Source organism: Melanotaenia boesemani, chromosome 18, assembly GCF_017639745.1.
Source record: "Melanotaenia boesemani isolate fMelBoe1 chromosome 18, fMelBoe1.pri, whole genome shotgun sequence".
Classification (NCBI taxonomy): Eukaryota; Metazoa; Chordata; class Actinopteri; order Atheriniformes; family Melanotaeniidae; genus Melanotaenia; species Melanotaenia boesemani.
The window spans coordinates 31,757,198-31,829,286 of NC_055699.1; the positions used below are offsets into that span (position 1 = coordinate 31,757,198).

General features: G+C 41.1%; 1 protein-coding gene across 1 annotated transcript; it reads left to right on the top strand.

Annotated features, from left to right (window-relative positions):
* Positions 1-7,210: 7,210 nt before the first annotated feature.
* LOC121628569 lies at positions 7,211-14,741 on the top strand. Its single transcript, XM_041967654.1, is given in 6 exon segments — positions 7,211-7,332; positions 8,528-8,616; positions 9,474-9,881; positions 11,058-12,500; positions 12,503-12,600; positions 14,604-14,741. Coding segments are annotated over 6 exon segments (2,298 nt in total).
* Positions 14,742-72,089: the final 57,348 nt, after the last annotated feature.

Sequence of the window (72,089 nt, forward strand, 5' to 3'; positions counted from 1 at the left end):
TTATGGTTTATTTAGATTCAAAACACTTAAACAATTTGTTTAGAAACTTAATTTGTCTTCATTTTCTCATTTAAAATTTATTTGTTCTAAACACATCTTCTTAACTTAGGCTACAGGCTAGCAGCTAGCTGAGGTCTTCTTCTGCTTAGTGGAGTTTGTTGAACAACTGACTGCCTCACTGTCGCCACCAAGTGGCTGGAAGCTACATTTCATCTGAGCTTCTTATAGATAAGAGTAAAACCAACCCACATGGTCCTCATAGCCCACAGCTGCGAAGCTGAAGGTTCTTTGTGGCTCTCTAGGTGGTGCTAAGGGCCCAAGCATGGGCCCCATGGTTAAGAATCGCTGTCTTAAAGCAAGTGCTCATTATTCTTTAAATCAGCCTCTCCACACTTGTCAAGGCCATCATATCATATTTCGTCAAAGATTTAGTAATGGTTTCATCCAGACATGCAGCATCCATATCTGCTTTTCTTTTCACATTTCCCATTTCTACAGTATTAACTGACCAGATTCCTGATTAAAGCTCGGATGGAGCCATGTTGTTCGACTCAGTGAGGCAGAAAGACGAACGCTGGTGTGAAGGCTGCATGATGTGTTGTAGAGACGAAGCTCATCCTGTTTGCTGGAAAGATTTCTGACATTGTGACACCGACGTGGAGAACAGTAACATCTTGGTTCACAGATTCCTGAGAGCATGATGGCTACAAACATCCTGGTTAATCACAATGTTTGTGGAACTGCCTTCATGTCATTTTCTTATTACTGATCAAACATTTCTGTATTTTTAGAGAATTTGTTTGTGACAGTCACAGACTGGAGGGTTAATGTCCTGTGTTTGCATGCTTCTCTCTGTGCACCCCTGACTGTGCAGCTGCTGTTTGACGCTGTTGATATTGATCTTTCTTAGCAGATACCAACGTGATTTTCATTTAAAAGGGCAGATTTCATCCTGTATCAGAAAGGTGTCAGAACGCGGTATTAACAGGACTCCTCAGATGTAAAAAGAATTTCACCTTTTCTATCTTTCCTCATTTTCTGTGCTGGCCCAATCAAGGTCCATTATGGGAAAAGCTTCCAGTCCCTTCACTTATTAAGTAATATTTCATCATTTTGTCCTAATTAAACAAGGTCACGCTAGATATATTTACATCTGCTCACATCACAAGTTCCTCGAAATCAATACTCTCTTCTGCTGGTTTTGCCATTGATTGAGCAACAACTGCTGTATCAATACAACATGCCAATATAGAGATTCCTTGATGAAATGATGTGCAGAAGATTCAGAGTCAGTCTTGAGACAGACAGGCGCTGACAGGCATGTGATCCTCTACAAACTACTGCTCTTTCTTTGGTAAAACTATGTCAGTGACTATTCCATTTCTGTTTTCTCTTTTTACCCCACATGTAGCAGAATGTGTTAATGTACATGCAGCACCGGTTAAACAGGTAGATGCATCTACTTATTGATGTTCAATAGATGGCAGAGTCCAGTTAGGCTATTATTGTATATGTCAGCACTCTTTTATAATGCTGCTTTATTATTTCATATATAGAAGCCTGTCTCTACTTATTCTGCTCTGAACCGAGTAATATGTCAATCAATCAATCAAAACTTTATTTATAAAGCGCCTTTCGTACAAGATTGTGGCTCAAAGCGCCTTACATTTAAAAACATTCCCGTACAGTCACCCTCACCCCCCACCCCCGATACACGCACACACACTCCTTCAAAGTCAAAGTACATGATGCCAGGTGCAGATGGACAAATGAGGAAACCTCATCAGAAGGGGATCCATCTGCACCAAGGGTGGGACAGTATTCTGCCAAGTTTCTGCAACTGCAGGGACACAGGAGCACGGCGGCCCGGGGAGACCTGGCTGAGACACCAGCCCCCACCGCCAAGACGTACGTCCCACCGCATCGATCAGCCACAGCCGGACACCACCCCCAGTACAGACGGACCCCCGTAGAGGAAACACTGGAAGGATCCAGAAACAATAAAAGGCAGTAAAAGAGCACTCGGTGTATAAAACGTCAGAAGTAATAAAACCAAATATTACGAAACTAATTAAGACTTAAATAACTGAATATCAACTAAAAGCTAAGCTGAATAGATGGGTCTTCAACCGAGTCTTAAAAACCTGAAATATGATATAACATAACCTGATATGTTCTCCCCCCAAAGACCACAAACAACCCCTGATATCAGCTTCCAGCAGTTCATCATGTCTGTTTCTGTCACGGTAGAATAGATTCAGTTCAACATCCAGTTTATCATCCATCCATCCATTCATCCATCCATCCATCCATCCATCCATCATCCATCCATCCATCCATCCATCATCCATCCATCATCCATCCATCCATCCATCTATCCATCCATCCATCCATCCATCCATCCATCCATCCATCCATCATTCATCCATCATTCATCCATCCATCCATCCATCATCATCCATCCATCCATCTATCCATCCATCATTCATCCATCCATCCATCCATTCATCATCATCATCCATCCATCCATCCATCCATCATTCATCCATCCATTCATCCATCCATCCATCCATCCATCCATCATCCATCCATCCATCCATCCATCATCCATCCATCATCCATCCATCCATCCATCTATCCATTCATCCATCCATCCATCCATCCATCCATCCATCCATCCATCATTCATCCATCATTCATCCATCCATCCATCTATCCATCCATCCATCCATCATCATCCATCCATCCATCTATCCATCCATCATTCATCCATCCATCCATCCATTCATCATCATCATCCATCCATCCATCCATCCATCATTCATCCATCCATTCATCCATCATCCATCTACCATCCATCCATCCATCATCCATCATCCATCCATCCATCCATCATCCATCCATCCATCCATCCATCCATCCATCCATCCATCATCCATCCATCCATCCATCCATCCACCATCCATCCATCCATCATCCATCATCCATCCGTCCATCCATCCATCATCCATCTACCATCCATCCATCCATCCATCCATCCATCCATCCATCCATCATTCATCCATCCATCCATCATCCATCAATCCATCCATCCATCATCCATCCATCCATCCATCCATCATTCATCCATCCATCCATCCATCCATCCATCCATCATTCATCCATCCATTCATCCATCCATCATCCATCCATCCATCCATCCATCCATCCATCCATCCATTCATCCATCATCCATCCATCCATCCATCCATCCATCCATCCATCATCCATCCATCCATCCATCCATCCATCATCATCATCATCCATCCATCCATCCATCCATCCATCCATCCATCATTCATCCATCCATCCATCCATCCATCCATTCATCATTCATCCATCATCTATCCATCCATCCATCCATCCATCCATCCATCCATCAATCATTCTGTTGAGCTATCATCAGCTTGACACATATTCAGCAGTACTTTGTATTTTGTTATTTTCTTCTTTTTATATCATATAAATGCATTTTCTTCTCTACCACATACTGAACACAACAGAGGCAATATGGGACCAGGGATTGACCCACCGGAGTCTAGACTCTGTTTTGCCCAAGTTACCCGAACAGATGATGTTCCATGCTTCCTGATTCACTTTCATTCAGTTTGAGCCCAATGAATCCTGGAATTTTTCTGTGTCGTCGGGGGACAAAAACATATCTAGAAACAACTCTAGTCATGGTTTATCTGAAACAGATGATGATATTTTTTGCTGAAATGAAACACTGATGCAGAAATAAAAAGGCTCTGCTTCAATTAGAAACTGTGGATAGAAGGAAAGTAAATTCAATAAAAAAAAACAACATGAATTTCACTGGAAAAAAAACAAAGACAAAAGTGAAATACCAGTAAAATTCCATAATAAGAACAGTTTTTACATGTACTTTTATTATATTAAATCAGTTTGTTACCAGTTCAGGGACTTCAGTGTGGGTCTTTTAGACCCAAGGCCACCTCTTTAGCTACCACACCAACATATTAATGCATTCTATATAACTGTATAAATAAAATTAACAGTATCAAACTTGAATTAATCTGCTTTAATTACATTTTAGTGAAATTCTGATTCATCTTAAAATATATTATAACGGTCTATTTTATGTGAAATTAATTTTTTTTTTTTAAAAAAAAGGAAATTATGTGTTCAGTTAGGTTTTCATGTGAATTTACATTAGAAATATACATTTGAGGTCTATTTCTGTAAATCTTATTGGTATTTCGGTGTATTTCAGAAATACAGTAAACAACTGTGAAATAATACAGAAAAAACTGTACTTTGCTATTTTCTTTGTATACTAGTGTTTAATCTTCCCAGAATTCCATGACATTGTTTCCAGATTCATGCGGTGTCACCAGCCGACGTGTAGAAGAAATTCACAGCAGTAGCTCTGATAAAAATACTGGTGCATGTTCGGTGAGACCGGGCTGTCGTCGAGGGTTTTCCACCACTGATGGCATGTGACCCTGTTTGCTGAGGGCTGATGTTTTGTGGGCACAATTTAACCTGTAAAGAAAAAAAAACTGAGAGATGTAGAACTTATAGACAAATTTGTTGGAATTTTTAACCTCCCAGAGTAAATGTATGGACTGGAAGCAGGGTTGTTAGTGGCAGCGTCTCAGTTTTATTCTTAGTTTTAGTCTTCAGGATGAAAATGTTTATTAGTTTTAGTCACATATTAGTCATATCTAAGTTTGATAGTTTTAGTCGATGAAAACTCAAAAAGGTTTTAGTCTAGTTTTAGTCAAATAAAAAAGTATTAGTGTTTTAAAAAGTAATTTAGGTCAATAATACGTATTAAAAAGTGGAATAAAGGTTAGCAGGTTATAACAAGTAATTAATAAAACAAGTTAACCTTAATGCTTTTACATAATAACCAGATCCTTTACCAGACTGAAAGCTTTAGCCGAGACTTTCCCATCAACAGCGATGAAATGCTGCCGTGTTACTTATCTGCTGCTGGACAGAAACTTTTATTTCTATATTTCACCTTTTTTCATGAATTCATGCCCGACTTCATCATACAAACATGTCACACAAGAAAATAGCTGCTCTATAAGTTCAACATATAACATCAATAATTAAAAAATTAAAAGGAATCGTTTTAGACTTAGAAGTTTTCCAACCAACAGCAGATACTTTCTGATCTACTTAGGATTCTGCATTGCACACGTAAATTTCTAACTGTGGAATCAGTTACTCCTAAAAAGCAAAGAGCAACAACATCCTGACTTTGGTAACTGTGGCTTTATTTCTGAGAATTTTCTGAAGTGTAAAACTCCACCCTGAACACACACATGTCCAAAATATGAGCAAAGGATGAGGAACACACGCTCAACGTGACCTGGTCTGCCAGTAAAATTATGATGGATTATAGTAAAAATATGTCCATATATCGTTTTGTGGCTTCCACCAAACCCCTTCATCCGCGCTTTATTCATTCATCTATGAATGAATAAACTGCTTGTCTGGTGGTGGGCGTGGCCAAGGTGCAGCAGCGTTGCTGACTGACAGATTTCGCTCACAACAGACAGAAATGTCGTGTTTTTAATGTCGGACAATCAGCCCTTGAACATTTTTGTCTCATCAACGAAGTCTCACAAACATCTCGTCATGTTTTCGTCATCAGAGCCAGTTTTAGCTCGTCACCGTCTCGTTATCGTCATGAAAAACCAACAAAATAAATTTGTCATCGTCATCGTTGACGAAAACAACACTGCCTGGAAGATCATAACTTGTGTTTGTGTCCACAGGAACAGTTAGCATGTTCTTTGAGAATTCAACACAATGTGGAGGTTAACATAAGAAACTTCTGAGGGATTTATTGAGTCTCCCACAGGATGCCTGGACAGGTACAGTGATCCTGCAACACACCTGGCTCATCATCACCCAGCTTTCAAAGGTTACCTGGTATTAAAGACTCACTACAGAACTTTTGCATACTTCCTCAGTGGTGCCCCCTAGTGGGAAAGATATGTAATGCTTCTTCAAGGCACCAATGTCCAGAATTGAATTCTTTCCTTAGTAAAACCACCTGAGTGCCATATTACCATCACAACAAACTGCAGTCAGAGTAGATAAAAACCACATAGTAATAATCTAAAATGTGAATAAATATGCATCGTTTCTCACTTAAGGCAGAAAAGAGATCTTTTTCATCTGCCTAATGAAGTTGGAGGATGAGGGCTGCAGGCCTGCTTCTTCACACCTCTCTGCCCGTCATTTATTGATTTTCTAGAGCATGGCCATAGCTTGATTGACTGATTGCCATGCTCATCTGCTCCACTCACACTGGAGCTTAGCTGGACTGAGGAAGAATTCCACAGCTTATTTTACATTCCTTCCCTTGTCGATGTCGCCAAGACTTTCCTCCAAGTCTGTCCAGTTTCAGAGTCCGCATCTTTCTTCCCTTTAACAGTTTAGGATTGCTCTATCAAACTCAACCTGAGAATGAGCAGAAAAATAATAAATACTCATTTAGACATAATCCAGATTTCTTTATGTGGAATTGATCAGTTCAGCCTGTACAGGAACTTGGTATTTGTAATGGGTACATCATGATCAGCAGTTAGATTTCAACACACTGAATTTTCTGAGAAAGATTAAAAGCAATAAATAAAAGATAAACAGGATGATAACTGTCACATCCAAATTGTAAATTTAGAGAACGCTTTAATCCAACCAATCTGACTGCATCAGATACTACGGTGGCTAAGCTCGCTTCGTCAACCCCATAGTTTTTATTTAGCCTGTCAAATTAACACGTTAATGCAAAGAGACTAATCTGTGAAATGGATATATGAAATCTTCAATGCATTAACGCATAAACAAAGAAATTACTCATGTCATAAACATCCGGATTTGGCTTCGGCTCAGGTGAGCTGAATCCAGCAAAAAACACTCTATCTTTTTACTCATTAAGTCTGTGATAGTTTAAAAACCCTTAATTCATTTTTATTAATCAGGTGTCCAGAAAAAAGCTGTCACAACAGCTACTTAGTAAATGTATGAATTATAAAAATGCATAGTGATAAAGACTTTAAATACCGAGAAAAGTATAATAGTTAAAGCGTTTTGAGAAAATCCCTGCTCGGTGGTACTAACACAGTCATTTTGGCATGTTAACTTAAAATGACACAATGCATACGAAAGCAGGAAAGTCCTGGAAGTGATGCTGAAAGTGAGGAGCCTGAGACTTCGGCTGCAGTACTCCAGTAGCCTCCAGTACTACAGAAACTCAGCTGGCAGTCATTACTACTGCATAGTTGAGCTGTATGTCTACAATGGAAAAAGGCAAATATCAAGTCTTTGAATTATTGGCTCATATTGCTTCTCTGACAATGAATAAAGTTAATTCCACATCCTGGTTGCAAACCTTCATAAAACACAGAAGACTCAGAAAAGTCAAACTGGGTGGCGTTTATATTTACATGAATCTAATTACATATTAGAAACCTAGAAATTCTGTCCATAAAAGTTATGAACAGGATCAGGGACAAAAGGGGGCCTTGAAGGAGTCCAACCCTCACCCCTCCCCCACCCCCCCATCCTAGAGGTTTTTTTTACTTTCTTTCGTAGTGTGCAGTAAGAAGCTAAAGTTTATGTGAAGAATGGTCCTGTGACAAACTACACCACATTCCTTTTGTTTATTATTCTGTCTTTACTTGCTGCAGGTAAGATCGTGTCTGAGAGCTTGTTGTCAAGCATCTCAGTAATCCGGAAAAGCATGGCTTTAAAAAATAAAAAGAAACATTGCAATACTTCCATACTGGAGTCTAATGATTTCAGAGTAAGTACCTGTGTTAACAGAGGTGCAGAGAGAAGCTGGTACAACTTCTGGATTTATTTGTGTGCTATCAGACCTTGTGGTGATTTTGACCAGTAATGCCCATTTGAGAATTCCTCAATGAAAATAACATGTATCCATAACGGATCTTTATTATATTACAAAGCCGTGGTAGACTGTTATTATTATTATTATTATTATTATTATTATTATTATTGTTATTATGGGTTTGATTAACATTCATGGCCTATATCTGCACCAAGGTAACTGAAGCATCCACTGTGCTGTGAACTATGTTTTTACCTCTAGGCTGATTATTTGTTGCATTTTCTTTAATTTCTCGGATCAGCAGTAATGATAAAATCTCTGTCTGTGTGAAAACAATCTGTAATAATCCACTTGATAACATCTGAAAACCCTCTGAAAGAAACGCTATTTAGTATTTTGCTGAAAATGAAAATGCTGTGTCAGTGCTTGTGGTGCTGAATTAATCCTGCTGGTCAGCTCAGTGACTCAGCTCATCTGCTTCCTTTCAGAAAAACATTAGAGATCAATGGGCGGCGAGTGGGACTAATGGAGAAACCCACAAGCAGATGTTAAGCTACAGCTGACCTTGAATGTTTCTTTCTCACAGATCCCAGAAACCGGGAATTGTTTTTTCAAATCCCCCTCCTTATTTCTGATTTTCTTTCTTTCTGACAGGCTGACTGGTTGTCGCTACTGTCAGGTGTACCTGAGGAACACAAGCAAGGTCTTCAACCTCTGCAGACACAGTTTAGTCAGTTCAGCAGGTAAAATATTCATCTCAAGATGATAAAAAAAAAAAAAAAAAAAATGCAGTTTTCTTTTTTTTTTTTTTTTTAACTTGTCCTGTCCAGCATCATAGCAGCAAAATGATAATCTGGTTGCTGTATCGTGCTGAACAAATTTGCTCTGCCAAGGGGAGGCCTATGGGTAAGGCTCCTCTTGATAATGTGATTAATTTATTTATTTATTTACTTTAAATCACGGAATTTATGCAATTCTGCTGGACCCAACCAGAGGGGACAGAAAAAGATGGAAAATAGCAAAAAGAGCAAAAGGGAAAGAAGAAAGGAGACAAAAAGATCACAGACAGAAGGAAACGACCCTTCAATCCACCATCACCAGACAACAAACTGTTACACCTGTACATGAACACACCAGAAAATTTCCTACAACTTTTACAAAAGCAAAAACACACACACAGAAAAAAAACTAGTCATTAAGAGTTTTTACATAGTAACCAAATCAAAAAGACATAACAGCAACCAGATACTAATTCACAGGAAAAATAAAAAAAACAATTATCGCTTAGTATTAAAACCCACTGGACAACTCAGTGACTGTGTCAGCATGCAGAGCATGAGAAACAAGCAGTGATCAGTGATGAAGAGTGGTGAGTGAGTGAGTGGGTTAAAGATGGCGCCGGTGTACGTGGCTGCTCGTCTGTTGCTCTCCCTTTGGTTTAAGTTTTTGCTGATTTTATGCTTGGGCTCACTTCTTTCGGAATGTCTGCTGATGTATGATCGTAAGTTTCTTCTGGAACTTCAGTATAATGCTGGAGTTCCATCAACGGTCTGCTACAGCCATCATACAACTCTCCCCCCGTTGCTATCGGGCATTCCAGCTCACCTGTTCAGGGCGTCGGCCCTCCTCCTGCGGCAGAGACGCTCCCACAAACGCGGCAAACGCGGTGGTCATCTGGTGAGGCTTAAGACATCCCTGGCTCGCTTCTCCTCGCTTTTCCAACTGGGATCTGGATCCTACGCGATGCCCTGGCGTTCCCTGGATCCTCCTGATGTCTGCCTTGTACCTGTCACTGGCTTTGTGGGCCAACCCCGCCGCTCCTCTTCTCCTCGACTCCGTCGGCGCGGGGTGAATCCCGGGAATCTGAGGATTTGCCGTGCAGCTGATCACGCTGTGGTAGCCCGCCTGGCTAGGTTGGCTAACCCCGTCACCACACTCCACCTCGGTCTGCTCAACATCCGTTCTCTTACAAACAAGGGGGATCTCATCCAGGATCTCATCTCGGACTGTAAGTTGGATTTTCTCTGTTTAACTGAAACGTGGCAACAGCCCAATGACTTTATTCATCTGAACTCATCCGCGCCACCTGAGTTTGTTTACATGTGTAAACTTCGCGGCTCCGGCAGGGGGGGTGGTCTCGCGATGATTCACCGCCAGCAGTGGAAAGTAAAGCCACTTGAGGCTCTGGCGCTTAATTCATTTGAATACATGGCCTTACAACTCTCTGGTTCATCTCCTATTATTCTATGTATTGTGTACCGACCACCTAAACCCAACAAGGACTTTTTGAATGACTTTGTGGCTCTTCTGGCCCATCTATCCTCACTCTCTCCAAATCTGATAATACTTGGTGACTTCAACATTCATATGGACAAGGACAATAATCCTCTTTCCAGAGACTTTGGTTCCTGTCTAAACAGTTTTGGACTGCACCAATATATAAATTTCTCTACTCACTCCAAAAATCATATTCTGGACTTGGTTTGCTGCTCTGGTGTAATTCCCTCAGATTCTATAGCCCATCACATTCCCTTCTCCGATCACAAATTAATCTCCTTTAAAATAAGTGTGTCTCTTTATAAAACCCACCCTCCCCGTTTAATTTCCTTCAGGAAAATTAAGGATATCAATCTTGACACACTGTCTTCTGCCATAAATAACCTCCCAACTCCCTGCAATGTTTCCACTCCTGATAATTTAGTTTCTCAATACAATGACAACCTCAAGAACCTTCTAAACATCTTTGCTCCACTGAAACACAGATGTGTTTCCTTCTCCCGCTCTGCTCCATGGTTCACTCCCGCCCTGCGCCAACTTAAAGCCGAAGGACGCCGGCTTGAACGCCTTTCCAAGAAAACTGGACTCACCATTCACAAGGACATGTACAATAGCCACATTCTTCTGTATAAGGACTGTATTGCTTCAGCAAAATCCACATACTATTCTGGTTTAATCTGCTCTAATGAAGGAAATTCCAAATCTCTCTTTTCACTGTTCAATAATATCACCAAACCTCCGGACATGTTCCCTCCTCATCTTTACTCAACTGACGTCTGCAGTTCCCTTTTGTCCTTCTTTACCTCAAAAATCTCTGACATCCATCAACAGCTTTCCACTGGAGGAGCTGCTGTCTCCATCACAGACCCTCTACCTCCATTTCTTTCTATCCCACACCTGTTCTCAGATTTCACTCTTCCATCCCCATCTGATGTTTCTGAACTGATTCTGAAATCCAAACCTTCCACCTGCCTGCTCGACCCTCTCCCTACAGTCCTAGTCAAAGCTTGTCTCCCTTCATTGGTTCCTCACATTACTGCCATCATTCATTCCTCCCTCACCACCAGATATGTTCCACTAGCCTTCAAGACTGCTGCTGTCACTCCGATCATCAAAAAACCTGGTGCTGATCCATCTGACTTCAATAACCTTCGTCCCATTTCCAATCTTCCCTTTCTCTCCAAAATTCTGGAAAAGGTTGTCGCCTCTCAGCTCCACAAACACCTCACTAACAATAACCTTTATGAACAATTCCAGTCTGGCTTCCGTCCTTTACACAGCACAGAATCTGCTCTGCTAAAAATCACCAACGACAAGCTGATGGCAGCTGACTCCGGTCTTCTCACAATCCTCATCCTCTTAGATCTCAGTGCAGCATTTGACACCATCTCACACAACATTCTCCTCAATAGACTGGCAGCCCTTGGTGTTTCTCATACTCCTCTCACTTGGTTCTCCTCCTATCTCTCTAACCGCACACAGTTTATTCAACTCAAGACCCACACTTCAGAGTCACTCCCTGTCTCGGCCGGTGTACCCCAGGGATCAGTCCTGGGCCCTCTTCTGTTCATCACATATCTTCTCCCCCTTGGCTACATTTTCCGTAAACATAATATCAACTTCCACTCCTACGCAGACGACACCCAGCTCTACATCTCCTCCAAACCACACTCCTCTCTTCCTCCTTCCTCTCTCTCCGACTGCCTCCAGGAAATTAAAGCATGGTTCTCCTCCAATTTTCTCAAACTCAACAGCAGTAAAACTGAAGTTCTACTTGTTGGCACGCCCTCCACTCTAACCAAATCTCACAGTTTCTCCATCAACATTGACAGTTCTACCATTTTCCCCTCCCCTCAGGTCAAGAGTCTCGGCGTCATTCTCGACAGCACCCTATCATTTCAAGCCCACATCAATAGCATTACTCGGTCTGCCTACTTCCACCTTCGTAATATCAATCGTCTACGCTCTTCACTCACTCCACATGCTGCTGCAATCCTTATCCATAGTCTTGTCACATCCCGCATCGACTACTGTAACTCACTCCTCTTCGGTCTTCCCAATAAATCACTCCAGAAACCTCAGCTTCTCCAGAACTCTGCTGCTCGTATCCTGACTCGCACCTCTTCCTTTCAACATATTTCCCCTGTCCTTCAACAACTTCACTGGCTCCCAATAAAATACAGAATTAATTATAAGTTACTGGTCCTCACTTTCAAAGGTATTCACCATCTGGCCCCTCCTTATCTGTCTGATCTCCTCCATATTGCCACTCCCTCCCGTGCTCTCAGGTCATCCTCCTCCATTCACCTTACTGTTCCCTCTGCCCGTCTCTCTACCATGGGGAGCAGAGCTCTGCTCCCCAGCTCTGGAACTCACTTCCATCCGAGATTAGGAACATCAACTCCCTTCCATCATTCACATCTGCACTCAAAACCCACCTGTTTAAACTAGCATACTCCCTATAACCCATGTATACTGACTGTTTTGTGTAATTTTTATATCAATGTCCGTTATCTCTTTTAACTCTTATGTAATTTATGTTTTTATTGTCTTTTTATTTATTTTTATTTTTGTGTACGGTGACCTTGGGTGTTTGAAAGGCGCCAAGAAATAAAATGCATTATTATTATTATTATTATCATGCAAATGCGACCTCGCCTCCACGGAGGTCAGAGGCAGACCAGGGCCAGAGGCCCGGGCCCTCAGCAGCAGACCCGGAGCACCAACCCAAGCCACCCCACCACGAAGACGACTCCAGCCCCACCCGAAGGGCGGCAGAGGAGAGCCCCAGCAAGAGCCCCCCACGGTCCCGGGGCACAGTGGGCCAAGATCAGCAGCCGCCGGCCCCGCAAGGGACCGGCCACCCAGGGCAGCCCAAGCGAAGGGCCCAGGGCCCCAGGAGCCCAGAGGCCGCTGCCCCACCCCCCAAAGGTGGAGGGCCCACAACATGCCTAGAAGGACCAGGCCCCCCCAGACAGCCACCCGGCGTAGGCCAGCACATACCCCGATGTTCCAGCCGCACACCCCGGGAACCAGGGTGCTATCGGCCCCCTCCCCCCACTCCCCACCTACTCCAATCTGCACCCTATCTAACCCCACACCCTCACACCCTCCCCCACGCCGCACCCACAAGCACTCACCACCACACAGTCACGCCACACACAACCCACCCACCATGCCCCGTGGGGGACACCCCAGGCGGACCAGAGTCCCAGAGATGCAGTTTTCATTATCAAATAACCACCACTGGTTTCATTAAGTCATTATTTAGTATCATTTATATGAAGTTGTATTTTTTTATATATAAGAAAACTTTGGAACACATTTACACAGATCCAGGACATAGTCACAACAGATACTTCAACCTCTTCTATGAAATGTGAGAATGCTCATTCTTATGAAAAAAAAACAAAAAAAAAACAAATTTCCTCCTCCTTTGTTTGTCCAGCATCATGACAGCTGGACAGGACAAGATGGTCTGGTTCCCAGTTTATGCTGAACAAATTCACCTTGCTAAGTGAAGCTTTGTGGATATAAGCTGATAATTAAGTATCATTCTATTTTTTCAAATTAGTCTATTGCTGAATTTTCATAGTAATGGTGGACCTGCCAGAGGGGTGGGGGCAGCTACCTCTGCAGTTAACTCTACAGCTACCTCTGCAGTTAACTCTACGGCTACCTCTGTAGTTACCTCCGCAGCTACCTCCGTAGCTCTGCAGCTACCTCTGCAGCTACCTCTGTAGCTACCTCTGTAGCTACCTCTGTAGCTACTTCTGCAGCCACCTCCGTAGCTACCTCCGCAGCTACCTCTGCAGCTACCTCTGTAGCTACTTCTATAGCTACCTCTGTAGCTACCTCTGTAGCTACTTCTGCAGCTACCTCCGTAGCTTACTCTGCAGCTACCTCCGTAGCTACCTCTGTAGCTACTTCTGCAGCTACCTCCGCAGCTACCTCCGCAGCTACCTCTGTAGCTACCTCTGTAGCTACCTCTGTAGTTACCTCTGCCCTGGGAACGTGCCAGCTAATCCATGCCAGCAGCCTCTCCAACCACCAAATATCCTTACTCATTCACATATCAGCGATTCCGACAGTGCCTTGCCCAAAGACACAACAACAGATGACTGGGGGACAAGGAACATACATAAAGTAGCAAAGAACTCTACTAGAAGACTGAATTCTCATTAGTGACACTGATTTACAACATGACCGGTGAACATAACTTCCATCAGTCCTCAGCTCTCTGTACTTCAGAAAGCAAGATGACTTTGAGACTTTCAAAGTGGTCTTAATGAAGATAAGTGGGGAAGTGGTGTGATTGTGCCACAAAAGGGAATACTGCTGTCTTCCCATGCCATGACAGGTGTTCTCTAGAAACCTGTAAGATGCAGGTGTTTAACTTGATGATTCCAGTCTGTTGTTTTCATACAGTGGACAATGGCATTCTCCTCTCCAGGTTAGAACAGGCATCACTGGCTCAGCTCTGCAGTGGTCCAGGTCCTCGCTCTCTGATCTGAGTTTGTGTGTCATGATGGATGCTCAAGCTCAGCAGTACTGTTTTATGTGCATTGATCTACAGTATGGTCCCACTTAAAAACCTAAGTTCAGCTGCTGCCTCAAAAACATTAGTAAACTTAACTTCAAGAAAACCTTTTATTCAACTGAGGAAAGATAGAAAAGTTTCCCAACTGATGATAATTTACTGTTTGAACTTAATACTCTGAGTTAAAACAACTCGCAGCATTACATTTTCCATTTAAGAAAACATTCTCCCTCTTGTCAAAGAAACATACAATTACATCCTTCCAACTCACATTCTGAAGCAGTATTAAATAACTAAATATATACCTTTTCAAGTTAAATGAATTCATGTTTTTAAGGCAGCAATTGAACTTAAAATTGCAAATTAAGACTAATATGTTCAAATTGTCCCTCTTGTCTCAACTTATAATTGTAATTAGACCAATTTTCCAAAAGATTACAGTGAAACAGTTATGACTTAAATGTCCAAAAACATTTATTTAACCAAATTCTCAACTCACTGCTTGTCAACATGATAAATAAAAATATTCGAACCACACACTGAACACCAGCTGCACTGAAAAGTCCAACCAATTAACATCATATGTACTGAAACAAAATCTGCTAAAACAGACCAGTTCAGGGTTTAGTAACTGCTTTAAATCCTGAGGCTGCTGAGACTTCACATTATTGCATTTATCATTAATAAAACCCTGTATGTGCCACACAAAACCAGAGATAACAGTTGAGACCATCACTTTTTATTGGTTTAACAACATTACAACATTACAGTCCTGAGCGTGATCTCTAAAATGTTTTCATGTGAATACAAGAAAACAAAAAAGCCTCGTTATACTCTATTACAATGCAAGCAATGAATAAGAAAATGCAGCAGCTTCCGGTATTCAGGCCCTATTTCACTGAAAAGACACAACTTTCTGGGGCCTGTTGAATTTGTCCCAACTTAACACATATTTTCCTGCATTTTAACACCACCAGTCTGTTCTGACCTGTCAACACCATCATCTCTCATAACCAGTCCAATATGGAGAAGTGTAAGATCAGTCTTATCTCTAGCAGTCTCAAAATAAAAACCCTGAGAGGAGAGGGATGCTTTTCATAGTACAGCTAAAAAACCAAGGTTTTAGTATACTGAAGAGAACAAAATTCTTAGAGGACCTCTCCAGACGAGGAACTTTGCAGATGTTACAGTTCAGGATTCTGTTTCTCGGTCCATGTACTTTAACTGAGGCCTGGTGGGGTTTGATCTCCATCACCACTCTGGAGAAACTCAAAGGAGTACTTCATGGCATCTGGATACTTGAGATACACAGTAGATGACGTCTGGTCTCCTCCACAACTGCTGCATGGAAGACTTCATGTGAAACGGCCCCAGTTCTCCACCTTCACAGCCTGTGAGGAGACCAAGCTGCATCCCTTCACGACTTCATCCAGAATCTCCTCATGAGCCTTAAAAAGAAGAAAAAATAAGATCATCTTTCTGTGCAAGCACAGCAGGCCATTACTCCACGGTAGATATATTACAAGTTGTTTAATGCTAAAGTGAGGTTAACGTCCCGTATGTCTTGACACTTTTAGGCATAGTTCAGTTTTTTGAGGAGGGGTTTCATGATGTAGCTCTGTTCAGTCAGCGTATTACCTGAGAGAGAGCACACAGCGAGCTTCCAGCTTGTGGAAGCAGAACACAGTGACGGACAGGATGATGAAATCTGCTGTGGATGAGCTGTGTACTGTATTACACCAAAGATCAGCAGGTAAAGCACGGAAATCATAATCCCGATTTTTAATGCATCTTTTTTCCCTATGTAAATTTTTTTCTCTGTCCATGGCTATCTTTATATTATTTTATACCCCATTCAGTATCCATGAATTCAAGTCAACAAACAAATCTGTCTCCACTATTTAAGAGGAACTATAAATAAATCAAGCACTTATCAAACATATTTCAAATTGTCTTTAAGTTTTTCCATGACCACAGGAAAAATGTGGTAGCAATATTTGGGAACAAGTGCCGCTAACCTGGGCTGGAATGGAGCTGCTGTCACATGTTTGTAGTATTACTATTACATTTTACTTTGGCTTTAAACAACTTACACATGGAGTAAGTCTTATCCAGGCCATGAATGTTTCCAAACCCCAGCCTTCAAACCCGATGAGGAAATCTGCCAAATGATGGCTGCAAGGCTAGCAGCTAGCTTCCTGATATCGCTGTTGTTTGCTATTTGCCGTCTGGACACTTGTCCGTCCCCCTAAAGCACATATGTCAAACTGGTCCAGCAAAGGGCCGTGTGGCTGCAGGTTTTTGTTCCAACCAAGCAGCAGCACACCAGATTTGACTGATTCAATCAACTGATCTCAGTCTTCAGACAGCTGATTGGTCAAACTGTGTGCTCTTGGCTGGCTGGAACAAAAACCTGCAGCCACACGGCCCTTTGCTGGACCAGTTTGACATGCCTGCCCTAAAGTGTCCGAGTGACTTTTAGCTTCCTGTCTCACTTTACAGCTTCGTTTGTTCACGTTCTCAGGACTCTGTCCTTCAGCTGGATCAGGACAGTAGTTCCTCTCACCTTTCTTTGACTTCTTGACACATTTTCCCTTTAGACCTCCTGCTTTTCATTTGTAAATGATCACCTCAGGGCCTCCTGCTGCACTTCACTTTTGCCGGTAGTTTCCAAACTTAAACTTCTGGCTGTGAAACCAGGAGTACCATCCCTTCTCAGACCCTGGTTCTCACCTCTCCACCGGGGCTTTGGCTACATTTTCATGGTGCTGCCTCTCAGGATGAGCACTAATCATTGCTTGGCAAGATAACGCCCCACCTGCCTTTGCACCACTCACTCAGAAAGCAGCTGCTCGTTTGTTTACAGGGAGGAGGCGACGTGGTCACATGACCCCTGCTGCTACTTTTCATTGGCTACCCATTAGTTTTAGGACTCCGTAAAAAATGTTACTACTTGTTTTTAGTATTAATTTAAGTCTTAAATGGTTTAGCTGCCTTGTATTTATCAGAGCTGCTGCACCAGCATGCTCCAGCCAGGACTCTGAGGTCCTCTTCACAGCTCCTTATGAAGGTCCAGTCCTCTAGACTCAGATCCAGGGGTGACGGAGCTTTTTCAGTTGTAGAACAGTTTTTTCCATTTCACATCAGAGCTGCCAAGTCTGGTTCCGGTTCAAGACCCACTTCTTTACACTGGCTTTCGAACGTAGCTGAGCTTGACATTTGCTTGCTTTTATTTTTTATTCCAGTTTTATCATATTTGTTTTTATTGGTTTTTACTGTTTATTGTTTTACTTCGTAGTGTTTTTTTTTGGTTTTTTTTGTAGTTGTTTTATGGTCAGCAATTTGGGCAACTGGGGTTGCGGTAAATGTGCTATATAAATAAACGTGAACTGGAACTTGGATGTTTTCTCATCTGCTTTCGCTGCCTTCCACTAGTGGGCATCACAGTGCTCCATTCTCAGCCCTCTCTCATTCTCTCTTTATTTGCTGCTATTTTTAGAAAACATGGCATGCCATTTCACTTATACGCTGATGACTGTCAAGTCTATTTCCCTCGAAAGCGTGATGGTTCTGTTCAGCCTGTCCTTGGTTGTCTCAGTGAGATCAGGGGATGGTTGGCTTTGAATTTCTCAGTTTTAATGAAAAAAGACAGAGGTCCTGCTGTTGAAATCCAGTGGCTCCAGCTGTACCCCTTCTTTTGACTTTTCCTCTCTGGCACCACATGAAAAATCCAGCATCACAAATTTAGGTGTAAGAATGGACCCCAGCCTAAAACTCGACTCACAAGTCCTGCTTCTTTCATTTAAGGCAGCTGGAGCCTAGAGACAGTTATCCATGCTTCTTTCACATCTGGATTATAGTAACTCTGTTTTTATGGGAATTAGCCAGGCTTCCATCTCGCGCCTACAGCTGGTACAAAACGCTGCTACATGATTTTTAACTGGTCCAAACAAATGAGAGCACATAACTCTGGTTTTAGCCTCCCTTCATTGACTTCCTGTTCATCTACGAATACATTTTAAGATTCTTTTATTTGTTTTTAAGTCTCTCAATAGTCTTGTCCCTTTCTATCTGTCTGAGCTGCTTCACCCATATATGCCACCATGTGCTCTTAGATCAGCTGACCAGATGCTTTTAACTGTCCCGAAACATGTTATAAATCCAGGGGAGACGGAGCCTTTTTTTAGTTTTAGCGCCTAAAAATCTGGAAAACACACTTTTACTCTTTGGCTTTCAAGCAAGTGTGAGTTGTCATCTGTGTCTTTCATCCTTGGCAGATGACTTTATATATATGAAAAAACTGTATATATAAACCTGTAGAAAACTGACCTTTAATACAGTTTATTTATTGAATTTCTTCTCCTCTTTAACAGGACATTTGATTTTTCAGATGAGGAAATTATTTTTGGCTGTTCTGTAGAAAATGTTTTGACTTGAAATTAAGAAATACATTTAACAGATATGAGGGACTTTAAAAAAAAGTTCTATATGCAATAACTAACAGGCTCTTAGTTTCAGGCTCAGTGTGTGCAATTAGGTCATTTTAAAAGGTTTTAATAAATATTGAACCAGTCTCGTCCTCAACTTGTTTCACTGTTTTCATTTTGGCCTGCTGTGTGTTTAAGTTTGATTCCCTTGAATTCAACGTTTGGTGGAACCAGATGGAAGAAAAACAGCAGTAGAACTCAGGACCATGTTTAATAGTGAAAGTTAGAACATTTCCACATGAACAATGTGAAGGAACTCAAGGGACTGAACAGTTGTGGAGCCAGAAGAAAACCACTAACCAGTGAGGCTAACTGGAGAAAAAGGCTTCAGGTTGTTAGGTGGCATAAAGACTGGACTCTGGAACCATGGAAGAAGGTCATGTGGTCTGATGAGTCCAGACTCATAAGTATTCTGATACATAATGGGATAAAAAAGGTATTTGTAGTGAAGCTACAGTCAGTGAAGCTTCAGTAACGAGTTGGTAACAGATGCTGTGACGGCCTTCCGCTCGGCAGAGCTGTAGCTGAGACGTGGTTGGAAAAACTTTCCAATAAGAGCATTTACATGCAGACCAAAAATCTCATCATTACCAGATTTCTGGAGCTTCAGGTCATTCAAGTCATCATGTAAACAGCAACATCCGATATGATCAATCAGATTTACACACAAAGATTTCTCCCCAGTACTCCGATATCTTCGTGCATGTAAATCTGTATATATCTGATTTATTTTAATAATCCTTTCATTGAAGATGTTAGAAAGGAGGTAAAATAAGATGGAAGCTACGCCGTTACAGCCCAAGCGGAAATGAAAACGAAAAGCAAACAAACCGTGGTGCAGCAGCAGGAAGCAAACGAATGAGGAGGAGACGACGTGCATGCTCCAAGAAATGAAAACACTGTCGTCATCCTTTATCAGAGCAGAATATTTCACAAAGGCTCTTTCAGACGTTCTGAAGTTCTCTCTCCGATGTGAAGTCTGTTACGGCCCCTGGCCTTTTGGATTGGCCTCCAGCCTGTCACTCCAGACTTGGATATGCAAATGCTGCTGAGCCAGTGCTGCCTCGGGATTGGCTGTGGACCGGAAGCTGCAGTTCCTCCCCTCCGCCTCACCGATTGGTCGCTACTGCTCCCGCTCATCCCAGCTGGAAATCATTGAGAGATGCCTCGCCCTTAAATAGGAGGACCTGTCATTATTCATGGCAGCTGTGTCACTAGGACACAGTTCGCCTCGTGTTGGGTTCTCTGAGTAGTTTGTACATTGTGTGGTTTCTTTGAGCTGTTTGTATGGTTTATGTGTCTGAGGACACTTGGTGGCTCTTGAACCTTTAGAATTCTGACTGGACTGTTCAACAGACGGATTGTAATTTCAGTGATTTATAGTGATTGATTGTTTGGGAGTTTTCTCATTAGGAGAAACTCCCCTCCTTTTTGTTATTTAGGATTGTTTGTTTTGTTTGACACTATAGTTTCTTGTTTGGTTAAGTTTCCTTTGTGTTTTTTTGTAAGCGAGTTATAATTTGCCGCCAGTTAGCGTGCGTTTTCCTTTTATAGGTCATCTTTTGTTATTGTTGTAATTTACCTAATAAGGACACTTTAAGTTTTTGTAAATATTGAACATTTGTGTAAATAAATTATTGTTATTTTTGATCATAACACCGGCTTGTTGTGTTACTCAACCCCTTCCACCCCTAGACCAGAAGGGGTCCGTAACAAAGTCTCCCACCAGTCCTTACCCTGGACATCCAGCAAGCCGGGTCCTCTGCGAGCAGGAGGGGAGGTTTGTTGTAGGCGAAGCCTCTGGAGGCGTTCACACGTCGTCTTTCTGCTTCTCTGCCCCCACATCTGGAAAACTAACGGCAGCTGGTTGGTTTGACAACAACAGGAAGTGACATCACCACAAAATAAATGTAATAAGGGACTGGTCATGTAGACACGGATTTTTAGAATATCATATTTTAGAAGTGCATGTAAACGCATCAGATCAGATTATTACAGTAATCTGATTACTCCCAGATATCTGATTTTGATGGACATGTAAACAAACTCAAAATGAGTGTCTGGAAAGTTCTCACTAGTTTTCTTCATTTTTAATAGTTGTTTCTCAGTTAAAAAAATTCTCAATAAAACCTACTTTCCAACAAGAAGAGGACGAGCAACCTTCCTCTCTGCCTGCCACGCACAGCTTTTGTTCTTCAAGCTTAATTCCAGGTAAGCAGCAGCGTTGGTGGGTGTATGTGTCTTAAATAGCTCCCAGTTCCACCTCTCAAATCATCTCATTCCAAGCTGGTGTTCATACTTCACACAGTAGTTAGCGTGATACCCATGTCTCCTTCTCTTGTCTGTACTTGGTGAAGGTTACTTACGCCCACTCACCTTCTAAACTTAATATCCTTATAAACAAACTTAATTAGAGGGAAGTGATATTTGCTGTAGAAGCTGTGCTGAGCGGCGAGGGGCGGGCCAGCAGCAGGCAAACAGCTGCTCCTAATCGCTCCACATGTTCAGACCCATTAAGGATGAAGGGATATTTTCTGTTGCCATGGTGAGGGGTTTGTGGGGAGACGGCACGATGATGGACAGCGTGCAGGGAAAGTTATCTTTAGAGCGCGTAGACCCCTCAGCGCTGGAGGAACTGCCTGAGTAAACGAGTCTGTTCACACTTCACAGCAAAATCACCAATAAAAGATCAGAGAAACTTTACACACTTTATATACTGGTCACCATTACATAAACTCGGCGTATGAGGAGGCGGTCAGGGATCATACATGTAAGTAAACGAATAAATTCATCTGGAAAAAAAAAAAATGAAACAACGTGGAAGTAGAAAAAAGTAGAAATAAATATAAATGTGGAAATTAAAATAAAATAAATAGATTAATAACTGTATAAATAAATGGAAAATCACACATTTAAATATTTTTTCTCATGTTTTTATTTACTAATGATTGTGGCAGGCTTGGTCCTTCAAAAAGAGACAGTCAAGCATCACACTGTAAAATGTACCGCTGGTTTTAACAGACATAGCTAGTACATATAATTTCATTTTCACCTACTTTTTAATCTTAAATAAGTCATATGCATTTAGGAAAGTAAAAAGCTGAATAAATGAATGTATTTAAGTGTGTTTAAATTGAATTAATATAAAGATGAGGATATAAAAATGGTAAAGGTGGTGATGGGAGGGTGAACGATGTTACTTAAAGTTAAATTAAATTAATTAATTAAATTAGAAACAATTCATTAAAGGCCATGTTGCTCAAACTTACTCAGTTCATATCTGCCTTCTGAGCAGCAGCTTCTTCAGAACCTTTCCTCTCATTTCCGCCTTCGTAGGTGGACCAAACTGGACTTTTTACTCTCTTCTCCAGTTAAATTTGGATCCGCTGGTTCTTGCCTCCTCAGTTAAGCTTATGTGTGTGTTATTCATCAGTTTCCTTCTAATGAACCTGGTATTATACGTCATGACATCAGCCCATCGTACCAGCTTCACACCTTCTTCAGTTCTCAGGCTTATAATTCGCTGGAAATATTAAACCCTTAATCTGAGGTTATTATGGTAGACACAGCAGAAAGAAAACTACTCAGTATAACCATGGACACAGATGACATCTCTGTCTCCAAACTAAAGGATGGATTGAGAGGAAAGAGAAGACACCAACAGATATCTCCTCACATCTGTTTTTCCTCTTCATGCCAATACAGGGTGAGATTCTCTCTTTTCTGTCTCACTCGCGTCTTTCTGCAGGATCAACCATACTTTTCATCATGCAATAACACACCTTTATAAATCTACTTGGTGCAGTTATTGTTATCATACGGTTTATATTTACCTGCATGTGTGCGTTTAACACAATAAACTGTAAAAACATATTTTATTAAGTTGTGTATTGAGCTGTTTTTATCTTTCGTGTTGCTAAGCAACACTTGACAAGAGTGTGAAGAAGTTGTGAAAACTAGGAAACTAATTACCTTGAGAAAAGTAAGTAAAATAAAAACTTTTATTAAGAAGTTGAGTTATTTGTGGAAGATGTACTGTCTAGAAAACTTTCAATGTGAATTTCACTGTAGTTAAATTTAATTGAGTAATTAAGACTTACACTTTGAGTCCCTTTAACTAAATATAGTCAACCGTAATAAATTAGCTTTAAATCAGATGTGTGTTACTTATTATTTAGACAAGATTATAAATACAGGTTTGCTTTGATCAGAAGAACTGGAGATAAAATGTCCACAGAAAAGTGGAAAATGAACATGTTATATAAAAAAAATCTTTTTTCTTTTAACTGTGTTCATTGTGTTTGTGTTTCAGGGAAATTAAGAACTCGGCCTCGAGCGAAGGAAGGTGAGAGATAAAATTTGCAACCAGCCAGATGACCTGATAGAAGCTCAGTTACAGCGTCAGCTAAAAGAAATCACCGATGATGACCATGATGAGGATATCATGTATATAGTTATTATAAAATAGTCATGTTTAAATTTAACAAAAAGAGGAGCAGAGATGCTTCAGTGATGACCTGAACTGTCCAGCAGTGGGAACAGATCCCACAGAAAGTGGAAACTGTTCCACAGTTTACGGGCTGCTGGTGCAAAATCACCTTTTATTGTGTTTTCCTGGTTCTGGGTACATGGCGGAGCATGTGGTTGATGGGGTTTGAGCATTCACCGGCTCAGCTAAGTCAAGCCGAGCCTGATGGAGCTTGATGGGGAGCAGCATGTGGTCCTTATCTTCATTCCAGTCAGGAGACAAGCAGCAGAATGCAGAACTAAATGCTGTCTACAGGATCAATGAAATGCATCAAGATTGTGACAAAGTGGGTGAGTTTACAGCATTTACCACTGTTTCATATCATTTCAACCATACCTGTTTGATTTGAACAATGTTAGCTTCATCACTGCTCAGTGGTCAGCAGACACCAACGATCCCGGCTTGTTTGCTTTCTAACATCTGTTAAAGCAAGACTCAGATCACCGCTAATATCTTTAGTTCTGTTTATTTGGTTAAAACAGTTTTGTTTGTTAAATATGTAATTTGAATGTTTCTCGCCATACTTACCATGTGTTCCAGGAGCAAAAGGAGGAAAAATCACTTCCTGTATTTAAAGGGTTTGTCCTGATTTAATGACGTCACTGGAAGGGTTTAAGTAAGGAGGGGGGGGGGGTTGATTATGTTTTGTTACAGGAAATGTTTGATTTTCTATTGCCTAGTTCTGTGGGTGGTACCAGGATTCATTTATTAGCAGTTGACTGCGATTTAGCCATTTAAATTGTATGTTGAATTTATGTTGAAAGGATAGACTCACCTGTTAAGTGAGAGGAGCCCAGGGAAGCCATTTTGTGGATAGAACTTAAGTTTATAAGGCTGGCCTTTAGTCTGTGTTGGGGGGGGGGCATGATGATGCAGGGTGCATGTCTACTTTAAGTTTGGTTTATTAGATTTCAGTTTTGTTGGTTAAGTTAACTGTTAAGCTACATTATGTTTCTTTGCTTTTTTCCGTATATATTTTTGTTGAAACATGCACCTTGGTGAATAAATTCTTGCCATTTTGGAAGACCTCTGCCTGCTGCCATCTTTCTGCCACTCCAGTCACACAACCTACAACAAAGATTCTTCACAGAAGAGTAAAAATTACAAACTGCTAGACCAAGACTGCTCATATCCCAATAGTCACAATATCAGAAGACTTATTTTCATTTATCCTGAGGAAGTTTAAACTCAACCATGATTTCATTTCTTTAAAGGTTGTAGGAACTGTTAGTTTTGACATTGAGGAACATACATATAAATCATGTGCAAAACAATAAAAGGAAACATATACAAACTGGATGTGAGGGATAACAAATACATAAAAAATAAAACATGGGGCCGAACACAGAACCTTGGGGAATCCCACAGGTGAGGAGGGCTGTTTGAGAGGAGAAACTACGCAGGTGGACTGAAACGTTGAATTTCTACATCACTTTTCAACCATAAGAGGACAGAACATGTCTTTTTCACAGTTTCACATTTGTTGTGGTGCCATATTTTTTCATTTCTATGATGATGGATTTACTTCATTATTAGGGGTGCAGCAGAATCTGTGGCCTTCAGCTTGTATGTGAATACTGACATCATGTGACAGACAGCAGGAGGACCTTATTTATCTAATTATATGATTTCTGAAGATAAATGCTAGCACCAGACCTTATTTAGGGGGCTTCATTTCTTGTTCCGTCTTCTTTAAGCTTTGCAATTCTTTAAAACATACCAAAACAAACCAGAACTTTGTAGAAATAACACACAGATCAACAGTGACCAAGCCTTTTCTCATCTCATCGTTCTCTCAAGTCTTGGCTTTCAGGAGAAAAAATATTGTTATTGAAACAAACACACAACAGAAACTATTTCCATGTTTCCACTTTTTCCTCATTTCCAGTTATTCCTGCTACTATTTACCTGCTATCCTCACTAAACCAACTCCAGCTCAGCTGCTTTGTGGCGCCACCGTGCATCAGAAACGTCTTCTTGGCTTTATTCCAGCCATAGAGGAGCATTATTTTTCTTCTTTTCACACACACATAGAACTTTCTGCTCAGGATGTGTTCAAGAGAGTCTAAAGTTAACAGAAATTTGGCCACAAGTGAAAACATGATCACTGTTGTGAAAATTTACTCCAGATGTTTTAGGTGCTCAGCCCTCTTCCCTCTGCATTCCTGATGTGTTTTCTGTAGCTAATTTCTGTGTGGAACAAGGTTATTCAGCAGCTAACACAAAGCCGGAGAGAGAGAAAGAATTAGCCAGTAAATGCCAGCAAGTTTGTCCTCAATGTTTTATGCCTTGGGAAACTGAATGCATTCCTCAGCCGCTCCTTTTCTGAACAGTCCGTCCCATCTTCTGACAGCAGTGTTTACCAGCTGGCCTTGACCACCAGAGAGAGAGAGCAAATCCTTGGTGCTGTGAAAGCTCCATTGTAAGCTCTTCTCCACTGTGCTTTGTATTTGCTTCAGGTAGAATTCTTAGCATCACTGACTGCTGGATGTCAGACGCATGAAAGCAGAAAACAAAAACATCAATTCATCTTTCCTTTTTTTCTGTCAGGTTTGGATCCACAGCCTTGGTCCCACAAGGCCGGAGGTTTGAAAACAGCCCCAGATAACCTGTGTAAGAAGGTCTTTGAATCTCAGTGTAATGGCCAATAAGTCGTGTTTTCATAGTCACTGCAGGGCTTATCATCCTCTTGTCTTCTGCTAAACTTTGCACATCACGATTCAATTGCAGTTTCCCTCTGGGATAAATTAAGCATTTTTCATTGCATTTCACCTTTTGCTGGATTTCAAACTCCTCCTTATACAATATGTAAAGTCACATTCATGTGGGAGGCAATGACTATTACCCATGAAGAGGTTTGAGATAGTAGAATCCTACAGACCAGGGGCCTCGTGTCTAAACCTGAGCGTAGCAAAGCCGACTACAGGTGGCATCCGCAGGGAAAACATAAATGTGGCACACAAAAACTTCCAGATTCATCAAAGCATGCGCACGCACGTCCCACACCTGTTTCCGTTTATAAATCAGTTGGTGCACGTGAGGAAGTGCCTTGCCCCGCCCACATGGTGGCTATAAAAGGTCAGGTGACCGCCTATAATAAAAATTCATCATATTTCCATGATGGCTCAGAAGGGAAAAGAGGCGAGAAGATTTCTCCGGAACGTGAGACTGAGATCCTGATGGACCACGTTGGGAAACTAGAACAGGTTTTATCTGGTGGGGACAGCGTGGTCATCATCAGGGTCAGAAAGGCGGAGGAGGGCAGCAGGTGGAGATGCTGTCAATGCCGTGTCAGAGGAAGACACGCCAGAGAGGAAAATCAGCTCAGTTATTCCTTTCTTTTCATGAGGAATATGAACATGTACAGATACACCTGAGACTGGTAGCAGTTTATTTAGTGGTAAATAATATTTCTTTCTAGTTCCTGGTGTTCCAGCTGGGTGGGCGAGGCTGCAGCTGTGGGTGGAGAGGGTTAGGCCAGAGACTCCACCCAGCACCCAGCAGCCGTGTCCTCAGAGGAAGTCTTGCAGGTGCAGAGGTGGACAAGGAGCTGCAGGAGATAAAGTCTGGAGGGAAACTGGGACAACAATAAACAAGCTTTGTGGAGAAATAAAAACTCCTATACGTGTTTCCTAAGTGTTGCATCACTTCTAGACCTCCAGCCTCCAGTCTGGTCCCACTCTGCTGGGTCTAGAATGAAGGACTGAAGCTACTTTCCACCTGTTCTTTCACTGGCTGCTACATGCTGGGACGACTTGTTCAGAAAGACGTCTGCAGACACTCGAACATAGAGCAGGTTGGGTACTTCCTTTAGCCGCCTGAACATCCAACAACGGATACGGAGCAGATTATTAACGTGTCAGGAACCTGCTGGCCACAGACTGTCTCTTTACTTAACCTGAACGGAAGTTTTGTTCCACAAAGATGGAACATGTTTTACTGGTTGTGCTTCTGATTAATAACAAACATGGTAAATTCAGATTTTTTTATTTATGTATTTGTTGTGAGCGTGCGCTCTCAGGAGTATAAATATCAAACATGCCTCTGTAAGATCTAACACGTGGTATGAAAGGTGAAATTTGACTTAGAACAAATGTTTCACATTTCACATCATCTCTGCTTTTATTCTGGGCCGCTGGTGTCGCTGTTTCCTGTTTCTCCAGATTTTGTGCGTATGGCAGGGCAGCCGTGGAGGGAGGGACGCTTTCAAGTTTGGTTTTATAAATCCCAGAAGCTGACTATAAGTGGCGTTACGCTGGTTTTTGTACCTACACCAGCTTTATAAAGGTGCCCCCTGGTCAAGCACAAACCTTTAATATGCTTCAGTAATCTAAAGATTTTTAAAGACTTCTCTTCCTGCAGATATGTCATATCAGAGGCACTGCTTGGCATAAAGTTGTCGTTATCTTCATTTCAACCTTTAGCTTGGGTCAATGGTTATGCTCATTTAAAGAGAAAATTATGTTAATTTGTCTTTTAGATGTCACCAACAGAAAAGTAAAGAAAGAAGTTTTTGACTCCCCAAGGCTAACTGCATCAGGTATTGTGTGCTCGTTTAGTCAGCTACATACTGAGTGACCGACCCGTGGCAAGGTCAACATTAATATCATTTAAATAAAAAACCTCTCCATCCAGAATACCAGGAAAGGTGGTAAATTGTTGAGTGAGACAGCGGCTTCCTCAGGATTATAGACATTTATATGAAATTCAGAATACTTCAAAAGATTTTCAATAAAATGAGCTGGAACTGGGAACAAATAAGGATCGATGCTAGTGAGGAGGACTGCAGCTACAGGCCCTGGAGTCAGATCTAATGGGGTCAGGTCCTGCCCCAGCTGTCTTCCACCAGGACCAACCTCCAGAGGACCCTGATAAAAGTCCCGTGTATGAAGGAAAACTGAGCTCTCTCCAGAGGGAACTTCATGTCATAAATGGAACAAGCCAGCAGTGACGGCATGGCTGGCATCTGATCAGGGCTTATAAAAAGGAACCGACTCTAGTCAGCAGCCTTATGGACCGGCTTCGTTAAACCCACTTCAGAGGTTTCCATAGCAATGCTGGCACACCGCAGAGAAAACAGCTGCTGGGTGAGACTTATATAAATAGAGCTTTATTTTTATATATATATAAACGGAGCTTAATTAGGAAGTAGCAGACCTGCTACTGACTATGGTAGCCAAGAAGGGACACCCAGCAGTTACATTTGTAGGGACAGAGAACTAATTTAACATGTGCATGTGTTTGTGTGGAACTTCCACACAAGTATATGCACCTTCACGTTATTTCCGCCTTTTATTTGTTTTTGTTTGTTTCTTTTTTAACGAAATTTCTGGAGCCTCCTTGTGCCATGTGTTAAAACAGCTCCAGTGTTTCCACAGGCTAAATAATTCCAGTGGAAGTGCTGGACACAGAGATTCTACAAGAGGGGCCTGCGACGTGATCTGGGCATGCTTTCTGATGCTCCGCCTCTCTCGCCACTAGGGGACTGGTTTGGTTTTGTGGAGTGAAATCAGGAATTGTTTCTCCATAAAACAGATGGAATGAACGTAAAATCGTACATTTCATATCGGTGCCATCAGGATGGGAAATTCTTTTTTTTTATAGAACATGTAAAATATGATGTAAAAAAAAAGTTTGAATTCAGCTGCTTCAGATGATAATAAATAACAAATAATAAATAATAAATGTATTTTGTCCTTTACCGCCTCTCAGTCAGAGATCAGTAGTTTTCTTATGCTATCACCTGCTGGATTTTCAGCTATATTTAAACCTGAATTACTGTGCTCAGAAACAACGCTTCAGAGGCATGCAAGGATCACAATGCTGCAATAAAGACACACACACACACACACACACACACACACACACACACACACACACACACACACACACACACACACACACACAATACCCTGTACAAGTCATAAACCTGTGAAATTCATAAACACTCCAATCGGGAAGACTTTGGCCAGCTCCGTGCTGTTTCTTGTTAACAGTAAATAGCGTCGCTGGGTCCTGGAGGTGGAATTACACTATATCATGGCTGAGAGCTCATTAAAAATGGATATGAGTGGTTGACTAACAGCGGCTCCCAGGCTAGGAAGTGTCAACGGGCCCGCCACTTTCCTTCCAAGTTGTAAAAAATTCAAGCTGATGTGACACAGCGGGCGCGTTGGTGCCAGGCGTACGTCGTGATTTATGCTTCTCATTTCCAGCAGGGTACATTTTAACTGAAAGCGCAGGGAATTTGCCCATTTCACACCAAGGCGCTGCAGAGGAAAAAGTTAAAGACTTGTATATGTGGAGAGATTCTCAGAGTTGCTGGGAGGAAGAGCAATAATGTCTGAAAGCAGCATCCATCAAAAACAAACTCACAAATTACCTGTTGGTAGTCCCTCACTACCATCCAAGGCCGCCTGCCACAGAAATAAAGCAACAGATGCAAAAGAATATAAATGCTGTCACAATCTGCAGCTCAATAAACAAAAGACGTGGAATCAAAGGCAGCTCACAATGTTCAGGGCTGGAAGTAGACCTCCAGCCTCTGCTCCAGACACAAGTCTGTAGCTGAATTCTCTCTTTGTCTTTCAGGTGTCCAAGCATCCAGTGATGTTGTCACATTCATTTTCCTACCAGCTTCATATCTTATTCAGGGACACATGGAGACTGAATTCTGTTCCAGCCTCCACGGTGAGAGCAGATCCTGGACCAGTTGACTGTACGTAGAAATTATTGGTGTCATTTGTTGTTAATGGCAAAGCAAATATTAAAGCAAAAGGTGTTTCATCTTAACACTGAGGCAGAGCCGATGCAGGATGATCTGACCTGAGAGAGGGATGAAGATCCGGATGCTGGATATCTCATCTGAGACAAGTCCAAGCATGAATGAGATGAGTCCAAGCTGAATGAAGCGAGTCCAAGGTGGATTAGTTTTGGACCTAGATTATCATCACTCTGACATATATTAATACATGTTTTCATTTATTTATACTTTTTTTTACTTTGATATGTTAAACCCATCTAAAGATCTAAGGATTTAGCTCATTCTGGACATGGAAGCTGCCTTTCACTTCTTTAAATCTTTTATCATTTCGGATATGTTACACTCTATGAAAGGAATGTTCAAAACCCCTTCAACCATATTCTATTCAAAATTTATTTTCCTGCACATAACTTTCAACAAAGACATTATTTAAACTTCAAAATATTCAGAAAACGTTGGACTGTATACCTGGTGTTCAGAAGTTTGATTTGTTCAAGAGTTTGAGAAAAATTCTCTTTCAAAGACAGACTTCATTCAGTATTTGGTGAAATTCAGAGTTTATAATTGGCCTCTATGGGAGAGAATGAAGGGCAGCTCACAATATTCAGGGTTGTTAGTAGAAAACGGTAAACTACTATTCATCAGTACAAAGAAAGAAGAATAAAACTACTGATGTATCTTGATAAGGAGATGTGGAAAAGTTGAACCTCAGGCAAAAATGTCTCTGGACGCTGACTTGAATAATAAAAAGAAGTTTATTACAAAAGTTCAGACATCAAAACAGATTTCTGCAGTAAAATCTGGAGGTCCCAAAACCAGAACGAAGACCCAAAGACCTGATGTAAAGTTCTGTCTTATATATGGTTTAAACAAAGAGAATTCCTCAGTCCTGTATCCTCCAATCATAGAGTTTGTATATAGGATGTTCGTGTGCGTAGAAGACATGTTCGTGTGTGAATCCAGTCTATAGGACAGAGAACCTTATATGGTAAATCTTGAGTGTGTATCATAAAATGCTATGCTTAGATCCCTCACTACCTTCACTACTAACAGAAGCCAGGGAGACAGATGGTTTAAATGCTTCTCTTTCAGTCATTGTAGTCTTGAATATGTCAACTTCCAGACTTATTCTAAGTTCTCTTTAACATCTTCATGTTTCAGATGGATGGAGCTGACTGACGTCTAAAACCACCTTTCTAGATGTAAACCATCTACACCTGATCCAACTGATGTATATTACAGTTTATAGGAGGCATGCCAGGTTTAAACAGGTTAACATTTACATTAATCCAGAGAGAGAAACAATATGCACAATAACTTCCATCCATGCACCTTCAGTGCTTCATTATCCAGATTTCTTTCCTATAAGTTCTCTAACCTTTCATTCTTAGCTTGACTGTTTAGCTTCACCTCTGCACCTGCAGCCTTTCGTTTCCAGGTGTAGCGTCAGGTCTGTAGATGTAACTATAAACATGTGTGGTATCCACAGAAAGTCCAGAATCTCAGTTACCAGCTCAGTAAAACCATTTCTATCACCAACACACACAGTTAAGACAACAATAATTAAAACACCAGGTACACAAAGTCCAAACAACATGTAAACACAGATGATGTTTCCCCATGAATACGAACAAACGACTCCTCTACTGAAAGCTCACATCTCACAGATTCCACAGCTGGAAGTTTCATCTCGCTACGACCAAGATTCACCGAACCAGAGACAGAAGAAGGCCCGGTTTATGCTTCACGTTTGTAAAAGTCAGAAAACATGTCTTACCTTTGCTGTCTCCTCTCAAAACTCTTATTCACCAGGATAAAACTGCATTTAGTTAAAAAACAAAAAACTATGTTTCTCATTGTCTTCTGTCCAAAAATCACCATGTTCTCCCATCTGCATGGGTTTAGACGGACAAAGAGAAATGTTGGTTCTTTTTCTTCTTTCTTAAGATCCAGACAGAAAAGGTCTCTTCATGTTAATAAAGCCGCTCTCTCCCGATTCCATCATCACTGCTGCAGCAGGACCAGACATGGAGGAAGAGGCCTGGATGCAGCCTCTGTATGAGGTTCCTCTGGTTCAGAGCCAGTAGCAAGAAGTTGGAATAAAAAATCAAACAACAACAAAAAAAAACTGTTAATGCACGGTAAAATAATTAACAGCGTTAATGTGTTAGCGTGATAACGAGTTAACGTGCACAGCCCTTATATATACATACAGTATATATTATATATATATATATATGTGTGTGTGTGTGTGTGTGTGTGATTCGTCTGTAAAGTGCTCTGAGATGATGTTGGAATTATACAGATAATGCTGAATATTTCCCTCATCTGCAGTTTGAGCATGGACATCTGGTAAGGATGTCTCTTTTGGGAACAACCTTGTCATGAGTCCTGCATTGAACTGGCTCAGACTGGTTCAGACTGGTTCAGACTGGTAGCTGGTAGGACAGGGCTACTCAATTCGGTCCTACAAGGGCCACAATCCAGCAGGTTTTCCATGTATCCCTGCACCAACACACCTGAGTCAAATTAATGAGTTATTGTGTAGAACCTGATTGACTGTTAGAGCCACCTAATTTGACTCAGGTGTGTTGGTGCAGGGATACATGGAAAACCGGCTGGATTGCGGCCCTCGTAGGACCGAATTGAGTAGCCCTGTGGTAGAATGTGTCAGCCATACCAGCACGTCCTGCATCACACGCTGGCTTCACTCTTCAGCTGTTCCTCTGTGTCTTATTTAAGATTTTAGTGGAGAACATTAAGAATCACAGCTTATTTAGGGTGTTCGACACGTATCTATATACTGGCAGGTTCTGGTTCTGCATTTATGACTTAAGACTATTTGCTTAAATACAGACGGAGTGGAGTATTTAGTGACAATGAAATAATCATTTTCTAACTTTTAACTGAGGAAAAACATAAAGAACACCAATAAGAGGTAAATTCCTTGTACTGAAAGAGAAAGATCTGCTTTCCCTCACCTTTCCCGTGCAGTCCTGCCTCTCCTCCGGCATGGAGCAGTGCAGCCTCTTCCAGCACAGCTTCAGTTCGCCACCTCTTCACCAGTCACCGTGTCCACCCTGGTTACTCAGCCACTTGTCACCAGACTGTCGTCAGCTGATCCGCTGCCATTGCTCTGCCACCAGCCCCTTAACTGTGGCCCAACATGATCACATAGCAAGGTGTATAAATAACACGCAACTCCAGACACTCTTCATGTGTCATTTGTGTGCATTTTAAAGGTTTCAGCCAGTCGTTATAAGTGTCTGGGGTCAGGGTAAAGGGGGGGGGGGGTGAAGTACTACAACAATGTGTGAGTCATGGCATGACTTGATGTGCAGGAACTACACATTTTCTAAGAATAGACTGCCTGCTCCCTGTCTTCCTGCCATGTTTGGTCTTCCAACACTTGTGAAATCCTGACCTGCCACATCGGTCTCTGCTCCAGAGACAAATCTGTAACTGAAGTCTCTGCGTCTTTCAGGTTCTTCGTTTGGGTCCAAACATCCAGTGATGCTGTCACACGTTCAGCTTCATGTCTTATTCAAGGACACGTGGACAGGTAAAAAAGGGTAAAATGTTTCTTTAAATGAATGAGAATTGAATTGAATTGAATTTTATTTCGAATAAGCATGAAAGCAAAATAAAACAAAAGACAAAATTTAATACAATATAAAAAAGTACAATTACATATTGGAAAGGGAGTGGGAAGAAGTATAACTTATGAACTCCCACCCCTTCTCCTTAAATAATAAATAAACCTGATAACCTCCTGATTTAGACCTGCCTAGAAGATAACCTGATATGATTAGTTACATGACAACTTAAAGACTTTCATTTTTATATACCCATACTACATACATATTCAATGTAAACATACCCATACATATGCCCTTGCATACACAAGTCATAGATACCCGTATCCATACCCAGTTAAAGTGACCAATAAAGAATATAACACAAGTACAAGATCCTCATAATAGTACTACTTAACACTTTCCTCATCCCTATACCTCTGAAAAATAGTGTCCTTGTATTTCAATTTAAATTGTTTCATGGTTGGACACTGCTTCAAATCCATAGTGATCCTGTTCCATAGTCTCACCCCGATGATGGAAACACAAAAACCTTTCCGGATTGTTCGAATTAAGGGAATATTAAAATTAATCTTCCCCCTTAAATTATAATTTCCCTCATGAACAGTAAAAATTTCTGGATATTTCTTGGTAACAGATTATTTTTAGCTTTGAACATTATTTGGATTGTTTGATATTCCACAATATCCGTAAATTTTAGTAATTTTGACTGAATGAGTAATGAGTTTGTGTGTTCCCGAAAACCAACATTATGAATTATCCGTATTGCTCTTTTTTGAATAATAGTCAGTGGCTGTAATGATGTTTTGTAGTTGTTTCCCCAAACCTCAGCACAGTATTGTAAGTTTGGTAAGACGATGGAACAGTAAAGAGTACGGCGTGATTTCTGATCCAGGACGTTCTTAGCTTTGCTTTTTATTGCAATGCTTCTTGAGACTTTCGTTTGTACGTGTTTTATATGTGATTTCCAGTTAAGTTTATCATCTATGATTACTCCTAAAAATTTTATTTCATGCACTCTCTCAATTTCCACTCTGTCTGTTGTTACTGATAACGGCGTATTGTTTGCATTATTACCAAACAGCATTATTTTAGTCTGACTCAGATTCAATGATAACCTGTTTCTGTCAAACCATTTCTTTAGTTTGTTCATTTCTAACATGATATCCATCTGTAATTTTTGTAAATTATCCCCAGAGCAAAAAATATTTGTGTCATCAGCAAACAATACAAAATGCAATATCTTTGAAATACTACATATATCATTGATATACAAAATGAAAAATTTAGGGCCTAAGACGGACCCCTGGGGGACACCACAAGCAGTGCCCAAACATGATGAGACACAGTCCCCCAGTTCCACAAATTGCCTCCTCCCATGTAAATAACTTTTCACCCAATCAGAGAATAAGTTGATTAAAAGAAAAACAACAACTACACAGCATGAATCCTGTGGGGAGCACGTCAGACTAAAAACTCCACATCTGTCTGCAAACATTTATACTAAGACTTTATGAGTAAAACTGATGATAAAAATCAGGTTTGGACCTAGATTTTCATTGTTCTGACATACATTAATACATGTATTGATTTATTCATACTTCAATATGTTAAACCCATCTAAAGATCTAAGGATTCAGCTCGTTCTGGACATGGAAGCTGCCTTTCACTTCCTTTCTTTGTGTTTTTTTTCATCATTTTGGATATGTTGCACTCTTTTTAGAAGATATTCCACATTGATTTCTATGAAAGGAATGCTCAAACCCCTTCAGCCATGTTCTATTCAAAATGTCTCTTCCTGTACAAAACTTTCTACAGACTTTATTTAAACTTCTAAATATTCAGAAAACGAAATGACTTCCATTGAGACGAGGAAAGATGGCAGCACAGCACTGAGTCTGCCGTGATTATACGTGCAATAGTGAACTGGGAATCTGTACCACCTCTACTGTGTGCAATGCTTGTTTATATTGTTTTATTTAACTTATCTTATTTTCATATTTATTGCATTCTATTTATACTTTTCTTGCACCTTATTGCCTCTAGTTTACTTTATACCTGTATATATTATATCTTGTGCTTGTCCTGCTTTACTGTTGGTGTTGTATTGCTGCTGGTACCCAAATTTCCCTGAGGACTCTCCAAAGGGATTAATAAAGTATTTCTATTCTATTCTATTCTATTCTATTCTATTCTATTCACAGCTCATGCTCTAGTTCCATGTGTTGGTCTTTGGCAGGAATCTCCAACTCTGGTCCTCGTGAGCTACAGATAGTAGATCCCTGATATCTGGACTGTCAGGTACCTCAGCTTTCCCGGTGCAGCCGATCTGCTGTTATAGACCGCAGTACGGAAAGCAATGGCTGAAATCCATCAGACAGCTCCACGGTCCACATCTCTGTCTCCACCGGCTCCACACCTCATGTGTCCAGTGTCTCCACCGTCTCTGCAGCATCCAACACCGGCTCCTGGGTTTTCGTCAGTCCTCAATGCTGGCGCCAAGGTCCATGCTTCCTCCTGAGGGGGTCTCAGGATGGGGTGTTTCCTGAGTCCGAGTAGGTCGCACCTCCTCTGCCTTTAACGCCCGGACCTGCCTTGGAGTGGATTCTGCTGGGCAGCCGCCCTCCAGAGTCATACATGTATATATATATATATATATATATATATATATATATACATATATGTGTGTGTGTGTGTGAGAGTGTGTGTGTTGTTAATGGAAAAAAATGTAAATGTGATGAAGGGGAGGATATTATTAATAAAAGTATAAATTAAACTTTTTTTTAGAAATGAATTGGCACTTTAATAAACAAGTTTGATTGTTTGAAATATCTTTGTTACACACACACACACACGGATCTAAAACCCTTGGAAAAGAATTGTTTTCTACAGCTTCTTGCGTGTGCTGGCACTCTGTAACTCCAGTGTAGTTTGTTTTGCAATGTTGTTCAGCCTTACTGTAGGAAATACAGACAACAAAGGACAAAAGCATGAAATGGTGGTTCTCAATTCCGATCTGGGTTTCAGTAAAGTGGGACCACCATTGTTTTTCAGCTGAAGGGCACACCTCACAGGACAGATTTTTTTTAGTACATTTTTGACAACAAACCCTGAAATGTAGACCAGGGCGTTGTCCACAAGACCACTAAAGCGGACGGCAGGTAACTGTGGTCACATATGACGGTAGAAATACTTGCAAACGGGGAGAGGAGCTCTTTCTCTGCCATTAAAGTAGAGTGAATGTCTGCAGCTGATCGGGACACAGCATCATCTTGTGTTGCCACATTGCCTGACCCACTTGTTGTGACACCACAATGGATCATCGGACGGCGAAAAACACCCTGAAACTGCCCTGCAGTGGAATTTGTTATTCCAGCCTCCTAAATAAAAAAAGAAATAAATAAGAAAATAATAAATAAAAACATTAACACACTTAGAGAGCTGTTTGGTGGGGACAGTGAGAGTTGTTAGCGGTTAGTGGTGAACATGCTAGCTGTTAGCAATGAACGTGCTAGCTGTTAGCATTGAATGCGCTAGCTTTTTACGCTGAACATGCTAGCTGTTAGCATTGACTGGGCTACCTGTTAGCAGTGAGTGTGCTAGCTTTTCATGATGGACATGCTAGCTGTTAGCAGGGAATGCGCTAGCTGTTAGCCGTGAACATGCTGTTAGCAGTGAATGTGCTAGCTTTTTATGATGAACATGCTAGCTGTTAGCAGGGAACATGTTAGCTGTTTAAAGACTTATGATGAAGTTATGAAAAGTTGTAAATAAAACAGCTGTTTTATCACCATCTTAGTTTGTCTTCTCACATTTCTGATAGCTGATGTTTTCAGCAGGAAAACAGATAACAGGTTGTGTTAACACGTTAACTGTTTTTTTCAACTGTTTTTAAAACAGCAGATCTTAAATTTAGTTCTTTTATGTCTTCCTGAACTAAATCATCGCATTGATAGTCAGAAGATAATTTAATCAAGATAATCATTCATCAACAATAACAGTGAGTCAGCAGATTTGATTTTGATATTGTTATTGATCATTGGTTGGTTTGATACTTTTGTGCCAAAATGTGTTAGAGGCAGCTTCTGTTTAGGCATTAATGGACAATACACAGGAATAAAACACATCTTAAGATTTTCTTTTTATTTATTTAACCTTGACTTTAGTCCCGACATTAACCCTCCTGTTATGTTACGGGTCAAATTGATCCATTTTAAAGTTTGAAGATCTGGTGGCAGCAGGAGCATCCAGGATGCTGTTCGGCTCCTCTGATGAAGTAAACGTGGATCAGAACCATATTATATACAAAAAAGATGGAAAACAGGTAAATAGATCCGCTCAGTTAGCTGGGTGGTATCTGATAACAACTCATAGGTCGATACAGAAGCTTTAATGCTTCTTGTCCTGTTTACTAACCTCCAAACTCCTCTTAAGATGTTTTCACTGCGGATGATCGCCTCCGCACGCAGAAGTCATTTGCTGCGGCGTTGACCGAGTAAACATGTCGGTGGTACAAACTGTCGAATTTACTGTTTTTTCTCTTCGTCCCACTCCGGTTGTCGTGGTTCTTAATTTATTTGTAGTCTTGTGTGAATTTTCTACGTGCGCTGCGTCGCGTTATCCCGCGTTCTATGACTGAGAGCTGATCGTCAGGAATATTTTTATATTTCGCTGCGAACCTTCAAAACCTCTCTGAAAATCCTCTGTGGTGTAGACGGTCAGAAGAGCTTCGACCTCCTCGTCGGTCCATTTATCGCTTGCTCTGTTGTTGTTTTTGTCCGTATGTGCAACCGTGTTTTTTAAATGTGGCGGGGACACAAAATGCGGAAATCTGGCAAGGGGCGTAGCTACCAGTCACCAAACACCTACATCATGAGGGTTCCTATAGAACCCCGTTTAGACCCTGCCTCGGAGCAGGAACTAAAATGGTTCTAGGAACTGAGGGCTTTGGTCCCTTGTTCCTATATGTCGGAATGAGTGAAAAAACGGCCTGGTTCCTGAAAAGGTTATAGGAACTACAAAAGGTTCCTACAGTTGGAAAGAGCCTATAGAGACTGTTCAGGTCAGTTTGACCCGGCAGTCAAACTGGAGGTCAAAGAGTGTCAGAAATGTCAGACTATTTCTTTCTTTGCAACTATGAGACATGTTTTATCCCAATCACACACACACAAACACACACAGACACACAGGTGCAGGTGTTATGACTTTTCAAGTGAACCATTTATGTTCTCATTGGAAAACTGCACCCACATTCAGTGGAGACTCAACAGGGCAAGGGCAAAACATATGAAGGACTCTCTGCATGGGAGTCCTACCAACATTACCCCTCCTTTACACAGTCCTTTACACTACAATTTTTACCGGGAGCGTGTCAGGTGTGGAGGGCAGTCCACCTAGAAGAATCGAAATCACAGTAGGAGTGGAGAATCTTGTGATTTTATTTAGAAAAATACCGGAAGCTTTTACACTGATCCCATGTCTGATTTTCTGTCTGCTCCTATCTGAACTGCTGAATGGACGCATTTTGGGTGCATGAAGCGTCAATAATAGACTCAGTAGCTAAATTTAGTGTAGCACCATGACAATGCGTTTGTGGGACGTTTCAGATACGTGCTGCAGCGCACCCGGTGGAAACCAAATCATTGATTAAAACGGCCGTGAATATCAGCGGAGGCCGCAGCGCAGCTGTAACGTAACAGGGGCTACACTCTGTCAGGCAGTCCTTTACAAAATGAGCAGCAGAAGCAAAACGATGACAGTCCAGGAGGCTCTGGAAGTCACCTTTAATCATGACAGCGAAATAGAGGAGGATGTGTCTGAAGATTGAGGCTATCTTGAGCTAAATTCTGTTTCTAACGATTCTGATTTTGAACCAGATGAGGGAACTGATATTCCCTGATATTATTTATATGCATCAGGCAAAGCTGTCTGCAGAAAACATAATAAAAACATGCCAGGGCCCACGAGGATGGCAGTGACTCATGTGACAGACATTAAGTCAGCTTTTGAGCTGGTCATGCCTAATTCCTAATTCAATGCAGAAAATCATTCTGGAAATGACTAATCTGTAAGGGAGGTGTGTTTTTGGGGGAGAAATGGAAGGAGTTGGACAAAACACCTTTAGTTTGAACATGTATTTTTCTATGAATTATCCTAATTGAACCACTTACCTGAGAGATGGTAAGGAACACCATTGCTCTAAATATTGACAGAATAGTTAGTAATGGAGTTAGTAATGAATTATTACCAATGCGTTTAGGTTTTGGACATCTTTTGATTAATTAAACATGCACCGGGTCAAAGTGACCTGGTAACGTCATTGCTGTTCCTGACAAATGAACATAACAGGAGGGTTAACAGTGTTTATCAGAGAATCCAGTAACTGTGGACCTGCCTGCATCATTGTGTGTAAATATATGTATCTCTATTCAGTCTTTAGTTAGACCTGGTTGAGATAACATACAGAAGAGCAGCAGCAGACACAGAGACAATGTTTTCATCTGATCCGTTATTTCTCATGTCTGTTCTTTTATTTGCCTTCTCCATTAAACACAGTAGGATAAATTCTGCTGTAACACTGTGCTGGAGTTTAGAGCTTTATTTTCCTAACAAATGACATGTTCTGGAAGTATTTAACGTGTCCACAGTCGGGTTCCTGCTCACTGCATGGGGTTACATATCTGATATTAAAATTTAACCCTTGTGACCTCCTCAGATTTCAGATCTTGTCTTGACCCTCGTGGAAAAAAGTGTCCACGCATTAAAAACTGATCGTCAAACATCGATGTTTTGTTTAATAATTCATTTAAACAACTTCCGTCTTCCTCAAAAATACCAAAGTTTCAATCAATTTTAGGATTTTAACCTTTTAAATGCCAGTTTGAATGTTTGGATTATTCATTACAGATAATAAATTTTAGAGCGCTGCGTCTGGTAGTGATTAGAAACTTGCATTTCTCAGAGATTAGCGACAAAGTTTATTTGATTTCATTTGAATTTTTAATGTACCATCAGAAACTCCCTCTGGAGACCCTCATTGTAAAACGTTATGTGGAAAAAAAACTGCTTTAAAATCATCATTCATCCGTATTTTGCTTTGGTTTTGGTTCATAAATGACTCGGGCCGATTTAGGCCAAAGAGCCAGATGTTTCCGTCCCAGTCCGCCCCTGGTGGGGATTAAGTGTACCATGACCTGCCATGTGAGCGTGCTGGGTTCGTTAAAACGGTTAATGTGGCATACCTGCTGCTCCAGACAGGGTTAACCCTTTAAGCCCGAGGGTTTTTGGAGGTGTGGTTCCCCTGAACAGACCTACCCAAATCAAATCAACAATAACTCTGTAATTTTTAGGTCAATATACATAAGTGTGGTCTCAATGGATAGGTAAAACCCTATGGAATATAAATCCAGTGTCAGAAACATTGTGAATGTTAATATACCTGCGCAAATTGTCATAAACCATAAGTAAAAAAAAAATATCCTCGGCAAATTTTTTTTTGTTTTTTTGTAAACAGATGAAAACATCATGATAGAAATCATTCTGTGCATAAAGATACCACTGCATGCATTCAGCAACTCCTTGACTACAACTGTACAAAGTTTCCTGAGAATAGAACAAAGCTGATAGCTTTTATGCAGGTTTTAGTGTGGATAGGACCAGGCGGACTTTCCATTTGTCCACTTGGATACGCAAACTGTGCCAAATGTACAGTGTCTGTATTTTCTCCAGAGCTTCTAACATAGTGTATTTGGTTCTTTGTAATTTCTTGGACATGTTCATGGCTTTTATCCTTCGTTCTAAATGGATAAAAAGTTATAATGAAGCAAAGAAATGAACGCTGTTCGATTTTCGCTCTTTCCGGTGCGCCCACGTGCGTAACTGCAGCAAAATGGCAATGATGCTCCTTTGTTTACGCGCAACCATTTATACCTGACAGATAAAGTCTCGTTCAAGTGTAAGATATCGTTGGACAGCTTGCAAGACCAAACTTTATTTACACTGCCAAGACCCACAACAAGACAACAAAATGGCTGTGAATGGGAGCAGTTTCACGATTATGGATTACTACGCTGTGAGTTTTGGTCGAGAACAGTGTAGATAGACTGAAAATGACCACAAAAAGGTAAGGAAATAAAAAATATTGCTGTTTGTGAGAATAGCTTTGGGATTTGGTGTACTTGGTGATAAACATGCTGTCTGATAAGGCTGCTGTGATAGGCGACGGTTAGCTTTGTGTTTGTTTTGAGACTGACGTGAGGTGCTTGGCGAATATCTTTTTATGCTTGGTATCATATGAAAGTGCAGCTTTTCTAGTTTCATTTGATACCCAATATGTTGGGGTGGAGTGAACGGATCACGCGTTTTGTTGCATTTTGTTTCGGGTGTTACTCGTTATGGTGGCGCTGTTGTTTGTGGCATACGTATTTTAAAGTTGTTATTAAACAAATACTTGAATGAATGAATGAATGAATGAATGAAAAATACTTTATTAATCCCAAAGGGAAATTCAATATTGTAGTAGTAGTAATTTTTAGTAAAACAATCACATTAATTAATTAAGGGCTTTGTTCTTCAGCCTGATAGCTGCTGGAAGGAAGGATCTTCTGTATCTCTCTGTCTTGCATCGGACTTGAACAAGCCTCCCACTGAACACACTCTGTTGTTTCGTCACGGCGTTGTGTAGAGGGTGTGAAGGATCTTCCATTATCTTCGTCAGCTTGTACAGAATTCTTTTTTTGATGATCAATTCCAGCGGCTCCAGAGTTACTCCAAGCACAGAACCGGCTTTCTTGATCAGTTTGTTAATTGCCGCTGCCCCAGCAGATTGCTGCAAAGCTGATTGCACTTTCAACAACAGACCTGTAGAACATTTGCAACATTTTGGTGCAGACGTTAAAAGATCTCAGCTTCCTTAAGAAGTAGAGTCTGCGCTGACCTTTCTTGTAAATGTACTCAGTGTTGCTTTTCCACTCAAGTCTGTTGTCCAGCTGAACTCCAAGGTACTTGTATTCCTCCACCACCTCCACCTCCTCTCCCATGATGGAAACACTTCTATGTGTGTTCTTGTTCCTCCTGAAGTCAACAATCATCTCCTTTGTTTTCTTGGTATTCAAGATGAGATGATTGTCACCGCACCATTTCACAAACTGACCGACCAGTTCTCTGTACTCTGCTTCTTGTCCATCACTGATACACCCAACAACTGCTGAGTCATCAGAGTATTTCTGCAGATGACAGAACTCAGAGTTGTACTGGAAGTCTGAGGTGTACAGCGTGAATAGAAATGGTGAAAGTACAGTCCCTTGTGGTGTTCCAGTGCAGCTGACCACCATCTCAGACACACAACCTTTCAGTCTCACAAACTGTGGTCTGTTTGTGAGGTAGTCATAAATCCAGGTGGTTGTGGAGGGATCCACCTGGAATTTCTGCAGCTTCTCACACAGCAGAGCAGGCTGAATCGTATTAAAAGCACTTGAGAAATCAAAGAACATGACCCTCAAAGTGCTGCCTGACTGGTCCAGATGAGAGTGGGCTCTCTGAAGCAGGTATATGATGGCATCTTCAACCCCAAGCCCATTACGGTATGCAAACTGTAATGGGTCCTGAAAGGTGTTCACCTGCTTGCTGAGGTGAGCCAGTAAGAGTCTCTCCAGGACTTTCATGACGTGAGATGTCAGGGCGACTGGTCTGTAGTCTTTTGGTTCAGCTGGTTGTGGTTTTTTAGGCACTGGAACAAGGCAGGATGTTTTCCACAGCACCGGGATTCTTTTCTGGCTCAGGCTGGTGTTGAACAGGTGCTGGAGAATCGGACATAGCTGTTTTGAGCAGGTCTTGAGAACTCTGGGACTGACACCATCTGGACCTGCAGCCTTGTTCTGGTTCAGTTTCACCAGTTGTTGCATGACTTGGTTACAGGAGACAGACAGAGTGGAGGTGGAGGCAGAGGAGGTTTCAGGAAGTCCTGATGTGGAGGGAGATGAGGTTGTGTCCAGGTCCTTGACTGAGCTGCAGGGTGACAGAGTGGAGGTGTGACAGGAAAGCTGTGGGCTCATGGAGGGTGTGTGGCTAGTTGGGGTTGAAGCAGGAGGTGAGCTAAACCTATTGAAGAACATGTTCAGTTCATTCGCTCTGTCCAGACCTCCATCAGTCTGATCCTCCTTTATCCCGAAGCCAGTGATCTTCTTCATTCCTGACCACACATCCCTCACATTGTTTTTCTGAAGCTTACTTTCCAACTTCTTCCTGTAGTCCTCCTTGCACTTCTTCATTTGTGTTTTAAGTTGTTTTTGTGTGGACTTCAATAACTCCCTGTCTCCATCCCTAAAAGCTTTCTTTTTGATGTTCAGCAGCTTTTTCAGGTCACTGGTGATCCAGGGTTTGTTATTGGGGAAGCACCTCACTGTTCTTGTTGGAACGGTGCTGTCCACACAGAAGTTAATATAATCTGTCACACACTCAGTCAAGGCATTGATGTCATCTCCATGAGGTTCACATAGGACGTTCCAGTCTGTAGCCTCGAAGCATCCTCTCAGAGCATCTTCAGCTTCATTAGACCAGGTTCTAATAGCCTTTCTAATGACTGGTTGTTGCTGAACGATGGGCTTGTAGGAGGAGGAGAGAAGAACTAGGTTATGGTCTGATCTTCCTAAAGGTGGCAGGGCAAAGGAGCTGTATGCATTTTTAATATTTGCATAAAATAAGTCCAACGTTTTGTTTTCTCTGGTGGAGCAGCTGACAAACTGTTGGAAAGTTGGTAGAGTTGCAGAGAGGGAGATGTTGTTAAAATCTCCAGAGATCGCCACAAATGCGTTTGGATGTTGTGTTTGAAGCCTGGCCACTACAGAGTTAATGACATCACAGGCTGCGTCTGGAGCGGTACCAGGTAATATATATACCGCTACCAGAATAACGCATGTGAACTCTCTGGGTAAATAATACGGGCGGAGACTCACAGCTAGCAGTTCAATGTCTCTTTTGCAGATCTTCTCTTTAACAGTGACATGTTCAGGATGACACCAGCGCTGGTTTACCAGCACCGCAATTCCACCTCCCTTCAGCTTCCCGCTGAGTTGTTTATTGCGGTCTGCACGGACCGTCCTGAAGCCGTGTACAGACGCATTACAGTCTGGGATGTGTTCATGCAGCCATGTCTCGGTGAAGCACATAATACTGCACTCTCTGTATTCTTTAAGAGACCTGGTTAGCACCTGAAGTTCATCAATTTTGTTAACTAGCGATCTCACGTTTCCCATAACAACCGTTGGAAGAAACGGTTTGAATCGCCACCGTTTTTCTCTCTGCCTCGCTCCTGCCCTGCATCCTCTTCTCTTTCTTTTCAACTCCGTTGGGATTTGAAGTGTTGTTTCACTGATAATCTTGAGTTTGGAGAGTTTTATCAGTTGATCCCGATGGTAAACAAGTCTCGTTGCCATGGAGACTCACAATAACAAGTCTTGCAAAAAAGAAAAAATATTCAGAAAAATCTCCCGTATAGCACAGCCTCTGACCAGCGCGAAAAAATCTACCCGAACAGACACAGATTGACAGCTGATGTCTTAAAAAAGACGGCTATATTGCAAAAAATCACAAGTTAAAAACAGAGCTACTACAATTGCTGCTGCCACCTAGCGGCGCATTCAAGAAATGCAATTAATTTGTTGACCAAATGCACTTGAAGAGTTGATTTAGTGGTGTTAGGTATTCTTCTTTGAGACACATTATAAATCAAATATCCTAACATCACTAAAGTAACTTTTTTACACACATGAACCTGTTGGACCCACCGGTGGGTCCGTCGGGCTTAACAGGTTAAGGACCAACCAGCTAGTTGATTTTTATGGCACACTTGCTGGAAAAACCCATAAAGTCTGCTGATGCATCTGATCTAGCCTACTCACAGCATGAGCTGCTAGATAAGAAGCAGATGAGTTTCATTCCATCTGAATAACATGAAATTAGTTTATTTCTACTTAAAATGTTTTGTGTGTTTTTATAAACAACCTTTTTCAAATAGTTTCCATGTACTCTATGAGCTTTAATGAGCTACAAGTCAAAGTTGTTTTTATGCTCTTCACAGCCCCTTAATGGTCCATCTTGTGTTGGTTAAAAAGTTCATAGAAATCTCTAATGAGTCAAAGAGGAAAGACGGCTAATTGATCATTTTCTTGATGTAGCTAAAGGCAAATAATCCTCTTGGTCTGACTCCCCTTTCCTCTCTTCTGCAGCTTTGAGGTGATGTTACTTTAACTATTCTTCTCATTTCATTATTTCCTTTTTCTCTTTTAAAAGGTAAACATCTACATTTTTTTTTGGTTTCTTTCATGATGTGGCAGCCAAATCAATGAAAAGCCTCTTAGCCAAGCTTTACCCTCAACATCTGCTATTGAACCGTTTCTTTTCGGTCCCACTAAGAGCGAAAGACACTTTTCTAATCTTGATGTTGGTTTGAGTGCATCAGCGTGCTTGTTTGTGTAGACGACGGCTTCCACTTGCAGCAGATAGAATTTCTGTTTATGTTGCATGAAATTAGCCGAAGTCAGAGCAAGATTTTGTTTTTCAGAATTAAACTGTCAGGATTTTATAAATCAAATGGTATTTGATGTACAGGGATCCAGTGTTAGCCAGATGTCTTCTGCATTTTATTCCCTTGTTTGTGTTTCACATCCTCTGTGTCCGTCTCAACAGGCTTTCTAATGAGGTGAAAGTAAAGAAAGAAAATTAATAAAAAATGTATTTAGGTTTTAATATAATAATAATAATAATAATAATAATAATAATAATAATAATAATAATGCATTTAAATCACTATCTTAAGTACCAACGAAGAAGAACATTCATTGCTCTTTACACGGGTTCTGGATTCTCCTGGTTGGATCAGATTGGACAAACGGGTTTAGGAGGGAAACTTGGACATCCCTCTGACTCAGCAACTCTCCTGCCTCTCCTGGAGGATCCCGAGGCGTTCCCCAGGCCAGAAGGGAGCCTGATTTGCGTCAGCTCCGTCAGACATAAATGGAAGTAACAAATTTTCATTTTCTACCCCAACAAGATCCTAAAGTTTTGAAGTGAGTTTAAATGTCTTTTTCTTTATTCTTATATATTATATAAAACAATATGCAAAATTACATTCTCATCTCACAGTGTTCTGAAAACTCTTCAAATATGTTTATTTCTAGATTCTGTTTTTAAGTTTGATATGTTAAAAATAATTTCATGGAATAACAAAGAAATAAAAACATGTAGATTAAAAGTTCCTTCACACCTTCATTACAAACAACACAAACACAAGAAAAAGCAAAAAAAAAAAAGTGTAAAAAAAACTAACAAAACATACATCTGAATCCTGAAAACATCTGCTCTCCTCTCCTCTGCTGCCCGTTCAGCTCTAGCAACCACAAGTAATCCTGTAGCCTAAGAGTAATGATCTTGACCATGAAATAGAGCGTAGCTACGTCCAGCGTGAAAGGAGGATTTAGGTTCTATTGTGGATTTTACAGATAATTAAAGAAGAGAAGTTGGAGCTGAAGCTGAGTTAAAATCCTGCTAATCATCAGATACCACTGCAAGATACCAGAACCAGAGTAATCCCAACACAGAACCAGAACCAGTTATCCCCAGTACAGAACCAGAGTAATCCCAACCACAGAACCAGAGTTACCCCCCGTACACAACCAGAGTTATCCCATCCACAGAACCAGAGTTATCCCCAGTACAGAACCAGAGTTATCCCATCCACAGAACCAGAGTTATCCCCAGCACAGAGCCAGAACCAGAGTTATCCCCAGCACAGAGCCAGAACCAGAGTTATCCTCAGCACAGAACCAGAACCAGAGTCATCCCCAGCACAGAACCAGAACCAGAGTTGTCTTCAGCACAGAACCAGAACCAGAGTTATCCCCAGCACAGAGCCAGAACCAGAGTTATCCCCAGCACAGAGCCAGAACCAGAGTTATCCTCAGCACAGAACCAGAACCAGAGTCATCCCCAGCACAGAACCAGAACCAGAGTTGTCTTCAGCACAGAACCAGAACCAGAGTTATCCCCAGCACAGAACCAGAGTAATCCCAACCACAGAACCAGAGTTACCCCCCGTACACAACCAGAGTAATCCCAACCACAGAACCAGAGTTACCCCCTGTACAGAACCAGAGTAATCCCAACCACAGAACCAGAGTTACCCCCGTACAGAACCAGAGTTATCCCAACCACGGAACCAGAGTTATCCCCAGTACAGAACCAGAGTTATCCCCAGCAAAGAGCCAGAACCAGCGTTATCCCCAGCACAGAGCCAGAACCAGAGTTATCCTCAGCACAGAACCAGAACCAGAGTTATCCCCAGCACAGAACCAGAACCAGAGTTATCCCCACCACAGAACCAGAGTTATCCCCACCACAGAACCTGCGTTATCCCCAGCACACAACCAGAGTAACCCCAGCCACAGAACCAGAGTTATCCCCAGTACAGAACCAGAGTTATCTCCAGCACAAAGCCAGAACCAGAGTTATCCTCAGCACAGAACCAGAACCAGAGTTATCCCCAGCACAGAACAGGAACCAGAGTTATCCCCACCACAGAACCAGAACCAGAGTTACCCCCCGTACAGAACCAGAGTAATCCCAACCACAGAACCAGAGTTACCCCCCGTACACAACCAGAGTAATCCCAACATCAGAACCAGAGTTACCCCCCGTACACAACCAGAGTTATCCCAACCACGGAACCAGAGTTATCCCCAGTACAGAACCAGAGTTATCCCCAGCACAGAACCAGAACCAGAGTTATCCCCAGCACAGAACCAGAACCAGAGTTATCCCCACCACAGAACCAGAGTTATCCCCACCACAGAACCAGAGTAACTCCAGTACAGAACCTGAGTTATCCCCAGCACACAACCAGAGTAACCCCAACCACAGAACCAGAGTTATCCCCAGCACAGAACCTGAGTTATCCCCAGTACAGAACCAGAGTTATCCTCAGCACAGAACCTGAGTTATCCCCAGCAAAGAGCCAGAACCAGAGTTATCCCCAGCACAGAGCCAGAACCAGAGTTATCCTCAGCACAGAACCTGAGTTATCCCCAGCAAAGAGCCAGAACCAGAGTTATCCCCAGCACAGAGCCAGAACCAGAGTTATCCCCAGCACAGAACCAGAACCAGAGTTATCCCCACCACAGAACCAGAGTTATCCCCACCACAGAACCAGAGTAACTCCAGTACAGAACCAGAGTTATCCCCAGCACAGCAAGGAGAAAACAGTCAAAGCATCTTTTTGTTTAATTAAGATTTTTGTGTGAATTTTGAAACGGGGAATTTTCTCTCTCTCCACCAGGCACCACTTCTCTGCCTCAGATCAACTGAGGACTAATAGTTTTATGCCTCAGAATATTGGAAAATCAACACAATATCACACCCTGGCTCTGCATTTAGATTTATAGTTTTCATTATGTCTTTATTTGCTTTGTGTCATTCTCTCTTTCTCTTTCACTGCTGTTACATCCCGTTTTACTTAAAGAAAGGAAGAATTACAGGAACACAGTTTTTAATAAGAATAAAAAAGACCAGTAATCCCTGCAAGTAGAGGGGATAAATAGAAGACTATAAAAAATCCTGTCTTCAAGCATTAAAACCTGACATTTAAAGGAGAGAAGGGTTTTATGGTTCTGGCTCGAAGAAGTGCACAATATGAACTATAACTTCATAAGCTACAAGACCATAAACCAAATTAAAATCATAATTTGGCTGGCATGAAAATAAAAATTGGAATGAACTGTGTTTTTGTGAAAGCAATCATGCAGGTTACTGACAATTAAAAACTGATTCATAATCAAATTAAAAACAATGGAATTTACTAATGAGATATAAAGAAAGATCAAACTGAAGCTGGGAAAAAATCAGAAGGTAAAAAAGGGCATGGAATAGAAATTTCAGAAGTACCTGTGTATTAAGAAGAAGTCTGTATTTTTCTGTTGTTAAAGCAACTTGTTGCAGTTATTCAGCTAAAAGTAAAGAAGAACAACAAAATATTAAAATATGTTTAAACCATAAAATCAGCCCTTTGTAGGAAAACTGTAAAAAACTCTGTGACGCAAAGCTGACTAAATCTGTGCGTTTGACCTCAAGGATAAAAAAAAAAAGTTAATGATTTCAAAAATAAAAGAAAAATAACCTGAAAAAAGGAAAGAAATTGTTCTTAGCAGCTTGGAACAGTTTGGTCAGAAAAGTCAGTGGATGATTTGTTATGACGTGCTGATGCATCTGTTGTGCAGGAAATGATCTCTTGCTGTAGAAGTTGCAAAAGCACTACGTATAACTTGGATTTATGTACAGTTAAATAAGGACGGGGTTGGTGTGTGTGTCGGGTTCTGACTTCAAGGGACATTCACGCTGTATTTCCAGCAGGAAAAATCTCACTTCCAAGTATGAATCGAATGCACCACGATCCATGTAGACTGAAGTTAGCCATTATATTGGTTGGGATGGGGGTGGAGGTAGCGGGGTGACCACGGTGGCGCTGGACATCTCCGAAATCTGATTGGATACCCGAGATGCCACCTCGGACAATTGACAGGTCACTGGAGGACAGAAATATCTTTCCAGACCTGCATGGATCCCCACTATCACCACACCAGTATCGCTGCACCAGTTTGAAGTAAATATTAAATTAGCTTCCTAATTATTCCCTCTTAAAATACGGACATGTGGCTGCACATTTCTAGAAGAGATTTAGTTCTTGTGTAGGTGATCGTAAGGCTCTTCATCTGATGTTAGCATGAAGCTACATAGCAGTGCTAATCTAGTTCTATGCTAGCACTAAGGTAAGGCAAGTTTATTTCTACAGCACATTTCATGTACAAGACAGTTCAAAGTGCTTTACATAAAACATTAACAGCATCACTTTGGAGAGCAGGAAGCAGTAACACATCCATTAAAAACTAACTTTAAAAGAAATAAAATAAATTAAATAAAAACAGAAAGAAGCTAAAATAAAATAGATAAAAACAAAAAATAAAGTTCCAGTGTCGGGACTAACAGTTCTGATAAAACGTTTAGTTCTGACTCTGGGAACAGAAAGTAGACCTGACCCTGATGACCTGAGGGATCTGGTTGCTTCATGACCAACCAGAAGATCCTGAATGGATTCTGGTCCTAAACCATTCAGGTCTTTGTAAACTAGCAGCAGAAGCCAGTGTAAAGATCTGAGGCCTGGATTAGTTGTAAGCTGATGTGGAGAAACCAGGCCATATTTACATTTCAGTGAGAGTATTCACTTCAACGCAGGTCTTCACATTGGAGCTGAAATTAAACTGTAAAGACTGTACTGGTCAGACAGGTCAGAGGATGGAGTAGCTTCTAGTGCAGTCTGCTGAAGAAAAGGAGAGAAAAAAGAGAATCCATGGTAGGCGGGATGCGAGGGGTCTCTGGTGATGGCCTTGGTTTTTCTGGGGCCAGGAGGATCTAGAGATGTCCTTTAGGGAGGGCAAAGGGCAGCTGATGATGTTTGGGTGGTGATAATAACTCTCCACACAGCCTTCCTGCTGTCAGAGCCACACACCAAGGCAAAAATCCAGTTGTACTAACAAACTTCATCAGTAAACTACTGCATAAATGCTGAGCAACATGTTAACATACAGTTTTTACATTAAAATAATGTAACCAAAGTCCAGATTTTCACTTGTACTGTAACACTTAGTAACAGTAGCAGAGGAATACTAGTACCTTTAAGTAAAATACATAACGGTAGTACAATGCAAAACACACAAGAAGATTAGATGAGAGGCATGTTTAGAGCTTAATATTTATTTAAAGGCACTGCAATGCCACAACTCAAGCATATATATTCTTCCAAATGAAAGAAAATTAGTACATTTCCATACCCCAGGGACTCACTGAAAACAGGCCTCCAAATATTAGAATTAAATGTGGCTGCAGTACTGCTCTTGTTGTGTCTAAAACAGGGTTCGAAGTGTGAACCGTTACTAGGCTGCAGGAGTCCGAGTTTCACTCGCTTCTTTAGATGCAGTGAGGGCACCAGCCAGCATGAGAAAATATTAGAAAATATGGTTACAACTTAAATCATTTGAAAGCAGAAATAGTTTCAAAGCTAAAAAGTGACAACAACTAATCCGAATGAAGTGCGGCTCAGTCCATCCAGTTTCTGATCAGAATAGAAACGTGCATTCACTGTCTGCAGGTTCGTGCCGGTCTTTCTGGACACCATCTTTCCAGGGGTGGTCTTTGTGCCCCTTTCTGGGTTAATCCCAACGAAGCGCCTAAAACAAGATCTAAATGGGAAAATACAAAACTTGCCAAACAGTTTATTTGAAACTTTGAAACAGCCAGTACTGTGATCTCATTTTATATGTTATTCTGAGAAATTGTGTTAATATACTAAGAAGTATACCAACTATTAGTTATAATTTGCTTTATAGCTTTTAAATCTTGTGTAATTTTTTGTAATGAACTCATTGTACAGTGTTTTCAAGATAAAGAAATTCATAGGAATATGTTTACCGCTGAATGAACGCCAGTCTGAGTGCCTCGTCTTCATGGTGCAGGTTGAACATGTAGAAAGTGGAAAAACACTGTTGTTGGCTGGACCCCCTTTAAAGATGATATGGCTTTCAGCGCTGACCATCCATCCAGCCACCAGTTGCTCATTGCGGTGGTGGACAGAGACACAAGTTTCTGTTGTATTTTTTCTCATAAGTTATTCAGGCCTTGATGATTATTTCCTTTATCGTGTCACTTAATGTTGACATTGGTTTAAAACACGGGAACAGAGTGGTGGAGTGTGAGAAGAGGTTCACCCCAAACCATATAATCTGGCAATGGGTAAAAATTCAGCAGCTCTTCTGCTTTGACAGAGCAGTAGGATCTTGGCACCGGACTGGTATGATCGATGGAAGGAAGCCCAACAGCCTGGTGTTCCTCACTGATACTGATTTGCTTTATTTTTCCCACTAATAAGCCGTCATCATTGTGACAACATACATGTTGCACTTATACTTTGTGCCTTTCAGTGTCACATCATTGGCAATCGAAGTGTTTGATGGGTCAAGGTCAAGGTGCAGCTGACGGTTGCTTATTGTCAGGAGGAAAGCGGCTGCCAGCGCTGAGAAAAGCGGATGTCTTTCTGCCAGACTTTGGCGAGTATTCCTGAAGTTGCGCAGCTTTCTTGCACACTGCTTGAAGTAAGTGTGCTTACTTTCAAACCTCAGAAGACGAATCAACGGCCCAAACTTAACAATGAGGTCTGGATAATGACACTAATAGTGATGTTTGGGCTTTAATGGATCTTCAAAACTTTGCTTCCTAATGTGCAAATACTTCAACAGACGGAGGTAAGCAGTCTGACTGTAAGCCGGCTCTAAGCTGTAAAATCAGCTGCCACACTTCAACATGACACTTTTTAAATTTGTCACCAGTCTTTACTGGAAGCTTCCAGAGAAAACACCAGTTCTGTGCTGCATGCCCAGTTAGTTTTCCAGCACCTGGAGTTACCTCGCAAGGTTTGTTTCTTGCATCATTATCAAGATATTTGAATCCATTTATGCGCTGATTCGGTTCAAGGTAGCAGAAGTGTTTCTCTTTTGTTTTGAGGTGATTAATGTTCCAAATTAATGCCAAGTCTGTGGAAACAATGCCCTCAAAAAGGTCATGGCCAAGGCATGGAGTTAGTCCAGGCTGGCAAACATGAAAGGGATTATGCCTTTAGCATTACTTGCTCCAGCACAGGTTCTGGTGGCCAGAAGATGTTCTTCATATGGCTCTACAGTCGGTCAGTACCTTTGGAGAGGATCAGTCAAAAATGTTTGTCGATCAATCTCACAAAAATACATAGTCTTGCCAAAGCTTTCCACAAAGCCCCCAATACAGTGTGAACCCAAACTGTCACCGGCAAGAGCTCCTCTGGTAAACTTACCATCTGGCAAAGCAGCACCACTTAATTCAAGATCTTTTAGATCGTTAAGAAGGGGACTGAACACAAGATCCTGCTCAAAATACTTAAAATCTTGCTTCCAACCAAGTAGCACAAGTTGCATTTGATGAATGCTAGCTCTGTTGTATGGAGGAAGATTACACACCAAGACGATTTGCTAACTCAAAAAAATCTGGGTAATGACACCCAACCAGTCTGTATTGTTGGACAGTATGTTTCAACTAAATTTGTGCCATCCCAAACATCCTGGAAGACTTCATCATTTCTCCTGATGGGTGTTTTATGCTGTTCCCACACTGATTTACATGGAAAAACCGAGCACTGCGTTCTCTGCCGGACCACGACAGATGAAACATTTCTTAAAAACAGTTTATCTCCAGTGATCGGCGTGGAGTGTCTCTGTATAACAAGCCCTGAAAATATCCTCACCTCTCACAGTCACAGTTTTTATACACATTTCCTTGAGTCCAAGAGTAACAAGCTTCTCTTTAAATGGAATAGCGAATGTGACTGATTCATTGCATGTTTTACCAAATAGTTTTCAAAACTAGTATTAATGGTCGAGGATGGAATTAGTAGTTTGGCTTGTAATTTCAAATAAAACAAAGACAAATGTCTCAACAACTGTTCTTTTTCTGTGTTCTCTGGAAAATTCTCCTGTTCGTAACCGAGGTTACGTGAAGCATCTGGCTCCAAATTAGAAGCTCCATCATGAGCTACACGGATCTGTTAAGCCCGCAACCCAGGGCATCAGACGAATTCAGAAGAATATTTGTGCTTTCTTGACATGTGCAATGTAAATATAAACCGTAAAACCTTTATTGCCTTGTTTAAAAAAGGCATGGGACCGATCTTCCCTCTTTCATATGGACATAAGATGAGCCAAAAGACTTTATATCTTCAAATTGTCCATCACAGAACTCCACAACATTTTAAATCAGTTTCACTTCCAGTAGTCGCGTGTTCGTCTTTATGCCAATAAATGTGACACTTAAAGATAAAATTTTCTGAACACTCTGCTGCAGTGATGGGATGTTCAGCTCTTTTCAGAGCCAGCTCATTTGGCTGCCGAACAGCTCTTAATTCAGCATCTTTTTTAGCTCCATAATTTACCTTAACTTCTCAAAAATGAATGAATTGTGTTTTAAGACCCTTTTGTGTTCAGCATTTTACGAGAAGCCTTATATTTGCCTCCCTTTGTGCATTTATTCTGATACAAAACCACTTATTTTTGTTTACTATTTCAACAAAAATCTTATGTTGCACAAATGAACAAAAACTGATTCGCTATCAAGCATCGGCTCTCAGATCTGACTCTTCTGATTCACTGCCAAGCATCGGCTCTCAGATCCGACTCTTCTGATTCACTATCAAGCATCAGCTCTCAGATCCGACTCTTCTGATTCACTGCCAGGCATCGGCTCTCAGATCCGACTCTTCTGATTCACTATCAAGCATTGGCTCTCAGAGCCGACTCTTTTGATTCACTATCAAGCATTGGCTCTCAGATCCGACTCTTCTGATTCACTATCAAGCATCGGCTCTCAGATCCGACTCTTTTGATTCACTATCAAGCATTGGCTCTCAGATCCGACTCTTCTGATTCACTATCAAGCATCGGCTCTTAGAGACGACTCTTCTGATTCACTGCCAAGCATCGGCTCTCAGAGACGACTCTTCTGATTCACTATCAAGCATCGGCTCTCAGAGACGACTCTTCTGATTCACTATCAGGCATCGGCTCTCAGAGCCGACTCTTCTGATTCACTATCAAGCATCGGCTCTCAGAGCCGACTCTTTTGATTCACTATCAAGCATCGGCTCTCAGATCCGACTCTTCTGATTCACTATCAAGCATCGGCTCTCAGAGCCGACTCTTTTGATTCACTATCAAGCATCGGCTCTCAGAGACGACTCTTCTGATTCACTATCAAGCATCGGCTCTCAGAGACGGCTCTTTCATGCATAGCACATCACTACTCTGCTACATCCAGAAAAACCCACAGCTTCATTTTTTCAGGAACTTCTTGTCACTCCTGTTATTACAGTCACCATGAGTAATGTATATTTATTATTGTATTCACAGTCACGATTAACTTTCCACCATGAATCCTGACTGTAGCCAAAGATGTGTCCTTTAGCATAACTGTAAGAAAAATGATGTAACAGCAAAGCCTTTGGCCCAACTTGACTTAATACCAGGCAAAACCTCAAGTTACATCCTCTAAAACTGTTTTACTTTCCCTTTTTATGCTTTAAAACTGGAGGATGAATGTTGATTGTCAAAGTTTCAAATGCCAAAGAAGCATGTCCACTAGAAAAAAAGAAAAACCTGTACTGGTCCGTTATTTGCAGGTGTTTACTGTCAGGCATCATTCTCGATTCTCACGACAGTAAAACAAAATAATTTAACAGTTTTTACTGAATTTTGGAAAATCGGCATGTTACTGCTGGAATTCTGCCATGTAGGATGTTCTCCATTTTAAGGTCCAAATAGGGATGGGAGTCAAAACCTGGTTCCACTCAGGACCCGGTTCTCAATCTTCCAAAGTACTAGAATCGTACGCCACATAGTCTCATCAATACCTGTGTCGTGCTGACAGGTGCTGTCCAACGTCAGACATGTTTGTTGGCAGCAGAGGCTCCACGGCGCAGCGAATGAGAAACATCTGACAAACGCTGACAACGTCTGTAGAAACAGATGACAGGACAGACCTATATCCTTGTGTGGAGGAGTCCGCAGCCTAATCACTACTCTGCTCCGTGTTTCTACATGAGAGGAGTAGAGAACATGGTGGAGGTCTGCCTGATGAGCAGATTCTTTTCATTTAATCCAGTCATTACATTAACGGAACAACTTTCTGCTTCCTGCGGATTTCCTCCTTCTTGTGAAAATATTCCTGCTGTTTCTGTCTGGAGGCGGTCAGCAGTCAGCTCACCTGTAGCCACAGGTGTGTGTATGTGCTTACTGGAGACTTCAATAGGCTGCAGTCGGGCACGTTGTTAATAAAATCCATGCTGGGTGAAGCAGCTATGGATGGTGGGGCGTGCGTTGCATGAGCACAGAGCAGAAAGTATAAAGCTGTCTAAAGGCAGGGACGTGTCCTGATACAGCTGCAGGGAAATGCTGTTAGAATCATTCAGGAGCCGGATGTCGGAGTCATGTTTCACTCTTTTAGTCACCTGTTGACCCTGTTTCGGGTTAAAGTGGCAGTTTTTAATTAATAAGCAGCACAATGTCAGGGTTTGTTTTACTGCATTCTTAGTTGACTTTTTCTACAGAGGTTTTATATTAAAGGTCCCATCTTACACAAAATCCACTTTCTAAAGGTTTTCTAACATGTCATGCGTGTCCTTATAGCCTGTACGAGGCCCAGACATAAGAAAATTGTCTTCTCTCTTACTTCCTCCACGTTTTAGTGAATGTGTGCTCTAACGGGTGAGTCTGAGATCTTTCCCTTTGTGACCTCGAGAAGGGAAATTTCCAGTCTGCCTCGTAGTGGATGCTGCTGCTCCTCATCCTCTTCTTCATCGCTGAAAGATGGAGGGACAAAACATTCTCAGAACACGACCAGGGAATAAAACAGAATATGCAAATATCACAAAAAATCATTAAAAACACAACGGTGTCGCTGGCTTTGATGGATTCGCCACCACCTGACAGCAGGTTGCTTTTCCACACCAGACGCTGTGGTGTGTACTCTGCTTTGGACCTTGAAAACTTCTTCAGCATGCCAGAACTTGGGTTTTGGTAAATTGGGATCCAGAGGCAGCAGCATGCAGGTACTGCATTCAGAGCTTCAGGGTTAAAAGTAAAAAAAATGCCCATCTTTCCGCCGCCTGCTCTGCATGTGCGCCTGGACTGTCTTCAGTGGTGCCGTCTCAAAATTCAAACCCGGTCTAGATCTTCAGGCTTTGCACTAGATGTGGGAGTGCAGAAACAAGCGGTCCACTCACGAACTCTGCTGCCATTTGAAAAGGTGCAGGAGCCTGGCGCCTCAGTCAGGACAAACGTTTAGGAGAAAAGTTAGGCAAGGCAGTTTATTTGTACAGCACATTTCATGTACAGGACAATTCAAAGTGCTTTACATAAAACAAAGACATTACAGATATTTAGAAATAGTAAAAGGCATCAACACATAATCACAATAAAATAATAAATTACATTAAAATGATTAAAAGCAAGATAAGTTAAAAAGTTACCGTGCAGATTTCATGCATAGGCCCATGAGAAAAGAAATGTTTTTAACCTGGATTTAAAAATGTCTACATTTGGGGAAAGTTTAATCTCCTCTGGCAGTTTGTTCCATTTGTTTGCAGCATAACAGCTAAATGCTGCTTCTCCATGTTTAGTCTGGACTCTGGTCTGGACTCTGGTCTGGACTAGTTGACCAGAGTCTTTGGATCTAAGAGCTCTGCTAGGTTTATATTCTCTGAACATATCACAGATGTCTTCTGGGCCTAAACCATTCTGGGATGTAAACAAGAAGAAGGGTTTTAAATTCTATTCTGTGACTGACTGGAAGCCAGTGTAAAGATTTCAAAACTGGTGTGATGTGTTCAGATCTCTTAGTCCTGGTTAAAACTAGCAGCAGCATCTGGATGAGCTGCAGATGTTTTTTTAAGGAAGTCCTGTTAAAAGACCATTACAGTAATCCAGCCTACTGGAGATGAATGCATGGATGAGTTTCTCTTGGTCTTTCTGGGAGACTAAACTTTTAATTCTGTTGATGTTTCTGAGCTGGTAAAAAGCTTCTTAGTGAAGCTTTGATGTGGCTGCTGAAAGTCAGATCTGAGTCTATCAACACTCCCAGGTTACCAACTTGGTCGGTGGTTTTAAGAGCCCGAGTCTCCAGGTGTTTACCAATGCTGACCCTCTTCTCTTTGCTACCAAACAGAATAATCTCAGTTTTGTCTTCATTTAATTGTAGAAAATTCTCCTTTATCCAGGTGTTTATTTTCTCCAGACTCTGACACATTAAGTCTATTGGACTGCAGTCATCTGGTGACAGAGACACATAAAGTTGTGTATCATCTGCATAACTTTGATAACTAATGCTATAGTTCTGTAATATTTTACCCAAAGGGAGCATATATATGTTGAACAGAAGAGGTCCAAGGACTGACCCCTGGGGGACTCCACAAGTCATGGCCACTCGCTCGGATTTATAGCTGCCGATCATAACAAAATAACTCCGGCCTTCTAAATAGGACCTGAACCAGTTAAGGACCGCTCCAGAAAGTCCAACCCAGTTTTTCCAGCCTGTGCAACAGGATTCTGTGATCTACAGTATCAAACGCAGCACTGAGATCCAACAGAACCAGGACTGATACTTGACCAGAATCAGTATTCACCTAATGTCATTTAACACTTTGACCAGAGCTGTTTCAGGGCTGTGATGAGGTCGGAAAGCCAGACTGAAATTTATCAAGATTTCCACTTTCATTTAAAAAAGTCATGAAGCTGGTGAAATACAACTTTTTCAATAATCTTGGAAATAAAAGGAGGTTAGAGACGGTCTATAGTTGTTCATATAGTTATAGTTGCCAAACTGTTTCTTGCAGGATTTTTAAATCAACCATTTTAAATTGTGACATGACATCAGAATTATTGCTGGGTTTTAGACACAGACTACTTTTCTTGTGTGACTGTGTGGAATTAATATTTTGCCTAAATGAAATAAATTCATGCTTTTTTTTTTAATAAACAGAAAACAGTTTGCTTAGAGTTCATTGATTCCTTTAGTAAATTCTGCAGCTTAATAGATTAATTAAGCACATCTTTAGTTTAAAAACTTTTTATGACAACACACAGCTGTAAACTCAGTCTTCTCTAATACGTTCCCTCTTGTTTAAAGCAGGTCTGTGCTGGTGTGTGTTTCCTTGTTGTAAACATGACAATGCTACAGGTGCACATGGACGTAATGCATGTTTGCTTGGAGAGAATGTGTACAAATGATTACTATATGCCCAAAGGGGAGTACTCAAAAGATAAATATTCACAATTACAGCATTCTCATTAGAGCGTGTGACCTTCAGCGCTCCTCTCTATTGATCGTCACAGCCACGTCTGACACTGGACTTTGCGATGGAGATTGCTCACCAGCACCTCAATAACAACATCGCGGACATTCAGGTGGAACAATAATCATCTGGAGCGGGTCCGGGCAGTAATCTGTCCTGCTGGCAGGAGATGGAGAGCCGGTGATTATCTGAATGAGTGAGCAGGCAGGATGTGAAGTGGCCTACTGGACCCTGGAGGCAAACGAGATAAGAAACGACTAATTTCATTAAACAGCTGCTGTGAATTGAACACAATTTTGAAAACGACAAATAACAAAAGTAGCATTTTCCAGCCCCGAGTCGTTGGTGTGGTGATATGAGGGGAGGTGAATCATTCTGAAAGTAGTCTAAAAATCTGAGAAGGACAGCAGCAAAAAAAATATCTATAAGAAACGTGTTTCAGAAAGGCTGGAAGACGACGAGTTGCTGCCTTCATAACCAGCAAGTGTTTTTCATGTTTTATATTATAAAGCTTGTTTTGAATGTTGTAACTGTGCTGAATTTTACTGCCTCCCTTGGAAAAGAGGTTTTTAATCTCAATGGGTCTTTCCTGGTTAAATAAATTTAAAAAACACTTACTGCCTCATGGTTCCACATGTGGTTAGTTGTCAGTTATAATCATCAAAATGAAAAGAAATAAACATCTGAAATATGTCCTTCTGTGAGGAATGAATGTCTACATTATACAAGTTTCACTTCTGAATGGAATTACTGAAATAAATCAGCTTTTTTATGATATTCTCATTTTATAAACGAGCACCTGTAAAAGAATTTTATCACGTTGTTAAAATTTACTATGCAAGTTATATTTTAGCGTCTGACTAAATGTGTTTATATTGTACGTGTTGTTACAGTTCCAAGCTTGTGTCTTTTCCTGAGCCCTAGGTGGGCGGAGCAGGCTCCAGGAAGCTTTGGGTGGAGTCTGGTCAGCTCCATCTGCCCTCACCAAGCCTCCTTCATGAGGACTGCAGGAGCAACCAGACCTCGCCAGAACTAGTGTGGTAATTCAACCGTTCTTGTGCTCGGGGTTTTCTGAACAGCTTCCTCATTCCCACAGTACCGTTCAGCCAGCTCAGCTCCAGCCTCGCCTTCCTGCTGCTCGCTCCCACTGGAGCCACAGCAGATACCTCCCCTCCGTTCGGGATTTCCACCCGATACAGTAAACTGCCCTTTTGTCTCACTGGAACAAACACTAATCATTTCCCTCTCCTGCCAGAGAACTGAATACCTGGACCCTTGTTCTGGCCTCCATAAACCACCAGGAACAAATAACCTGGTCTGACTTTTCATGAATCACATCTGCTGTTGAGTTCCTTTACCTTCGTTATTCTGATGGCGGTTCTAGCCGGCGATTGTTACAGATGTATGTAAATATTTCAAAAATCTCTGTTACTTATATTTGAATTATATTTATAGAATCAGTTATTATTTGTTTAATCAAGTAAGACTGACATATTACAGCCTCTCTCTCTCTCTCTCTGGTGTGTTTTATGATACACTGAATACATCGTCTGGACACGGATATAAAACATGTTACTGTTAAGCTACTATCTGCCTATGGAACTGAGCGTCCTGAGCAACATGTCTGACTTCTGCAACAAAGAAAAAACTGCTGGAAAATTGAGAACCTGATGAGTTTCGGCAATTTTTATTCCTTTTAACCTGGTGAGTGAACGAGCTGATGACTGGTCCAAGATGGCAGCCGTGTGGCCGTCAGCTCCTACAGGCGGCTGCAGCCATGCGGGGCGTCTACTCTTATGTCAATGAGTCAAACAACTAGCAAAGCCGTCCTCTTCTTCTTCTGAACTGCAGTTTACTAGCAGTTGGCAACAAACGTACAGCTGGTAAAGAGTGTGGGTCAGGACCATAGGCTGTATATAAAAGATGGGCGGAGTTCTCCGTGACGTCACCCGTAGGTTTCTTAAGAACAAAAGTGAAGCTCGTTTGACATTCTCAACCGTCGCCATTCCCGGAAAATTCCCGGAGTCTATGGGGATTTGCTCTGTTTTGGAGCTAGCACCTAGTGGATGAGGGGGGAACTGCAGTTTTTTTGCACTTTGCATAGGCTTCACATTTTACTGCCGGAGGTTGCCGCTTGTGTCAGGGTTAGGTCCAACAAAACCCTGTCTTCTATATTCACTTAATCATCCTGTTTTAGATTAAATAAATTATGATTAGGTTCCAGCAAAGCCTCCACCCAAGAGGGCAAAAACACATCTGGTGGCTGAATGAAGGGATGCCACGCCCTTTTATCCTGGGAGTCAGGAAGCTGCAGCAGCGACTGGTGCAGAGGGCAGTGACCGAGAAGGTGTGGCAATGCGGATCCAGTCCCCACCAGGCGATGCAACAGGCTGATTTACAGATGAGGGAATGACAGCTGTAACAGATTCCAGGTCATTCCAGGCAAACCATAACAGCAGACCCAGTAAACACTTATTTCTCACCAGTCGCACATGCAGTTTATCTCTGAAGACATTCTGGTCTCCAGCAGCAGATGATGCTGCAACAGAAACTCTCCCGTTACATCAGCAAGGGTCCAGTAAAAGTGGTAGGAAAGTTAATCCACAACAAGTCTTTTATCCAGAGAAAGCCATGACAGTTGGATGATTTTAAAGGGTTACAGGGGAAGCTTGTACAGTACATTTACATGAAAACACAACTTTATTTAAAAGTCTTTGTGTATTTCTGTAAAGCTTTAATAGAAAAAAATATGCAAATATTTGCAGTAATATCATTTATATCATTTACTTTTCAGATTTAGAATTGTCCTTTGCTCAATAACACTACCATCAGTTAAAGAGAGGAAAACATAAAGAAATACACATCTGATAAAGTGCATGGGTTGCTTTTTATTCATTTAATTTTATCTACTTATTTCCATATTTGGGTAATACACACACACACACACACACATATTTATATATATATATATTATATATATATATATATATGTAATAAGAAATGTCATTATAGTAATTGAGCATTGGTTAGTATGTAAAGGCAGACCAATGTGTGTGTGTGTGTGTCTGCTAACTGATCCAAGACGTGTTCATTATTGCTGCAGTTTAATGGAAGAGATGAGGAAGGCGGTTTGGACCATTATGTTGTCTGGGGTTGTGGAAATAACAGCCTGTGCTGTAATATGCAGCATGATTAAAAATGCACTGTCATGAAACTCATGAATAATTAAATTAATATTACCTATAATATTGGCTGCTGGGGCATAATATTGTATTTGCTCTCAGTGAATATGGATCTAGACGAAATTATTAAGGGAGAACTGATCTCTATTTCTCAGCACATTATTCATCATTCCCGAGCTGCTGGACTGCACATCATCTCATATACTTGCATGTTGTCTAGTAAAACTCAATTACATGAGCTGCAGTCCTTCATAGTGACTCTGTGAGTGGGTAACTGTTCTCATGAAGAATGCCGTTACACTGATTCAGTCCTGTCCCCATACCAACCTCCACTACATCACAAGAAACACACAAGGTTTTAAAGGGCCTATGTACAGTCTCATGTTTTTTCATGTGTGTGTGTGTGTGTAGGGTCATTCTATACGGAGTTCAATGTGTATCCATAAAATGCCTAAAAATTCACACAGAAACTTTCTCACATTCTTTGTCATGAGGTTGGGGGTTAGGGTTAGAAAGAGCTGAATGAAACAAAATCTCATATTAACACATTTTCTGTAGTTTGAAATAAAACACTTTTAAAAAAGTTGTCTACTTCGGCTACATGTCACAGCGTTACGCCGAACATCTTCTTTCTTTCTTTATTAAGCGAAAAATCAATTAAATTTACAACATATAATATTTTTAGAACATATTCTCCCGAAAACAAAAAACACCCGACCTCAGACAGCTATTGAACTAGACAAAGGCAAAAATATAAAACTGATTATCCCACATTTAAACAAAAATAAATAAATAAATAAATAATAAATAATAATAATAATAACAACAAACAATGTTGACAATAAATGATAAGGGGAAAAGGAGGGGGCTACTCAGAGACAACAGTTATGGATTTTTCAAAAAAAGTCAAGGAAGGGGTGCCACACTTTAATAAATTTGTTCTCAGATCCCCGGATAGTATAAATGGATTTTCTCCAAGTCCATACATGACAAAATGTCCTTTATCCATTGTGCATGGGAAGGAGGGGCAGAGTCTTTCCACTTAAGTAGTAATAGCTCTTCTGGCCAACAAAGATGAAAAAGACAACACTCTAGATTTGAGACGAGGCAAGTCAAGGTCTGGGGCCACCCCAAAAATGGCACTAAGTGGATTTGGTTTAATTTGATAATGTATGACTTCAGAAATAGTCTGAAAAACAGAATTCCAAAAATTGGCCAATGAGGGGCAGGACCAATACATGTGAAGCAGTGTACCAGGTGCGTTCCTTGCATTTTTCACAAGTTGGGTCCACATCTGGGTAAATGCGTGCCAGTTTAACCTTGGACAAATGCACACTCTGAATCTGAAAAAACTAGACACAGAAAAGGGGCAAGGTCATTAGAGAATGTTTTGAAAAAAATCTATGGGAAACCATCAGGCCCCGGAGATCTTCCTGACTGCAATGGATGCTATTGCCATTTTAATTTCTTCCTTTGTTATAGGGGCTTCTAGGGTTTGTCTCAGTTCTGTCGGGGAAGGGAGGGCATGTCAATAGAGCTAAAAAAATTCTCCATATCCTTTAAGTGTAATGTAGATTCGGCTGAGTACAATTTGGCGTAAAATGATTTAAACTTCTCATTGATTACTTTCTGATCCGATGTTACATCTCCACTGTCTGTCCTAACCCCAGCTATGATTTGCTTAGCTCTCACACCACAAAGCTGACTGGCCAAGAGCTTACCTGTATATTCGCCGTGCTCATAAAAATCACTCTTACTTCTGATCAAACAAGCTTCGACGTGGCGAGAAGAAAGAAGATTTAGTTTAGTCTGTAGGCTCAGTCGTTCTTTATATAGTGCGGGTGATGGTGTTTGTGCATATCGCCTATCAATGCTTAAAATCTGATCTGATATATCCTTTTGTTCCTGCATTACGGACTTTCTCTTAAAAGCTGCATATGAAATAATCTCCCCCCTGAGACACACTTTCATTGCCTCCCATATTGTTTTATTGGGCATACCTGGTGTCTTGTTTTCATCAGAAAGGTATTAATTTTAGAGGAGAAGTTTGTGACAAATTTGTCATCTGTAAGCAACAGCGGATCCAGTCTCCATTGCCTCCTCACCAAATCACAGTCCAGGAGAGCCATTCCAAGTACTAGGGGGGCATGGTCAGAGATAGTAATACTTTCATAACTGCAAGACCTAAGACTTGGGATTAATAAATTGTCAATAAAGAAATAGTCTATCCGGGTGTAGGTATGGTGTACGTGAGAAAAGAAAGAGTAGTCTCTACCAGTGTGTGACGGAGACCGGTGGTTCCATCACCACCACAAGTCTGGCACATATTATTGGAATGTTTGGCAGATAGGACCACACAGATTAATTAATTGTTTTATTGAATGTTAAAACAGAGAAAAGTGTTTATTTGTTTGCAGAGGGGGACTGGCCATCCTGCCCAGGGAAAAGAAGAACTTAAATTAGTATTTTAACATTTAACAACATTTTGATACTCATTTTTACTTTGATCTGTGTCTAATTGTGTAAAGCTATAAGCTCAAGAAGGAAATGGCAATACTCACCTCTTGTCTTCATTGCAGTGCAGGAGAGGTAAAAGGGGGAAGTAGGCCTAATTTCCTGTTTAAGGAGGTTTCGGAACAAACCATGTTAACAAAAGAGGGGTGGGAAGTAGTTTATATAAATTAAATGTGTATTTGAAGCATGCTGTAAAATTATTAAGTGGATTATGTTTAAGTTTGTATATATGTAAATATTGATTTATGATGTTTGCTTTACAGGTGTTATTTTAAGTAAGATATTTTGTGGGATAATGTTAACTTGTATAGTCTAGTCCCACTTCAACAGGTGGTTCCGGCTAATTACCTGCAGCAGGAGGGTATAAAAGCCCTTAGTTGCTCTTTAGAAGGTTGTTGATGGTTGTGGTTTAGATACCAATAAATTTTGCCAATCCCAGGCTTAAATGGACCCAAGTCTCACGCCTTTTTTTTAAAAGATTGTTGGGATCGTCGGCCAAATTGACACAGTGGGATACAGAAAACGCCAGGAAAAGACTTAATATAGGCAGCGGATTTGTTAATAGTAGCAGGTTTTGAGGATGAGCGGTCTAACATTACATCAAGGAAACAATTGAAATCTCCACCAAGAATTAAAGAATGGGTATTCAGATCGGGAAGCTGGGAGAAAAAATTACTGAAGAATTGAACGTCATCAAAATTGGGTGTGTATAGGTTAGCCAAGGTCACAAGCCTGTTGCATAGTTTGCCAGACACAATAACAAAATGACCATATTTATCTGACACAATATTTAAGGGTACAAATGGAATATTACGATCACAAGAATAGCAGTACCTCTGGCCTTTGCTTTAAAATTTGAATGAAAAAACTGTCCCTGTCCAAGCATTTAACCAAACGCCAGTGGTCCAGGTCCTGCAAGTGAGTTTCTTGTAAAAAAAAAATGACCCCGGCTCTAAGCTGTTTTAAAACGTGAAAAAAACTTTTTTGCGTTTTATTGGATGGTTTAGAGCCCCTTAAACGTTCCCAACTAACCAAATTGAGGTAATTATTTATCTACCAAAAATTCCTGCATATATATGCACAGTGAAAGGAGAGACAAAAAAAACCATTCCCACATGAACTATGAACAGGTTGCAAGAACCAGCAACCACTTCAACTCCTGAGCTCTCTTTCATACCAACAAAATCCTCGTAGAAACAAAGCTTGTGGCCACGGTACTCAACAATCCTACGTCTCCGCGCCTCTCTTATCACCAAATTCTTGGTCTGGAAGCTGTGAAATCGGACGATGACCGCGCATGGACGCTCGTTCGGACCCGGTTTAGGCATGAGACTGCGATGGACTCTATCCAGCTCCGGGGGGGACGATAAGGTTTGGGCGCCAAAGACTTCCACAAGGAGCTGAGAAAAGAAGACAGTCGGCCGAGGCCCACAATGCGTATATTTTGCCTTCTACTCCTTCCCTCCAGGTCGGAAAGTTTAGTTTTCAACAGCTCGTTATCCTCACATAATAATGCACAAGCAGCTTCGAGTTGTCCTATACGTTGGCTAACATCCTCCGCATTTGATTCGAGGTCACTGATACGTTGTCCCAGGCCCAAGACAACGGCTTGAATTTTGTCCAGTTTGCTGTCAAGTATCCCAAATGAAGACTTGAAATCGGCGAGTGCTGCTCTGTGCTGCTCAAGCAAGTCCGAGCTGTGTGCTGTGGTCAATGCCACGTTGGCACTAGCCCCACTGGTTATGCTAGCACACGCAGACGAGCTCTCTGCTGTCGAGTCCTTTTTACTTTGTTTGCTTGCTTTAGACATATTCTTCAACGTTGTACTGCCACTACACTTATTAGAGCCCCCCCCCAAAAAAGAAAAAAAATCTGAGTACACAGAGGTAAAGTAGGGTTTTGACAATGAAACTGAAAAAATATTGCGGGAGCCAACAACCAGCGCACCTACTCCATCGCTTGCTAACCGGAACTTCCTATGGCGAACATCTTAACTGGAAATCCATCACTTCCAGAAATGTTTAGAGAAGTTAATAAGTGGGAAAAAATGCATCATAAAAATGGAAACCCTCAACTTGTTTGACTTTTTCAAACAGAGCCGATCAGTTTACGGCTTATTTCAGGAGTATCAATGCTAGAAGTGTATGGAAGTAAAGCTGTTCCACCAGATTTTTAATTTTATAAGCCCTTCATTTTCAAGCAGCAAAATTTTATCCTGCGAATTAACATATCTGAATTTTTTTTAATTAAATGCTTCAAATTTTTAATTGCTTATTTTCACCCCTATGTTTTCAGTGTTTTAAATTCAGGAGTCAACATTTGAAGATAAAAATTCAAATGGAAAAAAAAATCAGATTCCCTTATTCAACTGGCCAAATTCAGTTGTTTATTTTCACTACTATTTTTTCAGTGTTTAAAATGTTGAGTCAAAATTCGAAGATAAAAAAATTTAAAGGAAAAAAAATCAGACTGCCAAATCGGTGGTTAAAATTCGCTGTCAGAAAATCAATGTTAACACGCGGGCCACTGGGATAACTAGTCAATCCAGGAAAACATCGAACCGGCATTCAGCCAATCATTTCACGCTCCATCAGTCACCTGACACGGACACTTGGTCAGCGGTTTGACTTGGCTCGGGCAGCCAAAGAATGGCAGCACATCTGGGTGATACTTCCTCGTGAATATTTAACTTTTAAACGTCCTGATTGTCGGTTTTGGTAGATGAAAAATATTGTATACCAATACCTAACACAGTTCTCTTTAACATAAGCGCAAATAGCTCACATCTACTGGTAACTTTTAAATATGTGGTGTTCAGCCATCAAAACTTTGTTAGCTAGTTTTGCTAGCAAAGCTAACGTCATGCGACCAACCATGTTAACTAAGACATTTTCTATCTGCTTATAGTACACGATTTATGACATGAATAACACCTACACATTTAGTTTTCATCTTCAAACTATTTGTAATTTGACACAGTTTTTAAAAAATCCAACACCAACACAATAAAAAATGTTCTATTACAGCTGTTTGTAATGTCCCACTCTTTGTTGTTCGTCCATATGCATTGGACAGTAGTCAGACTGACAATTTTCACAAAAATAAGGGTAACAGATCAACTATCTGCTCATGAGTGAGTTCTTGTAAATACAGCTGGCAGTTGGCACAGCTAATGTCAATAACAATGTTTCTTCTCACATGTGTAATGTTTATGTCTGTGTGTGTATTTTTGTAGTTTATATTATTTATAACTTTATGTAATCAGATAAGTTAGTTGAGAAAAATTCTGTTTGTATATAAAACCTTCTCTCCTTCTCTCTTCACTCCCGTTGAGAACATGTTCTTGAACTCACGCCTATAGAGTTGGACTTTTAGACTTCATTTGTACTCAGGAACTTGTATTTTTAAATGCTTTGTCCAGCCAAGTAACTGTTTTGTCCAGCTTTTGTGAGAGGAACTTACACATCTACCAGACTTATTAGTTTAGAAAAAAGATGGAAGAATAAATGTGTTTGCTGTTGTGCAGTTTGAGCAAGGACCAGCTGGGTGACGACGAATGGCACTGTCCCCAGACTACCTTTGCAGCCTTCTGGAACTTAATCTATCTGTCATGTGTATAGCCAAACTTGTGGGTATGTCCAGAAGCACTGTATACCGACGTATGAGTGAGTCAGATATTTCAGTGAAAGCACCATACAGCACCATGTCAGATGAAGAGTTGGACGATTGTGTCAGAGAAATCAAATCCAGACAGCCTCATTCTGGATATGGAATGATGAAGGCTCGTCTGCAAGCCAAAGGACTGAGAGTGCAGTACAACAGAGTCACGGTGTTTGGCTGGGGTTGAGATTTCCCAGCCGTCCCTGAAGGCATTGTCCCTCCAGTTCTGACTATCGGCTCTGATTACTAACGTGCTCCACCTGCGCCGTGCTCTTTAAATACCTGTGTGACAACTTCTCTCTGCCAGATCGTCTTGGTTTATTCTTGCACGTTTCCAGCCCTGATTTCCTGCCTGCCAACCTGTTCCTGCTCTCCGACCCGTTTTGACCTGGATTTCCTGACTCTGCCTGCCCCAGTATGGTAACTCTGTTGTTTGGATCTTTCTGGAACTCTGACCTGTGGACTGTCTTTAAGGATTGGATTTGGATTATGGAACTTGTTACTCTCCCCTTTCTGGATTAAACTGGAGGATTTGTCTGGACCCTTCTGAAGGCTTTAACCTCAGTGGAAAATGCAGCGCTATTTTACCGTCAGTCCAAACTAACACTGTTTTCTAGTTCAGCAGTTCCAACAGCCTCGGTGGAGTTTCCAATCGCAGCCCTCTCTGTTCTGTTGGCTTCCACCTCCTCTGCTGGTACGTGATCACTATATCTCGCACATTCCTCCGGATCTCTCTGGTTCTCACCTTGGTTCTCTTGCCCTCACAGGCAAGCGGACATGAGTATCCAGATTCTCCACCCCAGGAAATATTCTCATCTCTGTAATAAATCTTATTCACCCAATCCTCAGTTCTGACTTTTATTGTGGTCCAGTTTGCTGATCTGTGACAAACAGAGTCAGAGCTTCTATGCACCGTGTGGACCACCACTTGGTGTCATTTTCACGTATGGTCCATTTAGGATGCAGTGCACGGAGGACTTGCTCTGTCCCAGGCCCCCTGTCTTTGATGCACATAGATACCAACCATAAACTGATTTGGTATGTTATTTCTAAATCATACCTTTTTGACCATGTGTTAGTGAGTCTTTTTTTGTTTAGTGTTTAACATGTTTGCTTTTTTCTTATTTTAAGTAACAACATTGTCATCTTTGTTTGCATCAATGGTTTTTCCTGCAAGGTCAGCACAGGGGTCAATGCAAATGTGCAAATGCTTAGATATTGATTTGTCTCAGTGCTGTTATCATTCTTTAGATAATGTATCTTGGTGCAGCTTCCAATAACCTGGCAGCCACTACATTAGCTTTCTTCCTCTGAGATCATTTTTTTTTTTTTCCTTCCCCAATTTTACATCGATTTTATTTTTTTAAATCCATCATCTCATATAACATAATCTTTGAATCTGTTTATTTTAGGGTACGTGGTGATCACGGGGTGGAAAATGTACAGGTTGCACGACTCATGTTTACAGTTTGTGGCACTGGACGAAGCAGCTTTATTTCTGGAAAGAGCGTTCATAACCAACGGTTTGTTTGGTAGAATGATACTTGACAGTGGGTGGTTTGTGAGAACACTAACAGGAAAACTGCATTGGCCTGGGGTAAATTACATCATCATTTAAATTTGATCATAGCACACATTCATATATTTTCTACAGCCCAACTAAAAGATCCTGAGTTTAAAAATTTTAACTCTTCAGTGGCCAATCCATATGTAAAAAATGTTTTATACTCTACCCACCCTGAATAATTTTGAGCTTGGGGAACTCGGCCAGGCTGTGTATTAATTCTTGTTATCCTGCTAGTATGTCAACTGTTTTGTGGGGTGAAATGATGCACTTTTGTATATTAAAAGTTTTAATTCAAACATAATTTTTGCAAGTACATACAAAAAATGGTGGTTTAAAAGGCATACGTTTACCACTTAATGAATTGTTCATTTTACAAAACCTCAGGATTGAGCGGCTGTGGAGAGACCTGTGGGTTGCTGTAACAAGCATCTACTATGATGTTCTCCACTACCTTGAGGAAGAAGGCTTCCTCAGCATTTCTAATGTTAAAACACCTCTTCTGCTGCCACTGTGTTCTTGCCAAACCTGCAGGATGACCTGGATACGTTCTGCAGTGGTTGGGACAATCATCCAGTAAGAACAGAAAGCAACATGACCCCTAACCAGCTGTGGGTGCTGGGTCGTACACATTATCCAGATCCTGGACCAGATGACATGGAGGTATATGCAAATATATACTGTAGAATAGGTGATGTTGGTTTCTTTGGTCTTTAATTTCTTTTGTTGTTCATATATATATTTCTAGGGTATGGAGATTCCACATATTGAGTGGGAAGAGAGTGGAGTTTCTCATCAGGACCATTCAGACATCATTGTTCCTAACATGGACTGCCCACTGACGGAAGAACAAACGGCAGCCTTAAAAGGTGCAGTTAATCCAAGAGCTGCATCCCAGACGTTTGGCTGTGACGTTTACATGGCGGCTGTTATTTGAGAATCTCAAACACTTTTTTTTTTTTTGTCTTACACAAAGATTTTCGGGAAAAGATAGTTACCAGTCTCTTGCTATTAAGGCAGTGAGGAAACTTGCACTGTTTTAAAAAATGGTTCCAAAGAAGACTTTGAAGCCACAAACAAGTGAATGAAACTAGAATACCAATATTAAATGTTTATATAAAAACACTGTTCAAAAAGTTAAT